General features: G+C 36.9%; 2 protein-coding genes, 1 long non-coding RNA gene and 1 pseudogene across 8 annotated transcripts; 3 read left to right on the top strand and 1 right to left on the bottom strand.

Moving 5' to 3' along the window:
* Positions 1-8,559: 8,559 nt before the first annotated feature.
* Positions 8,560-12,328, top strand: LOC131236175 (zinc protease PQQL-like). 2 transcript variants are annotated; one of them, XM_058233306.1, is made up of 3 exons: positions 8,560-8,712; positions 11,202-11,336; positions 11,442-11,994. In XM_058233306.1, the coding sequence occupies exons 2-3, from the start codon at positions 11,298-11,300 to the stop codon at positions 11,694-11,696; spliced, it is 294 nt and encodes a 97-aa protein (XP_058089289.1). In that variant the 5' UTR covers positions 8,560-8,712; positions 11,202-11,297; the 3' UTR covers positions 11,697-11,994. The 2 variants fall into 2 exon arrangements, 1 of the variants encoding a protein (XP_058089289.1); XR_009166599.1 differs by lacking the exons at positions 11,202-11,336; positions 11,442-11,994 and adding an exon at positions 12,242-12,328.
* Positions 12,329-28,511: 16,183 nt separating this feature from the next.
* Positions 28,512-29,276, top strand: LOC131236176 (uncharacterized). Its single transcript, XR_009166600.1, has 2 exons — positions 28,512-28,851; positions 29,047-29,276. It is a non-coding gene; the product is annotated as an uncharacterized LOC131236176 (long non-coding RNA).
* A 2,714-nt stretch (positions 29,277-31,990) lies between these two features.
* LOC131236173 (DNA-directed RNA polymerase V subunit 1-like) lies at positions 31,991-33,770 on the bottom strand (annotated as a pseudogene).
* Positions 33,771-34,010: 240 nt separating this feature from the next.
* Positions 34,011-38,948, top strand: LOC131236177 (uncharacterized). Of its 5 annotated transcripts, XM_058233311.1 has the most exons (6): positions 34,011-34,177; positions 35,047-35,184; positions 35,278-35,361; positions 35,755-35,826; positions 38,044-38,102; positions 38,518-38,948. In XM_058233311.1, exons 1-5 carry the CDS (start codon positions 34,149-34,151, stop codon positions 38,069-38,071), a joined length of 351 nt encoding a protein of 116 aa, XP_058089294.1. In that variant the 5' UTR covers positions 34,011-34,148; the 3' UTR covers positions 38,072-38,102; positions 38,518-38,948. The 5 variants fall into 5 exon arrangements, with proteins under 5 accessions (XP_058089294.1, XP_058089295.1, XP_058089293.1 ...); XM_058233312.1 differs by lacking the exon at positions 35,278-35,361; XM_058233310.1 differs by lacking the exons at positions 34,011-34,177; positions 35,047-35,184; positions 35,278-35,361; positions 38,044-38,102 and adding an exon at positions 36,775-36,833 and having other exon boundaries at positions 35,517-35,826.
* Positions 38,949-72,089: the final 33,141 nt, after the last annotated feature.

The raw sequence follows: 72,089 nt of genomic DNA on the forward strand, positions 1-72,089 counted from the left end.
TAGTGCTGAAAATTTTACAAGAACTCCTAAAAATGTTGGAATACCAATTTTGTCTCAAATTTTGAATTTTGAATTTATTTACTTATTTGCAATGTAAATAAATTATTTTATTTGAAATTTAAATTCCTATTTATTAATTTATAAAAGTTTAGTTGTACCTTATATTTAAATTATTATTATTATTATTATTTTTATAACTTAAAACTAGAGTTTAAATTAGAATAATAATTAGAAGTTCGAATTAATATCATATTAAATTTCAACTTAATTAATTTAAGAAATCTGACAAGTCAGAGTTCATAATACTTACCAAATAACTAAAATTTTGAATTATAATTAATTATTTTTAAAGCCTTCAAAGTCACCTTAAATTTAAATTTACATTAATTTAATTCTTACAAAAAAAATTAATTCCCAATTAGTATGATTAATATTAATTTTCAAACTTTAAAAATTAAAATTTTAATTTAACCAGTTGTTAACAATTTAATTGTAACCACTTTACTTTAAATTAAATTAATCAATCATTTTAATATTTGAAATTTCACTCGATTTATATTGATTTAATTAAATTAATTACTTATGAAATTAAATACATATATTAAATAAGTCTTAAAATTTACAAGTTAATTTAAATTATTAATTCTATTTTTTAATTAAAAATAATTCTGAGTTAAATTCAACAATTCTGATATAAAATAATAAAGTCTATCTGCATATATTACATCTGACTCAAATAATTCATAACTTAATTTAAACATATTCTATTTTTAATAATTTACCTTTATATAAATAAAATTTAAAATTTAGGAATAACTCATTTTAATTTTAATATTAATAAATATTTTTTATATATAGAATTTCTAAATTAAAATATAAACTTAAATCAATTGTTTATTTAATTATGTAATTTTATTTTATGTTATTTTTTATATATATTTTTTCTCTCTTTTCAAAAGATAGAAATAAAACAATTAATATTTACTCTAATCAAACCAAATTTAAATCAAATAGTCTAACTCAGAATTAATATTTAGTAAATTTAACTAAATTTCAGAATTGATGTTAGAATAAAATTGAACTCTATAAATCAATAAAATTCAATTAATTTTAAAATTAAAAAAATATAAACATCAAGTATAAATGAATTTGATAATTCTATTTCCAAGAAAATTATTTCAAAATTAAATCTCAGAAATATATAAATATAGAAAATTCATAAATGAGTAGGATTACCCCCCTGGTTCACTGTATTGATCCGAACATGACAAGAATGTGGGCTTGATTTGGATTAAGCTCTCCCTTGTTGCCTTAGATGCTGCTTTCTATCTTACTGGATGCAGGTCTTATTGCCCTCTCTACACAAGGCTTTGGAAATCAGAGCCCAAATCCAGTAGTGTGTGTGTGTATATATATATATATATATATATATATATATATATATATATATATATATATATATATATATATATATATATATATATATATATTGATGGCTTGGATTAAATGAATATTAGTCTTATAGTGATTCTTGTAGCTTATAATGCCGGGAAGAATGGAAAGATGAAAGGAAGTAATGGGGTGGCATGGGAACGTGGGTTGCCGATTTCTTAGGTACGTTAGGTTCTTCTCTTTTTTTCTTTTTTTTTTTTAATTTTTAATTTTTATTTAACAAAAATAATAAGAGAAACCATTTTGAGCTGGAGGAAAATAAGGGATATGGACTTCCACATCCATTCTCTTGGTTTAATAAGTGTTTACATACTTATGCTATACATGGCACACACATACTCATGTAGTGATTAACTGGTTAACTGGTGTACATGTGTGTAACAAATTCATATAAGTTGAAATGCACATAAGCATGCATGAACAAATGAGGTGAAAGAGTGGTTTATAATCAAGACTTGGGTTGGATAGATGATCGAGACATATGAATAGTTCAAATGGGCGGATGAATAAGTGGATTGAATTGAAGGGTGGTTGGGGAAATAAGTTAAGTTGAATTGCCTTAGATGATAAATGGTTGGGATAGTTGATGGGATCGCAAGATGGATGGTTAGATGTGAATGAAATGAGTGCATGAGCACACTCACCTATACTTCTCTATTTTATTTTTTTATTACTTTTACACCAACTTACTTTATAAAGTTCGGATACTTCATGCTTTATTTATTTATTTTTTCTTTTTTATCTCTCAATGTTTAATCTGATGCTGTTTCTCCGCCATTGGATTTCTTATGTAGCAATCGCAAGAATCGTCGGATCTCTTCACGGCGAATGGGCTGGAGCTAACCAAGCGTGCGACCACCTAAGAGATCGAACATGCAGAGTTTCTTCATGAACTTCCAGTAGGGGCCGTAGGGAATGAAGGCGAAACTAGAAGCGTCGTAGGTGAGGTAGTGAATGACTGAGGATCGAGGTCTGGATGCAAAGGTGATCCAGTGGGTCTTGAGGATTTCTCTTGCTATATCGGCGTTGGAGGCAATGACAGCAGGAACAGAGCCAAGGCAGAGGTGGATCAATGGCCCGTAGCGCTTTAAGAACTTGGTGAGTTATGGGATCGAGGAGGTGGAGGTGTCAGATGACCAAAAGCGATATCGGGTCCGGTTGGACCCACCATCCAAACAACCTGTTTCAAATAACCCGTTTGATTGTTGCAATCCCACAAAACCCAAAGAGGCCCCGGCTACGCATGGGATAAAGTAGTACACCATAAGCAACCGACAATTCGCTGCGCATCATAAATACATTCGAAGGATGGATAGCTAAATATGAATGAAATGAGTGCATGAGCACACTCACCTATACTTCTCTATTTTATTTTTTTATTACTTTTACACCAACTTACTTTATAAAGTTCGGATACTTCATGCTTTATTTATTTATTTTTTCTTTTTTATCTCTCAATGTTTAATCTGATGTATTTTATTCTCGGACCATTAGATTGTGGTAGAACTTGATGCCCCACCTCAGTTTGTCGTGATCTATCCAATGAGTACAATCTTAATCTATGATCCTCAACGGTGGTCAGAAATAAATTTTAATGGTTTCCTCTTCTCTATGGTCCCATGTGATGTGCATAGGCATTTCATATTAAAACTAACCGTTGGATTAAAATTTCACCCTATGAGCAATGAAATTGATGGTTTGCTTCGATATTTAAATGATCTAGTTGGAGGAGATAAATGTTATGTACAATTAGATGATTGAATGCATGTAAAATAGCCAGACAGTTAGAAACCTAATAATAATAATGGGTTAATGAACAATCATTTTTTACGATGAAGTGGGTTGAGATGGATTTGTCTGATAATTCATCAAATGAACGGTTTAAATTATTGATTAAGTAACTAAACATATGATTATAGGAATGGATAGACAAGCGGTTAGTCACATGTGTTGATCACATAAAGGTGGATGATTGAGTGAGTTTAAGGCATGCTTAATTATTAGAATTGTGTGATTTTATTAGTGAACAATCAATTTTGCATGTATTATAGGCAAAAATGTACATATACATAAATATATTTATTTATATATACACAGAGTCATATATTTTTATTAATTATATAAATTAATGGCTAAAAGTAAGCAAATATGCCGCACATATCAATGGTCACCTTGTAAAAGTTTTGTTGATGCGCGTGCATATGAATGCATGGATGAATGAACAGATTTATGTATGTATGATTAGATAAATGCAGTGTGCACGCATGCACGTATATGCACGCACACCAAAATCTTGGGTCATTGCAGGAAATCTAGACATCTCAAACATCTATCCTGCGAACCATTTATGATCTCTAACTCCTCAAAACAATAGTTACTCTCTCTCTCTCTCTCTCTCTCTCTCTCTCTCTCTCTCTCTCTCTCTCGTTTTGAAAGAAAAAACCCAAAAAACCTGTATCTACCTCGTAATGTTGAAAAAATATATATGAAAAACCTGTATTTGCCTTGATGCACCCCAGTTACCTATTTTAGAAACAGGTAACTGCCGGACCCATAAAGGCTAGCTGACGGTCTCTAAATGCGGTGGGGGTGAAGTCTAATGGTTGCTTGACCGACTTACAAGCCTCATGTTCACTACAAGAAACAGCGTCTTTACCGACAAACTTTTTGCCGACGAAAAAAATTTCGTCGGTGAAAGTACTGTTTTACTGACGAAATTTTTTTTATCGGTAATAATTTTTTTACCGACGAAAATTTACCGACGAAAATTTTCGTTGGTAAAACAATTATACTTTTTAAGAATGAAAATTTTCGTGCTATTTTGAAAAGTTCGCAGTTAGAGTTTTACTGATGAAAATTTTCGTTGGTTAGAAGCACAAAATCACTTTTATCGACGAAAATTTTCATCGGCAAAACAATTATTATTTTTAAGGTAGAAAATTTTTGTGCTATATTGAAAACTTCACGTTAAGACTTTTACCGACAAAAATTTTCGTCGGAAAAAAGCATAAAACCACTTTTACCGACAAAAATTTTCGTCAGTAAAAGTATTATACTTTTCAGTTAGAAAATTTTGGCCTTGAGTTTTACTAACGAACTACAACCATCGGGAATAAGGTTTTTACCGATGAAAATTTTCATCGCTAAATGTAACTTTTAGCCCTGGGTTTTACCGACGAACTACAACCGTCGGGAATAACGTGAACTACAACCGTCGGTAAAAACATTATTCCCGACGGCTGTAGTTCGTCGGTAAAACTATTTTCAGTTAGAAAATTTTTTGCCCTAGTTTTACCGACGAACTAAAGCCATCAAGAATAATGTTTTTATACATGAAAAGTTTCGTCGGTAAAACTATTATACTTTTCAGTTACAAAGTTTTCACCATGAGTTTACCAACGTATTAAATTTTCGCGATGAGTTTTACCAACGAACTAAAACCATCGGGAATAATGTTTTTACTGACAAAATTTTCATCAGTAAAAATGTTCTATTTTTACCACGAAACTAGACTTTTACCGACGACGATGTTCGTCGGCAAAAGTCTTTTTCGTAATTCTTATTTCCAACGGCTGGAAACCGTCGGTTAAAATGTTTTTACCGGTAAAAATGTTTTAATTTTTAAGGTAGCACATGTTTTAATTTTTAAAAATTATATAAAAAACACTTTAATACTTTTACCGACGAAAATTGTCGTCGGTAAAAGCTTTTTCCCAGAATCAAGAGAAAGGAAATTTTCTATATAAAAAAATGTAAAATTATTTTAATTTTTAAAATTTTTTCGAAAAAATGTATATATATATATATATATATATATATATATATATATATATATATATATATATATATATATATATATATATATATATTAAAAGGGTATATTTAAATGATTTCTAAGATCAAATGAAAAAGAATATTGAGCAGGTTAGAAATTTTAACAAAGTTTGAGAAAAATTTTGAGAACAAAATGATGCTTTTGAAAATCAAATTCAGAATTTGTATTTTAAATATTTTTTAATAAAAATGATATTTTATTAAAAGAGAAAATACACATTTTAAAGAAAAAAAGTTATTTCTAAATGGAAATTGAAATTTATATGTGAAAAATAAAATTACTAAATTATTAGGCACATCCACTAATTGAACCTTTAATTGTTTTTGGACAATCTTATCAATCTAGATTGAAGAGTAAATGACTACAGATGTTTAAATCAAAATTCACTTAAATTGTTGATCAATTTTGTTTGCCCAATATCTTTTTCATATGTAGCATGATTGGGGTGAGTAACTAGTCAAATTGAGGGTAATGATCAGTAAAATAGAATGAATGGACCAGATATGTAAAATGGGCCAAATATTCTGGTCAAAATTGTGACCGAACTTATTGACCTTGTGAGAACCTAAGAATTGATGTTAGTAAGTTTTGTGGGCCCCATTGTGATGTTTCGAACATCAACACCATGGATTTGATGTGTCCCCTTTAGGTTATGAGATATCTAAAAAATCATTAGTAAACGAAACTCAAGTGGGCCATACCATCTAAAACTATATGAAGACATCTTTAAAAATATAAAAGCACTTGGTGGGGCCCACATGAGTTTTGGAAGCAGTTGAAACTTGGTCTGACCCCTCATCCAAGTGGGACACATATAATGAGTGCGTTGGATATATGAATCACATTTAGGCAGGCCCAATATATGATTATGAATGTTTTAAGGAAACTCTTCTCCACTACATTTGAGTTACTTGTTACCCTTACCAGAGTAAACTCCGTGGGGTCCACCATTATTTATTTATTTTATCCACTCCATTCATCCATGTTAACAGATAATTTGAGGTCTAAAGAACAAAAAGGAAGCATATCCAAAGCTCAAGTGGACCACACCACAGGAAATAGTGTGATTGAACCTCTACCATTTAAAATTTCTTGGAGGCCATAGAAGTTTTGGATCAAGCTGATGTTTGTGTTTTCTATTCATTCATATATTTTTGATATTATGAACAACCTTTAACCATTTTTGGACAATCTGATCAGTCCAGATTGAAGAGTAAATAACTTCAGATGTTTAAATCAAAATTCACTCAAATTGTTGATCAATCTTGTTTGCCCAATATCTTTCTCATATGTAGCATGATTGGGGCGAGTAACTAGTCAAATTGAGGGTAATGATCAGTAAAATAGAGTGAATGGACCAGACATGTAAAATGGGTCAAATATTCTGGTCAAAATTGTGACCCAACTTATTGACACCCTGAGAACCTAAGAATTAATGTTAGTAAGTTTTGTGGGGCCCATCATGATGTGTGTCGAACATCAACACTGTGAATTTGATGTGTCCCCTTTAGCTTATGAGATATCATAAAAATCATCCGCGTACGAAACTCAGGTGGGCCATACCATCTAAAACTATGTGAAGACATCTAAAAAAATATAAAAGCACTTGGTGGGGCCCACATGAGTTTTAAATGCAGCTGAAACTAGGTTTGACCCCTCATCCAAGTGGGACACACATAATGAGTGGGTTAGATATGTGAATCACATTTAGGCAGGCCCAATATATGATTATGAAAGTTTTAAGGAAACCCCTCTCCACTATATTATGTGGTGTGGCCCACCCAAGTCATGGATTGACTTTATTTTTAAGCTCTTGGCCCACCCAAGTCATGGATTGACATTCTTCATACCATTCAACGCTTTTCTTGGATCATTTTAAGATATTAACTAAAAAATGGGGCGGGTCCAAGGCTTAAGTGGACTACAAAGTGGGGATTGAACATCCACCATTAAAAATAACATTCATAGAAGTTTTGGATCAAGCTGATGTTTGTGTTTTCCCTTCATTCATATCTTTTTGATATTATGAACATGTTGGATGACAAATAAACATTACTGTGGGCCCAAGGAAGGTATCAACAGTGGAAATCATTATTCCACACTGTTTTGTGTGGCATGGTCCACTTGAGTTTTGGATTTACCGAAAATTTGGGATCAACCCACACCGTTCATCCATTTTTCGAGATCATTCTATAGAATTATCCAAAAAATGAATCATATCCAAAAGATTAATAGACCACATCACAAATAAGGGGAACAGATTGGCTACTCCAAAGCATATTCAAAGCTCAAGTGGACCACACCACAGGAAATAGTGTGATTAAACCTCTACCATTGAAATAGTGTGACCCAACTTTTTTTATTCACCTGATTTTTGGGATAATGGTATGACTTGAAGGGGCACAACTTATGGATGGAGTGAATGTGGGGCCTAATCACCATTGGGCCAGTATTTAGTAATTTACAAAAACACCCTTGAATAGCCGTATATACATACTATAATGCTACTAGTAAAATTTTAAAAAAATGCCTTGAAAAATCACTCTTCTTATAATTCATTCAATCCTTTCATAAGGTGAGTCCCACCATGATGTAGGGAAAAATCAATCATCAGCTTTATCCAAAACTTGGGTTTGCCGCAAGAAAGTTTCAATGATAGGTGTTCCCATCCCCACTTTTCCTTATGGTGTGATCCACTGAAGTTTTGTACCACCCTGATTTTTGCACTCACATCATAACATGACCCGGCAGAAATGATGGACAGAGTGGATGTCACACACACACAATACGGTGGGCCGACGAAGCTTTTTGCTGAAGCAATCCGTATCTAAAGAGCCCTTTTTTAACGGTGGACGTCCAATCTCTACTTTAAGCATGTGTTGTGGTAACCAAGATTTATTTAGAGATTATTTTTTAACATCATTCTGTAAGAATGTTTAGAAATTGATGTACAGCGTGAACAGCATGGTGGGGCCCATAGAGCCCTACCAGATCCAACACTCAAGGTACTTTTTTAAAGTAAATATGTGTGAGTTTTTCATTTTCTGTAAAAATGTGGTGACTAGTTTATATCAATAGTGGTAATAATATAGGATAATCTAGACCAACTAAATAATGGGTTTAGTTGTAGATGGGTAATATATATATATTTTATATAAAACTATCATAACCGTCTTTTAAATGGTCCCTTACATGTACGGATGGTAATATGGTGCATGTTATAAATGATGGTAAACTCACAAGTATCGAATTGAAAGTATCTCTCATTTCAGATGTGGGATTTCCAAACGCACGGTTCTTCCCTCTTTCTAACGGGCGATCTTCATCGCCAGAGCTCTTCCCTCTTCCGAACGGCGCAATCTTCCTCACCAGAGCTCTGAATCCTTGAAGAATTTCCTCGTGCCATGCAGATTCATCTCAAATAGGTGAGTTTCTCTCGAAATCCCTTATTTTCCTCGCCGAATGTTCCTCTTCTTGCTGTTTTTATTCCAGAATCCCTTCCATCTGTCATTGCTTTTTCTCTTTTCTTCTTGTGATGTTGCAAGCACACAAACGTTTGGCAGAAAGGCCCATTCATGATCTTTTGATACTTGCTGACCTTTGTGCTATAAGCTTACGAGAACTGCTCCACATGATTCTATTTCTCCAGGTTTATATGCATTTTTGAACTATGTGTTTGATCAATAAGCTCCTTGACTCAAGGCGTTTGAATTCATTTCTATGGATATTTTTACCCTTTTTCATGGAGATTTGCTAGATCTAGAGATAGGGTCTGCATTTCGGAAGATTAGAATGAGAAAATGGTTTTTTTTTTTTTTTTCATTTGAATTTGCATTCTCCATACGCACACAGAGCCCTACACATCTGCACGTGGGCACATGCATGCAAGGTCCGGATTCTGCATCCAACTGATTAGATCGTCTTCCAGGGCCCATGATTCTACCGTGAAAATTAGGTTGTTCTGCTCCTCAGGCATGGAAAGTCTACAAAAAGGCTTTTAACGAGTGAAAGAGCCTACATTTTTTAGCTAGGAGATGTAATCAAGGCACTTGATGTTTTCTGGATCTATGATTGTCTCTGTTTTTCTTTTTCACCCCTCTTTTTTATTACTTTATTTTTTATTTTTTTAAAAAAACTTGTATTGTTTTTGTTGTTTTTGTTTTGTTTTGTTTTGTTTCTCTCTCTCTCTCTCTTTTTTTTTGGCATAAAAGAGCAATACTTGTTATAGTGCTATAATATTGAAATAAATTTACAAGAAAGTTATGATAAATCGAGGCAGGTTGGCCTTCTGATCAACCAAATCTGCCCACACTGCAAACAGGGCTCATTTGTACAAATCCTCTGCAAGATCTTTCGCATGAACTATTCAACCAAACCCACTTCCCACCGTAATGGACTTTTCACAATTACTGCCATCAGCCTCAGCATAAAGATTGATTCATAATGGACAATATTACAAATATTACTCAGAGAAATATTATTTAACTTCCACAGGCCATACATTCTTCTCGATTTCCAAGGAGTAAACCACCAGGGCCCTTTTGGCTTCAAGATCATCATCCATTGCCTTAGCCTTTTCCTTGAGAACAGAGTTATCCACATTGAATTTTATTGCATCTGCTGCAGCCCGTGTTCGCAGATAATACATCCCACTTTGTTAATGGTCTCACTTAACATCAATAAGATTTGTTATGGCCCACCCATTGTTTGTATATATATATATATATATATATATATATAACTGCATTGCAATAACTCAAGCTAATAAAGAAGGAACTGAACAATGTGGAATGGGCCCCATATCTGCTGCTATGACCTTTAAAATTATTTTGAATACAACTTGAAATGCATGGAATTGCAACTTGGGCTTCTTAGAATGGTTTCATGGCCAGTTTGGAAATTCACTCTTTATTTATCTCAATACAATGTAATTGAGCATCCAAATGCGACACTGTGGCTACAAATCCATCTGCATCAGATACTTGTGAGTTTGGATGTGAAAACATCTGCTTCAGATACTTGTACTATTCAAGATTTTAAGGGGATTAGATAATCTGCATTTGGCTCTCGGTTTGTGTAACCTGCATTCTTTTTTGTTCTTCACAACATGAAATATCCTAAATGGGTTAATTAGTTTTGCAAATTAAGCATTATGAGTACATTAATGTGTATTTTGTATTGGATTGTACTTCCTGTAAACAATACCTTTCGAAATGTAGCATATCACATATGGGCGCTCTGTTTTTGTAGTTGGATTGAGGAAATCAATCAATGGCAAGCAGAAGTACTAGATGCCCAACTGACGGTTGAGCAGCTTCAACAACGATGTCAATTGCTCACGGCCCAAAATGAGATGTTGAAGGTGTGGGAACTTCCATTTGGTAGAGTTTTAGGACAGCTTTTTAGTTCATCAATAGAAACTCTCACAAAAATCAAAACAACATCTCTCTCTCTCTCTCTCTCTCTCTCTAGAAATTGCATTTTTCTTCATTCCTTGCATCAAATTACCAAATCTTGTTAATTCAAAACCATCCAAATAATTCAAAACCTGCAATTTTCTGTTTGACAAGCGCTGAAATGGGAATCTTGAGAATTCGTTTTTTATAAATTTAGCACAAGCGCATGTAGGCGTTTCAAATTCTAAAAAAGGTAGAAATTTGCAGGTATGGAATGATGGCATGTTTCTTTGGTACTAGGAATCATTAATAAGCTGCTGCTTGGTATTCTCAACATGTAGGCGTTGATATAACTGGTTCCATCTTTAGAGCATATTGCATTTCTTAGGATAAAGATAGCATAGATTAATATGAATCACTTGTAAGTTCCACTGCTCTAAATTAATGCTTTCTTGAAGATCTATCTTGAAGTAGTAAGCATAATGGTAAATTATTATAAATTTGCTAGTTGGTTGCAGTATGCTGAGCAGATTCCTATTGGGTTGGAAAAGGTGATTCGATCAGTTTCTTCTAAAACGGTCAAGCAATTTTATAGATGGTACCATTTACACAATATGGCTGTGGTCGCTGTTGGAGATTTTACTGATACACAGGTTTGAATTGGTCAGATTCAGATTTCCCTCTTAAAATGATAAATACTTTTTTAATTCTCAGCTTTGTGATATGTCTTTCTAAGCAGTCCAGTTGTTTTCTTGCAGAGTGTAGTTGAATTGATAAGGACTCACTTTGGGGGAAAAGTTTCAATCTCCACCCCGCCACTTATACCAGAATTTCCTGTTCCATCTCATGGTGAACCACGCTTTTCATCTTTTGTTGAATCTGAAGCTGCTGGGGTCAGTACTCTGAAGATCTCTGTGTATTTATTTACTGATAGAATGCTGTGTGTTTTCCAGCCATTCTTGAATGGTGGCGACTCATCTGCTGTAGACTGGCCATACATGTGCATCAATTAAGACCTAGACTCTAGCACATGATTACCCATACTCGCAATGGGGCCCATGATTCAGACGATCTGGATTGATAAAAATGTCTGCCATGTGTAGCGCGGATTAGTCAACATTTAAAAGATGGTGGGAATCACACAGTAGTCTAGACTCTCGCACATCTATTTATGCATGCGCAAGTCAATACAGAGACTCAAACATTTGTAATGCATACAAAGACATGCATGCATGGAGGCCTAACTGTATTCTTGTTTGTGAACATGAATACACTAATTGTATTCTTCATAGTTGTTATTCCTGCACAAAAATTAAAGGTTTTTTTTTTAATTTTTTTTTTATTTTAATATATATGTTTTCCACATGTACAAATTGAAAGATCTATTGATTTAAGATCCTAGGTAAGAAGCACTTTTGGTTTTATTATTCTTGGTTGCTGATTTTTTATGTATAACATTTCATAGTAAGCAATGTGATTGCTTGACATCTAGAGTTGTTTTGACGAGGGTTTTTGGGATTTGGATTCTTATGGGAATTGGGTTTTCTTCTTTTAATAGATGGATTTCTTGTTCTCAACCAGCTTCTACAAGCGTGCAGCAACTTGTGTACAGTTGCACTAGCATGGTATGTCTTGCCACTTCTACTTGCTAATTTAAGATTTAATTGAGCGGTGGTCCCTGGAAGGTGGGAACCGCTGTTATGACCATGACGAAGCTGTCTATTTCCTATGGACAACAATTTGGGTGGCCTGGCCATTTAGACAGGCCCGTGTTTATGTATTAAACATTGATGGAGCAAACCCGGATATGCGTTGGAGCTATTCGGATGTTGAGCGGGGGTCCCCGGAAGGTGGGAACCGCTGTTATGACCATGATGAAACTGTCCATTTCCTATGGACAACATTGGAGTGGCCTGGCCATTAGGACAGGCCGTGTTTATGTATTAGCTCGAATTTGTTGAAGCAGACCCGAATGTGCATTGGAGCTATCCGGATGTTGAGCGGGGATCCCTGAAAGGTGGGAACTGCTGTTATGACCATGATGAAGCTGTCCATTTCCTATGGACAGCATTGGAGTGGCCTGGCCATTTGGATAGGCTGTGTTTATGTATTAGCTTAACCTATAACCTAAACCTTAACCTATAACCTAAACCTAAACCTTAACATATAACCTAAGCCTTTAACTTATAACCTAAACCTTAACCTATAACCTATAACCTATAACCTAAACCTATAACCTATAACCTAAACTCAATTCCCTAAACCTTAACCTATAACCTAACCTAAACCTAAACCTATAACCTACACTTATAACCTAAACCTAAACTTGTAACCTTAATCTAAACGTTAAACCTAAACCTAAATCTAAACCTAAAACATAAATGTATTCTCAAATTCCTAAACCTAAACCCAAACCTATAACCTGAACCTATAACTTACAACATTAACATAAACTTATAACCTGCAACATTAATTTAAACTTACACTTATAACCTAAACTTATTTTCAAATCCCAAAACCTATAACCTAAACCTAAACCTTAACCTATAACCTATAACCTATAACCTAAACTCAATTCCCTAAACCTTAACCCATAACCTAACATAAACCTAAACCTATAACCTACACTTATAACCTAAACCTAAACCTATAACCTAAACCTAAAACCTAAACCTATAACCTAAATGTATTCTCAAATACCTAAACCTAAACCTACACCTAATCCTAATCTCAACTCCCTAACCTAAACTTGAAAACCCAAACCTAAACCCGATCCTGAATCCGAACCCGATTTCTTAAACCTAAACCTTAACCTATAACATAAACCTAAACCTAAACCTAAACCTATAACCTAAATCTATAACCTAAACCTAAACCTAAACATATAACCTAGAACTAAACCTATAGCCTAAACCTAAACCTACGACCTAAACCTATAACCTATGACCTATAACCTAAACCTAAACCTATAACCTAAACTTAAACCTAAACTTAAAACCAAAACCTAAACCTAAAACTTAAATATATTCTCAAATCCCTAAACCTATAACGTATAACCTAAACCCAAACCTAAACCTATAACCTTAACCTAAACCTATAACCTAAACCTACAACCTAAAACCTGTAACCTAAACCCAAACCTAAACCCGATCACGAACTCGAACCCGATTTCCTAAACCTAAACCTTAAACTATTCTCAATTCCCTAAAGCAATAACATATATACTATAACCTATAACCTAAACCTATAACCTAAACCTATAACCTAAACCTTAACCTATAACCTATAACCTAACGTTAACCTAAACCTAAAACCTAAACCTAAACCTATAACCTAAACCTAAACCTAAAACCTAAATGTATTCTCAAATCCCTAAACCTATAACCTATAACCTAAACCCAAACCTAAACCTATAACCTTAACCTAAACCTAAACCTAAACCTAAACCTAAACTTGAAAACCCAAACCTAAACTCGATCCCGAACCCGAACCCGATTTCCTAAACCTAAACCTTAACCTATTCTCAATTCCCTAAAGCTATAACCTATAACCTATAACCTAAACCTAAACCTAAACCTATAACCTTAATCTAAACCTAAAACTTAAACCTAAACCTAAACCTAAAACCTAAATGTATTCTCAAATCCCTAAACCTAAACCTACACCTAATCCTAATCTCAACTCCTTAACCTAAACCTAAACTTGAAAACCCAAACCTAAACCCGAACCCGAACCCGATTTCCTAAACCTAAACCTTAACCTATTCTCAATTCCCTAAACCTTAACCTATAACCTAACCTAAACCTAAACCTATAACCTACACTTATAACCTAAACCTAAACCTATAACCTTAACCTAAATGTAAAACCTAAACCTAAACCTAAAACCTAAATGTATTCTCAAATCCCTAAACCTAAACCTAAACCTAAACCTATAACCTAAACCTATAACCTACAACATTAACATAAACTTATAACCTAAACCTATAACCTACAACATTAACCTAAACCTATACTTATAACCTAAACCTATTCTCAAATCCCAAAACCTATAACCTTAACCTATAACCTAAACCTTAACCTATAACCTATAACCTAAACTCAATTCCCTAAACCTTAACCTATAACCTAACCTAAACATAAACCTATAACCTACACTTATAACCTCCACATAGCCTATCAACCAAGGTGTCCCGTATCGGTATCGGTTGGCATAACGGTGACCTCCAAAACCGATACGGATACGGGGGCGTAACGGTGATACGGGGGCGTAACGGCCCGTAACGGCGCAAAATTTTTTTTTTGCCAAAAAAATATGAAAAAATATGGATTAAATCCAGAATATTCTAAGCATTCCAAATATGCATTCATTTATAAATTGGAACATGTTTATGGTGGTGTAACGGTCCACTCTTTGGTGAGAAGTTGTATCGGACTGTCTGATGAATTTATGAACCAGATAACCTGAATTTGACTACAAAATTCATATATTTAATTTTCTAACTATCTACTATCAATGATAGATATATTAGAATGAATGTAATATGAAAATATCTTACATTTAGGTGTTTGCAATTATTTTTGAGGGCCAAAATTCATGCGTAAATAGAAAAAAAAATATAAAATGGCACCCCAAATATGTAAAATGCACATTAACATGTTCTACTATGATTAACACATCATATGACATCATTAAAACAGCAAAAGAATCATTAAAAAATGATTTTTCGAATTTTCAAAAAAGGGCCGAAATAAATGCGTAAATAGAAAAAAAACAAATATAATATAAAATGGCACCCCAAATATGTAAAATGCACATTAACATGTTCTACTATGATTAACACATCATATGGCATCATTAAAACAACAAAAGAATCATTAAAAAATGAATTTTCGAATTTTCAAAAAAAGGGCTGAAATAAATGCGTAAATAGAAAAAAATATAAAATGGCACCCCAAATCTTAAAATGCACATTAACATGTTCTACTATGATTAACACATCATATGGCATCATTAAAACAACAAAAGAATCATTAAAAAATGATTTTTCAAATTTTCAAAAAAAGGGCCGAAATAAATGCGTAAATAGAAAAAATATAAAAATATATAAAATTGGCACCCCAAATCTGGAAAATGCACATTAACATGTTCTACTATGATTAACACATCATATGACATCATTAAAACATCAAAAGAATCATTAAAAAATGATTTTTTGAATTTTCAGAAAAGGGCCAAAATAAATGCGTAAATAGAAAAAAATATTTAAAAAAATATAAAATGGCACCCCAAATTTGTAAAATTCACATTAACATGTTCTACTATGATTAACACATCAAATGGCATGATTAAAACAGCAAAACAACCATTAAAAATTGATTTTTCGAATTTTAAAAAAAGGGACCAAAATTTATGCGTAAATAGAAAAAAATATAAAAAAATTATTAAATGACACCCCAAATCTGTAAAATGCACATTAACATGTTCTACTATGATTAACACATCATATGACATGATTAAAACAAAAAATGAATTAAAAGTATAAATACCTATTTTTGACGAATTTAAAAATGGCCCACCGAGCTTTGATTCAAAAAAATCAGAATATAATGTGTTTTTATCTCAAATACCTAGCCAAGGTTGGCGAAATTAGTAGTAGAAGGAGTGAGAAACAGGTTTGGAAGCAAGAGGTTAAAAAAAAAAGAAAAACAGAGCTTAAAATGGAAAAAAAAGTCCCGTTACGGCCGTTACACCCCATAACGGGCCCGTATCGGCCGATATGGGTACAAAATCGGGTATCGGCCGATACGACCGAACGCATAACGGTTTCCCGTTATCGTTACGTGACGTAGTAACGCCGATACGTAACCGCTTGGCACACCTTGCCTGTAACCTTAACATAAACATAAAACCTAAACCTAAACCTAAAGCGTAAATGTATTCTCAAATCCCTAAACCTAAACCTATAACCTACAATATTAACATAAACTTATAACCTACAACATTAACCTAAACCTATACTTATAACCTAAACCTATTCTTAAATCCCAAAACCTATAACCTAAACCTAAACCTTAACCTAAACCTAAACCTATAACCTAAACCTAAACCTTAACCTATAACCTAAACCTATAACCTAAACTCAATTCCCTAAACCTTAACCTATTCTCAATTCCCTAAACCTTAACCTATAACCTAACCTATAACCTAAACCTAAACCTCTAACTTTAACATAAACTTAAAACCTAAATGTATTCTCAAATCCTTAAACCTAAACCTACACCTAATCCTAATCTCAACTCCTTAACCTAAACCTAAACTTGAAAACCCAAACCTAAACCCGATCCCAAACCCGAACCCGATTTCCTAAACCTAAACCTTAACCTATTCTCAATTCCCTAAAGCTATAACCTATAACCTAAACCTAAACCTATAACCTAAACCTAAACCTAAAACCTAAATGTATTCTCAAATCCCTAAACCTAAACCTACACCTAATCCTAATCTCAACTCCTTAACCTAAACCTAAACTTGAAAACCCAAACCTAAACCCAAACCCGAACCCGATTTCCTAAACCTAAACCTTAACCTATTCTCAATTCCCTAAACCTTAACCTATAACCTAACCTAAACCTAAACCTATAACCTACACTTATAACCTAAACCTAAACCTATAACCTAAACCTGTAACCTTAACCTAAACGTAAAACCTAAACCTAAACCTAAAACCTAAATGTATTCTCAAATCCCTAAACCTAAACCTATAACCTAAACCTATAACCTACAACATTAACATAAACTTATAACCTAAACCTATAACCTACAACATTAACCTAAACCTATACTTATAACCTAAACCTTTACATATAACCTATAACCTAAACCTATAACATATTACCTAAACTCAATACCCCAAACCTTAACCTATAACCTAACCTAAACCTAAACCTATAACCTACACTTATAACCTAAACCTAAACCTAAACTATAACCTTAACCTAAATGTAAAACCTAAACATAAACATAAAACTTAAATGTATTCTCAAATCCCTAATGTAAACCTATAACCTAAACCTATAACCTACAACATTAACATAAACTTATAACCTAAACCTATAACCTACAACATTAACCTAAACCTATACTTATAACCTAAACCTATTCTCAAATCCCAAAACCTATAACCTAAACCTAAACCTTAACCTATAACCTAAACCTTAACCTATAACATATAACCTATAACCTAAACCTATAACCTATAACCTAAACTCAATTCCCTAAACCTTAACCTATAACCTAACCTAAACCTAAACCTATAACCTACACTTATAACCTAAACCTAAACCTATAACCTAAACCTAAACCTAAAACCTAAATGTATTCTCAAATCCCTAAACCTAAACCTACACCTAATCCTAATCTCAACTACTTAACCTAAACCTAAACTTGAAAACCTAAAACTAAACCCGATCCCAAACTCGAACCCGATTTCCTAAACCTAAACCTTAACCTATTCTCAATTCCCTAAAACTATAAACTAAACCTATAACCTAAACCTAAACCTTAACCTAAACCTAAACCTATAACCTTAACCTAAACCAAAACCTATAACCTAAACCTTAACCTATAACCTATAACCTATAACCTAAACTTATAACCTATAACCTAACCTTAACCTAAACCTAAAACCTAAACCTAAACCTATAACCTAAAACCTAAACCTAAACCTAAAACCTAAATGTATTCTCAAATCCCTAAACTTAAACCTACACCTAATCCTAATCTCAACTCCCTAACCTAAACCTAACCTAAACCTATAACCTAAAACCTAAATCCAAACCTAAACCCGATCCCGAACCCGAACCCGATTTCCTAAACCTAAACCTTAACCTATTCTCAATTCCCTAAAGCTATAACATATAACCTATAACCTAAACCTATAACCTTAACCTAAACCTATAACCTAAACCTAAACCTTAACCTAAACCTAAACCAAAACCTATAACTTATAACCTATAACCTAAACTTAAACCTAAACCTATAACCTAAACCTAAAACTTAAACCTAAACCTAAAACCTAAATGTATTCTCAAATCCCTAAACCTATAACTTAAACCTAAACCTAAACCTAAACCTATAACCTAAACTTAAACCTAAACCTATAACCTAAACCTTAACCTATAACCTAAAACTTGAAAACCCAAACCTAAACCTGATCCCGGACCCGAACCTAATTTCCTAAACCTAAAACTTAACCTATACTCAATTCCCTAAACCTTAACCTATAACCTAACCTAAACCTAAACCTATAACCTTAACCTAAACCTAAAACCTAAACCTAAACCTAAAACCTAAATGTATTCTCAAATCCCTAAACCTAAACCTACACCTAATCCTAATCTCAACTCCTTAACCTAAACCTAAACTTGAAAACCCAAACCTAAACCCGAACCCGAACCCGATTTCCTAAACCTAAACCTTAACCTATTCTCAATTCCCTAAACCTTAACTTATAACCTAACCTAAACCTAAACCTATAACCTACACTTATAACCTAAACCTAAACCTATAACTTAAACCTGCAACCTTAACCTAAACGTAAAACCTAAACCTAAACCTAAAACTTAAATGTATTCTCAAATCCCTAAACCTAAACCTATAACCTACAACATTAACATAAACTTATAACCTAAACCTATAACCTACAACATTAACCTAAACCTATACTTATAACCTAAACCTATTCTCAAATCCCAAAACCTAAACCTAAACCTATAACCTAAACCTATAACCTATAACTTAAACTCAATTCCCTAAACCTTAACCTATAACCTAACATAAACCTAAACCTATAACCTACACTTATAACCTAAACCTAACCTATAACCTAAACCTAAACCTAAACCTAAAACCTAAATGTATTCTCAAATCCCTAAACCTAAACCTAAACCTATAACCTACAATATTAACATAAACTTATAACCTACAACATTAACCTAAACCTATACTTATAACCTAAACCTATTCTCAAATCCCAAAACCTATAACCTAAACCTAAACCTTAACCTAAACCTAAACCTATAACCTAAACCTTAACCTATAACCTATAACCTATAACCTAAACTCAATTCCCTAAACCTTAACCTATAACCTAACCTAAACCTAAACCTATAACCTACACTTATAACCTAAACCTAAACCTATAACCTAAACCTATAACCTATAACCTAAATGTATTCTCAAATCCTTAAACCTAAACCTACACCTAATCCTAATCTCAACTCCTTAACCTAAACCTAAACTTGAAAATCCAAACCTAAACTCGATCCCGAACCTGAACCCAATTTCCTAAACCTAAACCTAAACCTATTCTCAATTCCCTAAAGCTAGAACCCATAACCTAAACTTAAACCTATAACCTTAACCTATAACCTTAACCTAAACCTAAAACTAAATGTGTTCTTAAATCCTTAAACTTAAACCTACACCTAATCCCAATCTCAACTCCTTAACCTAAACCTAAACTTGAAAACCCAAACCTAAACCCGAACCTGAACCCGATTTTCTAAACCTAAACCTTAACCTATTCTCAATTCCCTAAACCTTAACCTATAACCTAACCTAAACCTAAACCTATAACCTACACTTATAACCTAAACCTAAACCTATAACCTAAACGTAAAACCTAAACCTAAACCTAAAACCTAAATGTATTCTCAAATCCCTAAACCTAAACCTAAACCTATAACCTACAACATTAACATAAACTTATAACCTAAACCTATAACCTACAACATTAACCTAAACCTATACTTATAACCTAAACCTATTCTCAAATCCCAAAACCTATAACCTAAACCTAAACCTCTAACCTAAACTCAATTCCCTAAACCTTATCCTATAACCTAACCTAAACCTATAACTTACACTTATAACCTAAACCTAAACCTAAACATATACCTGTAACCTAAACCTAAACCTAAAACCTAAACCTAAACCTAAAACCTAAATATATTCTCAAATCCGTAAACCTAAACCTAAACCTAAACCTATAACCTAAACCTATAACCTACAACATTAACATAAACTTATAACCTACAACATTAACTTAAACCTATACTTATAACCTAAACCTATTCTCAAATCCCAAAACCTATAACCTAAACCTAAACCTTAACCTAAACCTAAACCTATAACCTAAACCTAAACCTTAACCTATAACCTAAACCTTAACCTATAACGTATAACCTATAACCTAAACCTATAACCTATAACCTAAACTCAATTCCCTAAACCTTAACCTATAACCTAACCTAAACCTAAACCTAAACCTATAACCTACACTTATAACCTAAACCTAAACCTAAACCTAAAACCTAAATGTATTCTCAAATCCCTAAACCTAAACCTACACCTAATCCTAATCTCAACTCCCTAACGTAAACTTAAACCTAAACCTAAATCCGATCCCGAACTCGAACCCGATTTCCTAAACCTAAACCTTAACCTATTCTCAATTCCCTAAACCTATAACCTAAACCTAAACCTAAACCTATAACCTTAATCTAAATTAAAACCTAGGACCTAAACCTTAACCTATAACCTATAAACTAAACATATAACCTATAACCTAACCTTAACCTAAACCTAAACCTAAAACCTAAATGTATTCTCAAATCCCTAAACCTAAACCTACACCTAATCCTAATCTCAACTCCCTAACTTAAACCTAAACTTGAAAACCCAAACCTAAACCCGATCCTAAACCCGATTGCTGTAATAATGTAGCCCAATCACATGGCAACAAACAAGAAAATCTTGCTTTGTTGGCAAGCATACTCGAACTCAAGCATCACAATGCATCTATTTCCATCTCCACTATCTCTTATAGCATAAATTATTTGAGATTTGGATTTATCTCATTTTTAGAGTCATGTCCTAACACAATATGATAATATTAATAGACAAGGTGGATTTGTCACCAACATTATTCCAAGACCCATATAACTTCTCCTTATAGGAAGTTGGGTAGGGCACATGCAGCTTGAATCCATCAAAGGAGATAAGGATCACCTCTCATATGTTCTCTCTCTTTTCATTTGTTTTTTTTTCCATAGGATTGTTTATTTTGTGGTGTCTGCTCAAATATACGTACAACATTTTATCATGTTAATATAATTATAAGTGGCCTAATCTCACCTTTCTAAAAACAACTAATAATAATTTCTACCTGATGAGAAATCACCAAGTACCATTAGGCTCAACCCAAAAGATAAATCAACATTTTCTTTCTTTCCTTTTCTTTTAACACACACTCACACACCAGAGTCGCTTACGGCCACAATGGGTACTTGAACTCGTGACCTTGTATTGAAACTATTTTGAATCTACCATGAAGGCATGAGTAAGGACCTAGGTGTGTGTGCACAGTCGGCGATGTGTTCACCACACTGAATTTTGTGAGCCCCACCAGGAAATAGGCTATGAATAATTTTTTGTATTTTATTTATGATGTTAAACTTATATGTATTTATGCGTGGATGAATGTGATGTGGATAAGATTGTTTGTGTTTGGATGGATGTAGTTTATGTTTGGATGGATTTATTAGGTTTAGATGGATGTGAATATGAATATGATGAAATATATTATATACAGGTGTATATTAGGAAGAATATGATGAAATATATTGTAACAGGTGTATATCAGCTTTTTCTTTCTTTCTTTTTCTTTTAACACACACTCACACACCAGAGTCGCTTACGGCCACAATGGGTACTTGAACTCGTGACCTTGTATTGAAACTATTTTGAATCTACCATGAAGGCATGAGTAAGGACCTAGGTGTGTGTGCACAGTCGGCAATGTGTTCACCACACTGAATTTTGTGAGCCCCACTAAGAAATAGGCTATCAATAATTTTTTATATTTTATTCATGATGTTAAACTTATATGTATTTATGCATGGATGAATGTGATGTGGATAAGATTGTTTGTGTTTGGATGGATGTAGTTTATGTTTGGATGGATTTACGTAGTTTGGGTTTAGATGGATGTGAATGTGAATATGATGAAATATATTATATAACAGGTGTATATCAGGAAGAATATGATGAAATATATTGTAACAGGTGTATATCAGGAATTTTGTGCTTTTAATAGAAAAAAAAAAAGACTTACAAAAATTTTTATAGGTAAAAGTCTCATCTACGTTTTTAGGTGAAAGTTTTGTAAATATTTTTACCTACGGAACAATTCGTTGGGAAAAGTTTTAATATTTTTACCTACGAAACTTTTCATAGGTAAAAGTATCATGAAATATTTTTACCTACGAAACATATTGTCGGTAAAAGTTTTTACTTATTTTTATCAACAAAATAGTTCGTCGGTAAAAGTTTTTACTTATTCTTTATCGACAAAAAAATTTGTTGGTAAAAGTTTTATAAATATTTTTACCTACGAAAATAATCGTCGGTAAGAGTCTTACCTTTGCCTAACACCTTTCCACAAATTTACCGACGAATAGTTTTGTCGATAAAATTCACTAATAGACATGTCTTCACTTTGGGTGGATGAGCAGTCTCTTGGGAGTCTACCAAGCAGACATGTATCGCTCAATCGACCATGAAATCCGAGTTTATTGTCTTATAAAAGGCTGGATCAGAAGCCAAGTGGCCTAGAAATCTCTTAGATGATATACTATTATGGCCAAAGCCTATATTGGCCGTGTATATTCATTGTGACTATCAAACAACTATAGCAAAAGCAAAGAGTTAAATATATAATGGAAAGAACAGACATATTAGACTCAAACATAACATAATTAAACACATGTTATGTGATGACACTACAAGAAATATAATGATCTGCAGCGGATTCTTACTGGCGGCCCCAACGAGACGCCCGTGTAGATACAAAATGTGCGGCATTTTTCCGTGGCCGCCCGTGTACGGATAAGCCACCGCCGCTGGAATTAAAACAAAAAAAGAGGGTCTTTTGCCTCCTGAATTTCATCCCCAAATCGCGTACGCCTTCTTCTCTCCAAAACCCATTTTTCCCTCTTCCCCCAAATCGCCGCATCTCTAAATCGCACGCGCCAATGTTTCTCTCCCAAAAACCCTTCTTCCCTCTTCTCTCCCAAATCGCCCCATCCCCAAATCGCGCGCCTCATCCCCAAATCTCGAAAGTCTCTCTTTCTCCAACGTCCCTCCACTCCGGCCTCTCTTGAAAGAAGAGAAAATCGAAGGTACTCTCTCTCGATCTCTCTCCCTTCATCTCTCTCTCTCTCTTTCTCTCTCTCACTTCCCTTGTCGATTATCAAGCAGCGGTAGCCATATCCGCGGTTGTCCATGGCCTCTGACATCTGTTGGTTACTTGTTTGAAGAAATGCTTCAACCAATAACATGTACCACTATTGTACATTTAATCTCTCTGTTTCTTTCATACTTTTTTGGCCCATCCATGAGTGGACTAACTTGATATATGGGAGGGGAACAATCAACATAGATCCACCTCATTAGGAAGGGCTTTTGCAAACTCATCATCTCTTTCCTTGAGGTGGGAATTGAGTGGTTGTGAGAAGCTGGCATATTGGAAAGAGAGTGACAGTTCGGAAAGGTCTGAGTCCTCTTGGGAGTGGTTTTTGGTTTTGCAAAATGCAACAAGACTGGTAACAACAAATTAATCATTTTGATGTCCATCTTTAATTATTTAATTTTTGATATGATTTTTCTTTGTTTTAATGAATGCAGTAGTTGGCTTCATTTGTAGTATTGTTACAAAGGTTTAGCCTCACGAGGATATTTACTGTGTTCAGGAACCTATAATGATGTTGTAGCCCTGTTCTTAAATTGTTTCACCTGGACCTGTGCAAAGCATTTCTCTAACCTGTAGGGAAAAACACCTACCATTTCTCAACTACTGTTTGAAACTGATTTTTGGTGTAGCTGATTGGAAATTCAAAAGATTTTATTTTTGGGATTATTTATTTATTTATTTATTTATTTTTAATTTTAAAGTTTGAGTACTGTTTCTGTGATGGGTTTGGCCGAATTCGTATGTTGTTGGATTTTTAGTAACAAAGTCTGATTTATTTATTTTTTTTTAAATTTTCCTGCATCATTTGATTTCTAACCTCCCTAGGGAGTAGATTGATCAGATTGAACGGGCTGCTTCTTTTGCACTTCCGTTCTATTCCAAGAATTAAATCCAGGACACTCCTCTGTTGTTGGTCTTTTAGATTCACTTGCCTGTGTTTCCTTTTTATTACTATTCCAGCCACCCCATGCATTAGACTAATCTGACTGTGTCTGGTGCTTTTTCGCATCTCTCATACTATTACTGTCCCAGCCACCGTGAGCATTAGGCTGATCTGCTTGCGTCTAGTGCATCTTTTCCACATCTCCCACACTATTACTGCGCCAGCCACCCCAAGCATTAGACTGATCTGATTGCGTATGGTGCTTCTTTTTCGCATCTCCGATACTATTCCAAGAACTAGTTCCGGGTAACTCTGATGATTGGATAGGTTGAGTTGCCTGTGTTTCCATTTTATTAGTATCCCAACTAGACCAAACACTTGTTTTGGATGGTGTTATATCATTTTTGCTTGAATTGGGATGTTTATCAACATCCCAGCCACCCCAACCATTTGATTTCACTTCTGCAGCTGCAGCTTGTCCCTAGCATGACATTAGCTTTCCCATTCTTAAGTTTCATATCCTCCAAGTTGTGCTAAATCTCAGCAGAGTCATCAAACGTTGGCTTCTCAAATGCTGAGTTGAGCTCTAGTGAAGGATAAAACTCCATGTTTCCATTTTCCTCGTAAAGATCATCAACATCTGCACCTAGACATTCATTACTTAATTCTTTTTCACTAGAAATAGTGTACACCTTTATTTAGACAAGACTTCAAAAATCAGACTGATTCAACACTTAGGTGGCCACCCTGGAAAATTATCCCTAAAAACCTCTCAATTCATGCCACATGGCCCACTTAAAATTTTGGAATGGGTAATTCTTAGGTTCTGATCATGAGGCTTATTAAATGAATGCGAAAGCCGATTGATCTCAAATTAAAATTACCTGTTTAATTCGAGATGGTAGTAATCGCTGACTGAGACAAGCCTCGTGCTGCTGAATTACCTTGGCGAAATGAATGTGTTTGGTTCCTTTTGGAAGAATGACGTGACGTGGAAAATGAGCTCTCGAACTTGAAGGTAAGGTTGCACAGGGATACACAGAAAGCAAGTCACTGTAGAATGCTGATATGATCAAATCAGCCTACCCTGCCCATGGTGGCACACTGCATTTTCGAGCATCTAGATTGTGTACCTCGCACATAAAACATACATACGATGATCTGAACCTCGCATCACATGGGATCATCCATATTACTAGCCACTGACCAAATTTACCTTTGATAGGATTATCTTAACCATCTAAAAAATGGGCCTTTTTGATTGACGAGAGCCGTTACTGATTTTGGTCTCTTAGTTTAGATTTATATGCCACCAATTAAAGGGCTAGATTGGCTCAAACACTGAGTTTTTTGGGCCACAGCCCATTCACTGTTGGGAATATGAAACGGATGGTTCAGATCTCATCCACGTGTGTGGCGGGTTCAGAATGAAAATGAGGCACAGAAAAGGTCCAGCCTCTGGATGCACGGAATCACCCTCTAATTTCCATCCCTTTCAAGAGTACTTGGTTTCCAGCTATCGTTTGTGTCGTGCATGAAGATGGGACAATATTCTATGTTGCTGCCAATTTGTGATTTGAAGGAGAAATCCACTACGTGGGGTCCACTTTCATTTTAACGTTGGATTTTACATGTAGATGAAAAGATATAAGAAAGGATAGAAAGAAAGGTGATAAGAAGATAGAGACAAGATATCATTCAAGGGGCAATGGATTCCTTCTAATAAAGGTGCCATGCGTTAGAGGGATGACATCACTTTGATAGTTTGATTGCTGGGTCTCTGGCATAATTAGTTACTTGCCTTTACACGTTGGGTGCATGGAACGTAAATCCCTTTGGCTCTTCTTGACTAACACTACACAATCAACGCCCATCACAAGAATTTATGAATGATTTCAGAAGATCGGATCTCCAACTTTAGGAGTACGTCCAAAAGGATATGCTCCAAACCTCACATCCAGTAAATACCATGCAATATTCATTGATGAACGCTATTTTCTTTACATGCGCAAATCATGCATCCATGTATCTCTCTCTCTCTCTCTCTCTCTCTCTCATAACATAACATAACATGCATGTACAACTAGATAATATTCTATACTTTATATTAATTTGGTAATAGTGCCCATTAATATTTATGCACATGCGTACTTAGTATGTATATATTTTATACATAAAATGGCTATCTGATCTACATAATACTATTCAAATTGAGATAGGTTGGTCAGCTGAAAGCTGAATAAAATGGCTATCAGGTGCAACATATTCAAAAATCAACAAATATACTGCCGCTTTTTTGTTTTGTTTTGTTTTGTATTTGTAGAAATTTTAGTGATAGGCCAAATGTATGGTAACAAATGTAGGCTATGGTGTGTGCACACTTTTTCGTAGTTGCATGTGCGATGCTTGAAGGTTGAATGTTGCAAGCACACTTGCAGGCTTTTAAATTTTTATAAGCTGACACTGAACCAGACTGGGAAACCATCACTCACAGCAATGGGAGCTTAAATTTTTATAAGCTGATCTAAGAGTTCCATGTTGATCATTATGTTTAACTTCTTTCTTCAACAATTTTAGATGGATTTTTTTTCCATCAGCTGCGCATGGTATTCTTCCATCTGTGTTAACCAACTTTAGACAAATTTATTTGTTTTTTCTTACAAGAGAATGCTGATGGAGATGTTTAATTGTTACATATTCAGCACTACCGCCACTGCTGGAACGAGATTGCAGTGCTTGATAATCAAAATAATAAACTCAAGAAGCTAGACTTACAAAGTATTAATAGATCAAACATTGTAGTTTGGCTTCAGAAAACAAGCTCAAAACAAGAGAAATCTGCCTTATTTATGAAAGTGGGGATCGTTGCTCTTCTATTCCAAATCCTTAACACATATTCCTTCTTTCTCATTTTCCTTGTTTTCATTATTTGTTGCTTATATCAAGCCTTTGAGTCCCTCCTTGGAAATGGAACTATGTGTCCCTTGACAAGGAGCAGTCTGGCCATGGAGGTCTTAATCTTTCAATATGATGCAGCCCTTATGCAAATCACTTATGGAAATGCCATACCTGTAATTTTGAAACAAAAAATATCTCATGAGTTCCTTTCCAGTAACTCCTGCAATTATCATTATCATCATCTAAGCCTTACCCCAACTAATTGGGATCAACTACATGAATCTTGTTCCACCATTCCATTCAAGGGCTAGTCCTTCAGTTAGACTGTAGAACATCAAGTCTTTTCTTGCTACCTCCATCCACCTCCTTTTGAGCCTTCCTCTTGCCCTTTTAGAGCCTTCAACTTGTACCAACTCACCCATCCTAACCTGTGTGGTTCTTGGTCTCCGTTGTAATAAAGCTCATGTGTCAGCATGACATGATAGTCCGAGATCCAAACAAATGTATAGCTCTGAAAATCTTGGCTGAAGTTCTCTAACACATCCACCTATTTCCAATCTTGGCATAGGCCCTAATATATCTTGCGGCCTATGTATTGAGTGGACCAGATTTATTTTTTGGGAAAACATGTACAGGGTCGGACCAACTATGGATGGATTGGATTTTGCATCCGTGTGCCATGTTGGCACATTTGTGGCATGTACATGAGCTTTATTGCACATGCGTGTTTTCTTAGCAAAGCTCGGCAATTGGTAGTCTAATAATTTGGAAATAACCAAATCTTAATTCCCTCATCATTCATGACCTGAGCTCCAAATGACAGCAATATTCCTTTCAAGTTCAACTGGAAAGCAACGTTGCTGCCATGTGACTGATGGCTACTTTCCAACTGTGAATGCTAGGAAACATCACAATTTTAGAAATTTACTTTACACATAAAAAGTACTGTTAATTGATATGCGAGACTGCATTGGTTTTCAGGGAAGAGAGAAAAGAGCATGCTATCTGATCTTGAAAAGCGTGTGCAGATAAGATAGCTGCTGCAGAGGAGTCGCTGAAAAAGAAGAAGCAGGTCATTAGCTACCCTTATTTAATAGTTATTTTGATTTCATGAGATGAAATACCAAGTCCGTAGCCCATCAAATGGTTGTGGGATTGTGAAGCGAAAAGGCTGATATATCCCTATCTTTTGACAAATAGTAAAAATACATGCTTTGAATATCTGTGAAATCAAACACTTTAGCAACATATCTTGAATATTTCACAGGTTTGAGATGAAGCTGAAAAATACATATGATCAGCTACATTTCAGCAGGTTTGCATACTTACCGCCATCAATCCTTCTTTTTTTTTTTTTTAATGTCGGATGGATGTTTAAGTATTTATATATGTACATATATGTACATATAAGGTTGGATCTTTCAAGCTAGATAGTTGTAATCTTCCTGGCTTTTTGTTGTAGTTTTAGCTGCATCTGTTTCTGCTAAATAGTTCTTTTTTTTTTTCCTTTTAGATCTTTCAAGTAATTTGAATAGGCATGATAAATAAATGCATTGTAAATCAAATAAAACAAGTATTCTAGGTTCCACCTGGTCATGATGTGCTGGCTGGGTGGGACCCAGACTTGGATGGAGGGTTGATATTAAGCATCCCATCATTGAACTTTGAACTTTTGCCAGCCCAAAAAAGCAAGGAGAAGGCGATGATGATGGGACCCAAGTTGTGTGTATCCCCTGTTACATGATGCCCATGTAACCCAAAGTGCTATTGAACTGATTTTAAGTATCATCTGAGACCAGTATGCATCGCCTGATGGAACTAGTTTCATCCATTGTATTGGCTTGATAGAGGGAGATATGACCTGGTTTTAGTGGTGACAATATGGTACATTGAAACTGATTTTTAAACCTTGCATACCAGTATGCATCGCCTGATGGAACTAGTTTCATCCATTGTATTGGCTTGATAGAGGGAGATATGACCTGGTTTTAGTGGTGACAATATGGTACATTGAAACTGATTTTTAAACCTTGCATACATTTTTTCTTAATTAGACACAATATAAATGGTTAATGTGTTTGAAATCTATTGCCATCAGTGCTCACAATTAAGAAAGAAACTAAATAAATGAACATCTCATCTAATAGAAGTTGTGTGCTGTGTAATTGCATCTTTGTATCTATTTAAAAGCTACATTGTGTGAAAGTTTCTGGATTTTCTCTGTATTTCTTGAAGTTCAGCACAATAGATAACCTGATGTGATTGAACTCATTCTTGCATAAACATTCTCCTCATTACTTTGCTTTTGCTGTTTGTCATGACAGATGAAATATTTTGTGTTTAATTTGCTCAACTGTTCTGGATTTTGGGTGCATTGAGGACCGGTGTAGATGTGAATGATTGAGCAATTGCATTGGTAATATGTGCTGAAGGATGGACTTGCAACTTTACACGTTCCCTATGCGTATGGATTTGCAATTATCTTGCTCACTTCATGGTTAATGACACTTCTCATCTTGTTGAGAAATGAAAAATATACAATGTTTGGACTTCTTTTTTTAAAAAACTAATTTTGATATTGTAACTTTGAAAGTAGATAATTTTGTGATGTACATTTGGCTTAATTTTGATGTATATAATTTTATTCTGCTTTAATGGTTATTAGTTTAGAGTACATTTGGTTGCCACTAAAGAGATTTTTCTTCATATTTCATAATTTACAGAAACCTACTAAGAGCCTAAGAGTAGAAATTAGGATATAGCCAACGCCCTGAAACTCGGGGTCGAGCATAACTCAGCTCCCGAGTTCCAAAACATCACTTATGCAACATATTTAATGATGGATGTATGTTGTCTGTATTAGTGCATAAAACATGGAATAGATTAAGCCAAAGCACAGATATAATTCAGGGATAAGTGAAGAAAGCAAGCGAAAGACTTATAGAAATATGTGTGTACAAGTGCAAATCCCTGAAGTACATATACATACCAGGTCGTAATGTAAGTGTTATTATCAAAATTTCAAGTTTCAAGTTACATCATTTAATTTCCAAAAATAATCCCAAAATCTCGTGCATCAGAACAAGGCTCGCTAGAACCCGTCTGAAAACATCATCATCCATCTCCCGCTCTGCCTCAGAAGTCGCATCAACATCTGCAACATCAGAACCTAAGACAGAGTCTGGTGGGTGTTTAACACCGCCCCAGAATGTGGGAGTGAGTGATCAACTCAGTGGAACAATAAAGCACAGGTTAACATGTTATCAGTTCAATCAAGCAGTAATGATAAAGCAGAACAATTAAACATGTCCTAAGTACTCTTGTTAATGCAAAGATGTATGCAGAATGATGCGTGCCCTCACGCGTACACCCTCAGCGTCTTCATCTTACGTTACGCATGACACCACCTCAAAGTGCGCCACATCTACAAAGCACATACAAATGCGGTGCATGGATATGATTACCAAGTTGTTATTAGTCCTTTTCATACAGCAGGATTGGGAAGCTAAGGTACCTTCCCCATATCACCATCCAAACAGTGATCCATTCTAATGTCGTCAGTCCTAGACATCTCATACGATCATATGGTTTCAGGTCGTAGCAAAGGGCTCATCACCAATCAATGCACGCCTATCACACCTTCGTTACTACACCAAGGCTCGTCGCCTCGATGCGGTATCCAGGCACGCTCGAGGTCACTACAAAGGGCTCGTCACCAATCAATGTAGGCCGACAGCACGAATATAGTGTCTCATACCACCATAATCGACTCACAAGTTTAGTTGCTCACTGGTCATTACGGGGAGGCTCGTCACCCCAGAAAGTAGATAATTTTGTGATGTACATTTGGCTTAATTTTGATGTATATAATTTTATTCTGCTTTAATGGTTATTAGTTTAGAGTACATTTGGTTGCCACTAAAGAGATTTTTCTTCATATTTCATAATTTACAGAAACCTACTAAGAGCCTAAGAGTAGAAATTCCAAAGTCATAAATTTGTTTTTCTATGCCTGTGAAATGCTCATGAGCCAAATGCAGCCTGAATGACTTTCTGATGTAAGATGTTAGAAACTATTCATGAAATGTAGGTTCCAGGGTGTGTTTAGCAGTTCAAAGAGTGGTTGGTGAATATGGGGAATTCTACGACAGGAAGAATCAAGAATTGCTTTATATGCAGGACTTACTGAACCAGGAACTGCTGTAAATGGCCTACTGATTCTTCTTGAAGTTAACTTTGCACAAAAGTATTTCCTTCATCGATTCCCATGAAGAGTTGTTGCTCTGAGAAGAATCAAGAACTGCTTTATATGCAGGATTTGATACTGCAGTAGCAGCTAATACACCAACCGGTTCACCAGCAAGAGAACTTCCAGGACTATTTTCGTCCACCTGTCCATACTCAAATTGAATTATAGAATTACTGCAGAGGTTTCTCACTGTCCCATCATAACAGATAACGACATCTCTAAGTGTGGCCATTAGATTTTTAAACAAAGTTCTGGAAGAACGGATCAACACTTCCCTGGATGATATGGAATGGACCAACTCTTCATAGGGGGTCAGACCTTGAAAAAAGGAGCTCTTAACTAACCCAAATGCCTCAGAAGGATAGTCAACACCATTAACAGAATACTTATTTTGGAAGTGGAAACTCATATCCTCAACCAAACGCCTTGAATAAAACTTCCCTCGGTCATAAAGTTGAAGCCCCAAAAAGCCAAGTTGTTGAACAACCTTACTGATAGCTGAATCATTTTTAGAATCTATCAAATTACCCAAAGCAGATAACTTTAGAATACGAGTCACGATAGGCAGTTTTACAGTTTTCAGGTAGCTTTCCACTTGCAACTCTACAAGTTCATTGTAATTTGATCTCAAGTGAAGCAGCAAAGGTGATATGTCCTGAATCTTCTTCTTTATATCTTCAGTAACAGCCTTGGGAATGTCAAAATCATTCAAGCCAACACTATATCCTTCTAAAAAGAGAATCTCCATCAGCAATGGCTGCAACATATTAAAGAACTTAACAGCCTCTTCTGTTCCCTTCTTGTCAAGAACAGAAGTAACAATCTCTGTGAATGATGACTGCAGTAAATCTCTATTGAAATCAATCCTCACCATTTCACTTTTACTGATCAAATGCCTCTCCCCAAAGCAGTAAAAAAATGCAGGTAAAGCACTATGTACTATTTGCAAAACAGTCCACAGAGGACCTGTACGGTGAGCCTTAAGCAAAGCAGGTTCTGGTAAAACTGGTGAAACACACATAGCCAATTGTTGCGCAGTCGCTTTGTTCAAGAAAAAAGTCCTAAACATGAGTTTCAGTGACAATAAAGAATCATGCACTATGAGAACTACGTATTTGCTTTTCAACACTAAACAGCTCCAAAACTTCTGCCTTTGCTGGTAGAGACTATGGATAAAATATATGAACACAATCCCCATCAAAATCCGCACCTAGGGGAGCACAAATAAGAGGATTGATCTTAACAGTATGGTCGTCATGCACATAGACAGAAAATGCTTGTAATGAATGTTTATGAGTACTAGGTGGCCTATTAATGAAAACAATGTCTCCGTCCATAATACGCCTATTTATGATTTGACCAACTTTCAAATCTGATTTAGTTTACTTTGATTCTCTTTTTTCCAATTCGGTTTTGAAAATTTTGAATGTTAGAGAAGTGCTACTGTGATTTGTCTGGATGTATTTAAGTGACTATTTTGTGTGTTCTCTACACCATAATGAAGGACCACAGCTGGTCACAGAAAGTTGTGAGGTGCATTGGACACAAAGCTGAAATATTATGCTTTTGTACTATTTCAATTCCCAAATGGAAAAATTGACTGTATGCTAGTGACAAAGGTGGGTGTAAATTGTGGCTGCTCCCTTTTTGAAATTATTGCTTGGTAGCTTCATCTGTCAAACATACTTCCTTAACATGGGTTTTATAAGATAGTTCCAGAATATACTTGTACTATACTGCATTCGGTTCCACAAGAAAGAGGCGCTCAACTATCGGGCCTATCTTTCTTTCAGTTTTGATGTGTTAAAAACTGAATCAGCAAACTGAAGAATGCAACCGGTGTAGTAAACTGCAGTTAATTTGAATGGAAAAAAAATATCTGTTTTGTATACAAGAATCCAGGTTGTATACACTAAAATGATTATAAAATAAAAAAATAAAAAATCTTTTCATGCACTAGATGATAACTAAACCAACCCATTGGTGCAAACTTTTAAATGGTTACATGATTTTGCATCTCCATGGATTACACGAAGGACATGTGAAATCCAAGGCGAAAGAAAGGGAAAAAAAAAAAACAATAATCATCCAATGATGATTTTCAAGAGAATTATTGAAAGATGGATTCCAATTTTGAGTTCTTGTTTGGGTAATAAGTGGAAATCTCATGTTCCTCTCACAATGCTCACCTAGTTTCTTCTACCAAGAATCCAAATTCTGGAAAAGTGTAAGGATTGCTTGTTGGAATCCACCATTTTCTCATCAACAATAGTTGGGGGTGGAACCTACACCTCTGCTTCATCAACAGGAACTAGGAGAATGCGCAAACTTTTTCTCATCAACAAAAAGTAGGAAAAGACCCTTCAACATGTTTTTCCATCAAAAAAAGTTCACATTATTGGTATTGACATGCTTGAACAGTAACTACTTACATCTGAAGTGTACATCCTCACAAAAATAATACAACCCTTCTCTATGAAGGGGAAATTTAATGACAATGAATGCTCACATGTGCGTGTGTGTGCATTGCACATCTTCATCTCAATGCTTAATTCTCATTGTGAGTTGTTACTGCATTCAAGTAGTTGCAGAAATAATTTTCAAATGGATACAAAAAAGGTTGCTGATACTCGTGCGAAAGAGGAAGCAGTGAGAAGGTCACTCACCGTGGATTCCTTGTTGCCTCTCCCTTAATGTTGTTTTGTTCTCACCATTTTCTCTCTCTTTATAAAGCTTTGGTTATCTTTAAAAGATGGGGAAAAAAAGGAAAAAGAAAGAAAGAAAGGAAAAGAAAAGGAAGAGATTTTTTTTTATTTATAATGAAAGCTGAATCTTCTTTTGGTTATTAAAAGATAAAATGTCTTCTTTACATAGCCAGGCAAGGAAAAGCAAATTGCAAGCATTATAATATTGTATTAGGTTATAACTTCTTTCAACATGTTAATGGTCACATCCCTTGTTGGTTCTGTTTATTATATGCAATTTCTTAGATGACTTGATGCTTGTTTGTTCCTATAGAAGATCTCATGTGCTTGTTAGCCTAAAGCTGCAAATGTTATTTTCCACAGTCGATGCACCAACATCGCATGGGTTCCTGAAAGTGAAGGCACTTTTGTCATTGCTCATGCCGATGGAAACTTATATGTGTATGAAAGAGTAAGTCCTAACACTGGCCAATAGCTGGCTTTCTTTTAACAGTTTGTGAATCTGCATGGACTGCATGATACTTAAGTTTCTTATTTGTCTTAGAACAAGGATTGCATTGGCGATTCTTCATTCCCTGTCATCAACGACCAATCTCAGTTTTCTGTTGCACATGCACGGTCCAACAAGGTAATTTGGCCCTGATCTTTTCCAGCCATTTTGAGTTGTCAAAATATATCATCAGCCCTGGTGCATCAAATCAAATGAGTGCTAGTCAGACAATTGTTTTTGCACCTTGCATCTAGGTACTAATATCTTTTGACCTTTCAAAATTGTGGATCCATCCATCCATCATGATGCGTGCATACACACATTCACAAACACACCTCATCCATCCATCCATGCAAGCATACATACTCCATCCATTCATGCATGCATATACACACATAAAAACATGGATTTCATCATACAACCATGCACCCATTAAAAAATGAAATGGAAAATCAGGTTGCTTGTTTTGAAAACCAGTTACTTCCATTTTCTGTTTTTTTAAGACTGAGAATTTATTCCTCATTGTGGCAGGCATACACGAACAAGCTGGAGAACAAGGTTTCACGTCTGGAAGAAGAGAATGAAAGGCTCAAGAAGCAGAAGGTCGGCATTTCATCTCTCCTTGCGATTTTTTTTTTCTAAATGGGGTTGCAGGACCATGCAGAGTTGGTTATATCTAAGTTTTGGTCGGATATTGCCTGAGAATTAGATTGTGTTTGTTTTCCTTTCGGTTACATTTTAAGGCATCTTATGTTAAAAAAGCTAGGATTCAGTGGCCTTATTGTTGTTTTTCATTAGTTTCTCATAGCAAGTTGCGATTTTGGTTCGTTTCCTTTTGCTATTGAAATGCTAGGAATTTACTTAGCATTTAGAAACTACGGGCTGCTCCTTGTTTATTTTTCTTTGTTGGATAGACTTGGTAGAAGAGAAGTATCTTGTCCCAGCTTCTTAGGGTCTGCTTCAAGGATCTTTTTTTTCTTGGTTGCCAAAATTCCTATCTAGGACCCTATCTTGTGCGAGTGAAAAAGCCATCTTGTCCATTATCACCACCTCTATCATGGTCTTGTTAGAGTATCTAAGGGCCCGTTTGGCCGGGTGGATTGGAAGGGATTGAATGGTATTAGGATGGATGGCATGGATTTCTAGGTAATGATGGTGTTGTCAGTGGATTGTCTTGAGATCCATGGGATTGCTATATCCAGTCTGTTTGGCACGCCTGGCCAATCTGGGGATTAAACCTTCCCATCCCTTCCAATCCCACGAACCGAACATGTCCCAGGCAAATTTGAACGGATTAGGGTGGATTGGATGGGATTTAAAGGTAATGATGGTGTTGTCAGTGGATTGTCTTAAGATCCATGGGATTGGGATCAGATTACTGACTCTGTTTGGCACGCCCGGCTAATCTCGAAATTTAACTTCCAATCCCTTCCAATCCGACCGGCCAAACGGGCCCTAAGGTAAATTAATGGAATCTTACGAATATGAATGAACTGAATCAATCATATTTATCATCTACATTCTGACTGTTGAGTTTTCTTATTTCTTCAGGTTTTGGATGCTTCTTGTACATGCCTGACTAGCAACGAAATCCACTTCAAGAATATCAGGTGATGACTTTTGTTTGCTTTTTCTTTCTAAACTTTTTCATACTTGGTGTGTTTTTCTTACTGGTTTTCTTTTACAAGGCCAATTTTTGTTTCCTTTGTTGCTTATGATTTGCAATACCTACCAGCAAGCAATTGAGTAGGGGTTGTATTGTGGCAGGCGTACACGAACAAGCTGGAGAACAAGGTTTCACGTCTGGAAGAAGAGAATGAAAGGCTCGAGAAGCAGAAGGTCGGCATTTCATCTCTCCTTGCGATTTTTTTTTTTTCTAAATGGGGTTGCAGGACCATGCAGAGTTGGTTATATCTAAGTTTTGGTCAGATATTGCCTAAGAATTAGATTATGTTTGTTTTCCTTTCGGTTACATTTTAAGGCATCTTATGTTAAAAAAGCTAGGATTCAGTGGCCTTATTGTTGTTTTTTGTTTGTTTTTCATTAGTTTCTCATAGCAAGTTGCAATTTTAGTTCGTTTCCTTTTGCTATTGAAATGCTAGGAATTTACTTAGCATTTAGAAACTGCGGGCTGCTCCTTGTTTATTTTCCTTTGTTGGATAGACTTGGTAGAAGAGAAGTATCTTGTCCTAGCTTCTTAGGGTCTGCTTCAGGGATCTTTTTTTTCTTGGTTGCCAAAATTCCTATCTAGGACCCTATCTTGTGCGAGTGAAAAAGTCATCTTGTCCATTATCACCACCTCTATCATGGTCCTGTTAGAGTATCTAAGGTCCCGTTTGGCCGGGTGGATTGGAAGGGATTGAATAGTATTAGGGTGGATGGCATGAATTTCTAGGTAATGATGGTGTTGTCAGTGGATTGTCTTGAGATCCATGGGATTGCTATATCCAGTCTGTTTGGCACGCCTGGCCAATCTGGGGATTAAACCTTCTCATCCCTTCCAATCCCACGAACCGAACATGTCCCGGGCAAATTTGAACGGATTAGGGTGGATTGGATGGGATTTAAAGGTAATGATGGTGTTGTCAGTGGATTGTCTTAAGATCCATGGGATTGGGATCAGATTACCGACTCTGTTTGGCACGCCCGGCCAATCCCGGGATTTAACTTCCAATCCCTTCCAATACCATCCAATCCCTTCCAATCCGATCGGCCAAACGGGCCCTAAGGTAAATTAATGGAATCTTACGAATATGAATGAACTGAATCAATCATATTTATCATCTACATTCTGACTATTGAGTTTTCTTATTTCTTCAGGTTTTGGATGCTTGCTGTACATGCCTGACTAGCAACGAAATCCACTTCAAGAATATCAGGTGACGACTTTTGTTTGCTTTTTCTTTCTAAACTTTTTCATACTTGGTGTGTTTTTCTTACTGGTTTTCTTTTACAAGGCCAATTTTTGTTTCCTTTGTTGCTTATGATTTGCAATACCTGCCAGCAAGCAATTGAGTAGGGGTTGTATTGTGGTGCTTGTAAGCCTTGTAGCACCGTATAGTTTGATACAATGACAATTTATTAATGTGGTTGAAGTTCCAATTGAAGGCAAATCATTAAGAAAAAGGAAATTAAAAAAGAAAGAAAAGAGAAGAAAAGTTCCAATTGATACAATGACAATTTTATTTATTTATTTATTTTTTACTGTGACACTTTCCCAACTATAGAGGTGACTTGTGAAGCTGATTGTCCTTTTATTTTCTTGTTTATCATGGGTATTAATTGTTTATAAAGGTTCAAGTCTTCAACAAATAGAGGGCCTGGTTCTGCAGCACTCTACAGCTCCAAGCAGTATAATCTCAATGCTGTGCCACTTACCGAATCAGCTATGCTTCTCAGCCCACTGCAGGGAAACTTCCCAGGGAGGAATTTAGGCTCATTGCAAGAAAAGGGCCTACATCACACATAGTGGACGCGTGATCATGGCTAGTGAGGTTAGTGTTGTAGACATTTATCAGAAGATGTGGCTAGGAAAGGAAGACATATGATCGGTCCAGAAGGTGACCTTATTGAAACAGTTCATGTGGAAGGCTAGGAAAGGAAGACATTTATAGTTTGTTTTGAAAACTTTAAATAGACCATTAATTGTTTTATTGATATTGTGCTAATTATTGTCTTGATGAATGTTAGATTTTTAGGTAATTTAAATTCTTGTCATTCAATCATAGGTTTTTGATAGTTAGATTGATGGAGATTTGATTGTAGGATAACAATTATAGGAAAGGATTAGTCAGAATCAACAGGAATTTGTGTGAAAGGATTAGTAAAGAATCAGTAGGAATTTCTATTATCGGCAGTTTTTCCGACGTTTTTCAAAGCTTATACCGGCGTTTCTCCAATCTATTAGCAGCACTTGTTACATCTTTTAGTGCTGTTTGTAGTAACTTTAACCGGCGTTTCTACAAAATTTACATGCGTTTCTCATCATTTCAATCAGCGTTTTGTTACAGTTTTTACCAACGTTTGTAGGAGTTTTTAGTGGCACTTCATGGAGTTTTTAACAGCGCTTTTATAGTTTTTAGCGGTAATGACAGAAGCGCCAGTAAAGTATAGTATGCGCTGGTAAAAGTCGACTGTTGGCAGCGGCCGTTAAAAACGCTGGTAAAAATTGCATGTATAATGAGCAGCTTTGTACTGGCTGTGTGGGCTAATTAAAGCTCTATAGTGGTTACTTTATTTTATTTTTGAAAGGCTTTGATGCTGTACTCCTGAGGATTGATTAATGAGAGGACAATCTACTAATACTCCTGAGATGCCATTTCATGGGACCTTGAAAGTGGGTTTTAATGGCTATTGTCTAATGTGTGAAAGATGACCGTAGCTGTGGGGTTGGGGTCACCGTGTCGTATACGTTGGTTTTGAATTCAATCTCACGTGTTGTATGCGTTTGTGGTAGTTGCCTGACTTGCCAGAGCCAATAATGGCTTAATTGAAAGCGAATACCTTATGACACTGAGCCGAAATAAGCTATTAAGATCATGTTTTTGAAGATAGGAATAACTATTTAACCACCCAATCAAGAGCAAGGTTCATCTTTTTAATTAGCTCTTTTTATCTTTTGAAAAAGAACATTCAATTAGGGAAGTTGCTAAAGATCATGTGAAGAGTATAAGTCTGTATGAAAAAATAATAATCTTGGACATACTAGGTATTTGAAAAAAATATCTATGGGTGTGAATACTCATGTTTATTCAATAAAGATTTTACAAGTACTTGATACATTAGAATTGCATGCGAGACTTTTCATTTATGCAAGTAGTTTAAGATTTTACTTATAAATTACATTATTAATTTATTGTAAAAATACAATGATTGCAAACTTCTTAATATATGTCTGGGTTCAATCATTTGATAGCACTTCCTTCATTTCCAACTTTGAAAATGCACATGAGGCTGATTTATGTTGCACATGATATAGATTCATCCAATGGGCCATACAACATTTAATAGTGCATAGATATGACATTACATGTTTCCTAATTCTGATCACAACAAAAGGAGATTAGTCATTTACAAACACTTACAAGTAGACTAGGACATAAAAATAAAATCAAAAGTTCAAATTCTCACAACCAAATTTTGAGGAAATTCGTGGATGACCTATCATCAATCTAAACCATCCACAACCTCCTCGTGGATGGACCACAACTAATAAGCCATAACAACTAAACAATGATAATTATCCCATTTCATACATTGGACTAATATTACCATTTTCATCCCAGCATTATTTGACATCAATTATCCCATACATATTGGTTTGTACGATTGTGTATTTAATATGCATTGGCAATTACCATGGAATGTGGGAGATTCAATCAATGGTTGAGTTGCCTTAACATTACAGGCCTAAAAACAACCGTGAAAGATGGCACTTACCTGTAATTTCATTAACATCTTCAGTTCAACTAACTTTCTTGCTTTACTCTTTTAGAACATTGGCATACATATAACTTTCGAGGTTTGGTTTTAGAGTGCTATCCGTTTTAAGATAATTCCTTTAAAATCTTTGAATTTTCCTTCCAAAGTTTTACATGTATAGTACCATTGTGATTTCTCATCCTTGAAATAAAATTTCAAAACTTTTTGGTGTTTTAGATGGTTTCAACTCAAAATCATATATGCATATGTTTAGAATTATATACATGAATGGGTGAAAAGATTTACAGGTTAAAGTGGAAGATATCGATGCCTATGCTGTAAAAGATTTGCTAATTGTTACAACAGGCTCTCAAGTAAGATATTCTATGGTTCTACAGTGCTCTCATCATTCTTGTTCATTACAATGACTAGAAAGGTTTTCTGAGGCATTTTAGATAACATTTGACTCTATGTAGTAATGTGCCAGGCAGAACCACATGCTGCTCTAAATCTTGCATCATTTGGAAGTAGCCATTCCCTCAAACTAGACAAGGATGATGTGATTTTATATTCTGCTAAATTTATTGTTGAACTAGCCCACCTGTGAAATTTGTTGTAGCGTGCTGTCATCTTCAGTTGCATATAGTGATTCTGTTGACCATATTTTTCCGTTCTAGGTAATTCCTGGAAATGAGAACAGAGTGATGAAGATGTTGAACCGCATAACGGAGCTGGGTCCTACAATTGTAATGGGTAAGAATGAAGGGTTGCATACATCTGGCCATGCATATCGTGGGGAATTGGTAAGCCATGTGTCTGCAGATTCTTCTGTTTGGGAATTTAAATTGCAACCATATTTGGTGATGTTTGATAAATGACTTACCCTTCAACAGTTTAATCAATAAATCTGGATATAAAAACCATCACTGCTCTATACACCCTGCATTTTGAGAATCTACTTGCATCAAAATTCGGCTTGTGGTGAATGTGAGTAAAAAATAAAAAAGAAAAATAACATTTAGATGTGCACAAACATCTTGTAATTCTTCCATTATATTTGCTACCTCCTAGGCTTGATCTAGACACTATGGCATATGCTTTCAAAATTTTATTTTATTTATTTATTTAAACTGGTTAAAGTCCGTTGTATTGGATATTGTAAAGTTAAGGTTGGCTCATGTGTTGGTAAAATGCCAAGGCTCTTTGTAGATGGTTTTTATTAACATGTAACACACAAGCCACTGATAAAAAAGAGAAAAAGAAAAAAAAGACTTGCATTCTTTTAAAAAATGATATAATATTCAAGTTGCAAACTTCCACTATGAAGAAAAATGAGATTATAAGCAATATACTAACCTTTTGCCTTTGGATGTATAGAAAAAACCCTTTGCATACACCTTAAAATACCCTACAATAGCCCTAGGGACCCCTATTTATAGTTTAGGCAACTTCCTTTCGCACTTCTGCGAAACCGCCTCAAATTTAAGCAGTCCGCACCAAAGCCACGCAGAATCTGCGTAACCCTCAACTAGTGGAGAGAGGCCCTCGACTCAAAGTTCAGCATGCGCAGTCCGCATCAAATCCACAAACGAATCTGCGTAACCTTGATAGTCGAGCGGACTGGTCGAGCAAGGGCCTCGGCCGGTCGAGCACCTCGGACCCAAAAATTGATGCTCGCTAGACTTTGAGTCGAGCGACCCTCAATCGGTCGAGCAGCCCACTCAAGCTGGTTGAGCGGCCTTGTTCGAGATGACGCTCCATACCTCAACAATCTCCCACTTGGAAACACATCGCCATAATCATTCGTCTTCTACATCCGGAGTACACCACCTCCTCGTCTTCAAGCTTGAAGACTAATTAAATTTAAACAGATCTTCAATTTCTCCCGTGTGACCACCTTGGTCAGCATATCTACAGGTTTCTCACTTGTATGGATCTTCTCCAGAGTAATCGATCCATCTTTCAGTAACGAATGCATGAAGTGATATCTGATGTCAATATGCTTGGTCTTTGAATGAAAGATTGAATCTTAGCGAAGTGTATTGCACTCTGATTGTCATTGTACAGCTTGCAATGCTTGCTTCTTTTCCAACTCTTCTATGAAACTTTACATCCACACCATCTCTTTTCATGCTTCGTAGCACATATTCTACTTAGTTGTACTGATAGATACTATCTTTTGTAACTGAGAGACCCAACTGACTACAACACTACCTAGAGTAAAGACATATCCTGTAGTGCTTCTTCTGATATCGATATCTCCTGCCAAATCTGAATGTACGTAACCTTGTAACTTAATTTCTGATCCGCCATAACACATCCCTACATCCCTAGTACCTACCAGGTATCTGAGGATCCACTTCACAACTTCCTAATGTTCCTTCCTGGGGTTGTTCATGAACCTGCTAACAACTATCACTGCTTGAGCAATGTCTGGCCTCGTACTCACCATAGCATACATGAGACTCCCAATAGCTGACGCGTATGGGACTTTAGCCATGTAGTTCCATTCCTCATGCGTCTTCGTACCTTTCTCATTAGAAAGCTTGAAGTGATTAGCTAAGGGAGTGCTAACTGGCTTAGCACGTTCCATACTAAATTGATCAAGTACCTTAGCTATGTACTCTGCCTGTGACAAAACTAGTTTTCTATTTTTCCTGTCACGCTTTATCCTCATGCCTATGATTTGTTTTGCAGATCCTAAATCCTTCATAACGAATTTTCTAGACAGTTGTCTTTTGAGATCTAAGATGTCTTTCATGCTTGATCCGGCCACAAGCATATCATCAACGTACAGAAGAATGATGATGTACGACGTATCAAACTTCTTCAAATAGCAATAGTGGTCTACATGACACCTCCTAAAACCGTTTTCCGACATGAAACTATCGAACTTCTTATACTACTGCCTCGGGGCCTGCTTCAGGCCATATAGATTCTTCTTTAGTCTACATACCTTTCGACCGGTCGAGTGGCCTACTCGACCCGTCGAGGGTTCGACTGGTTCAAAAACAGATGTCTTTAATCTTGAGTTCGAGGTGCTCGACCGGTCGAGGCCCATGCTCGACCGATCAAGGTTATACAGATTCATTTTCGTTTTTGCTATGTAATTTTAGGGCTAGGGCCAATATATCAGCATGATGCAGTACTCGTGTGGCCCACATAATAGAAAATAATGGTGACTGTTGAAGTTTTCCAGGCTCACTGTGATGTTTGTTAGAACCAGACACTGTCCAAGTTAGGACTTTTTGTTTCCACGACAAGCTGGCTGACAAGGTGGATGGATCAGATCACCCCATTATTGACCTTAAGCTATGATATCAATGGTTTGGTAGAAAAGGAAGAGTCCATACAACATGACAACCATGACCCCCATATAACATGACAACTACGACCCATGCAAACTACCACCTAAATGGGCCCAAATTGATGTATGTGTATAATCCATGCCGCCCATCCTTTTTACCGTGTCATTTTAGGGGTAGGGCTCAAACATCTACCTGATCCAGTGCTTGTGTGGGCTACAAAATAGAAAACAACGGTGAATGTTGAAACTTTCTCAGTTCACTGTGATGTTTGTTAGAAGTGGACACTGCTCAAGTTAGAATTTTTTGGGCCCACGGCAAGCTGGCCGACAAGGTGGATGGATCGGATCACCCTATTGTGGGCCTTAAGCTATGGTACAAATGGATAGGTAGTAAAAGAAATGATCATGTCGAAAACCATGATCCATACCATATGAACATGACAACTACGACCCATGCAAACCACGACCCATATGGACCCACATTGATGTATGTGTATAATCCATGCTGCCTATCCTTTTTGCCGTGTCATTTTACAGGTAGGGCCAAAATATTAGCCTGATCCAGCGCTCGTGTGGTCGACAAAATAGAAAATAATGGTGACTGTTGAAACTTTCCTGGCTTACTATGATGTTTTTAAATCCAAATTGTCCATCAATTTTCAGGTCATTTTAGTACACAATTCCAAACTAAGACATCCAAATCTCATGTAACCACACCATGAGAAACAAATAAACATTTAACATTAAAATTTTCATGGGCAACAAAAGTTATGAATGAAGCTGATGTTTGTGTTTTCCCTTCATCCAAGTCAGTGTAGCCTAATCAACAATTTGGATGGCAAATAAATATTATAGTGAGCTATAGGAAATTTTAATAATGGGCATTAAATCATCACTTTTTATTTATTATTTATTTTTATTTTTAGTTTTTATGATGTGGTCTACTTGAAATTTAGAACTGTCTTATTTTTGGACCCATGCCCTGAAATGATTTGGAAAATAAAATGAATGGACAACGTGGGTAAAACACATGTATTAGATGAAACCAATAAAGCACTGTCCAGTAACAACCTCGCCATTGTCGGTAGGCAATCCCTCTTTCCTTTTACAACGAGGCATACGCGGGAGCCCATAAAGTGCGGGGTCGGTGCCTTAGCCATGGGCCCACCATGATGTATTTATTCTACATGCATGCTATCCATCTGTTTTTCATATTATTTTAGGAAATGAACTCAAAATGAAGTAGATCCGAATCTAATGTGAAACGTACCTTTGGAAACATCGGTGATTCATGTTTATTTATTTTTCCTTCGTCTGGGTTTGTGTGACCTTGGATGACAAATAAGTAATATGGAAGCATTAGATGGGTCTTAGGAGGTTTTTAATGGCAGTGAGTTCAATAACCACTGTTTCCTATAATATGGTCCACCTAAGATTTAGATCTGTTTAGTTTTTGATATCATGCCCTAAAATCGTTTGGAAAAACATATGAATGGCATGGATTTAGAGTAGATAATCAAAATGGGTCCCACAGGTAAGGGCAGCACCGTCTTGGGTGAGGCCAGGGCGCACCTAATCCGCTCCCCAGCCACGGATAGAAGCAGATTGATTACTGAGTAAACCCTGTGAGGCCTTCCATGAGTGACATGTCTTATCCACTCCATCCATCTGTTTTACCAGATTATTTTAGTCATTAGTCCAAGATTGAAGCATATCCAAAGCTCAAGTGGACCACACCACATGAGACAATGTAAATCGAACACCTACTATTGAAATCTTAAGGAGCCACAAAGGTTTTGGATCAAGCTGATATTTGTGTTTTCTCTTCGTCCATGTCTGTGTGATCTTATGACCTGGTTGCATGACAAATAAATATCACTGTGGGCCTTGGAAAGGTTTTGACTGTGAGCATCATTATCCTCACTGTTTCCTGTGGTGGGGTCCATTTGATCTTTGGATATGCTTCAATTTTGAGTTCAAACCCTAAAATGAGTTGAAAAAATGGATGAACAGCGTAGATAAGTCACATACATTCATGGCTACTTGTAAGTGCAATCCGCTTCCAATTGTAGGTACCAGTCTTCTTCGAATTCTGAAGTCAAAATTTTGCCCATGGGTGAAAACTTCTGCCCATACCTACTCGCCTTAAGTATAATAGATATATAAGGTTTGATTGCTCGAAGATTCAACCCAAATCCAGTCCAACATAGAGTAGGATTGAGGATTTCTAGCCAAAGCCCAGCTGGACCTCAGCCCATCCCAACATGACCTGAAGTTCAAGTCAATACAGTCAGGTTTAGTTTTCCTAATTCAAGTTGCACCCTTGTCAAGCAGACCAGGGCATTCAAACATGAAACACTAATCTAAGTTTGAGCTACATGCATCTGACTAATCTCACAAAGAAAACCTAATTAGGGCATGTTTGGTTGGACGTATTTCAGGAGAATTGTTGTATATTTTATACCTTTTAAGCATTAATTACATACTACAATAATTTATGGTGGAAAGGGGTAGTATATGACATTAACAGCAGTAAGTTTTAGGTACGGAAAATGAGATGAATTATGTGGATCCTACCATAATGTATATGTTTTATTCATTCTGGACATTCATCATTTTGGTATGCCTACAAAAATTACTTTACTTTCTATCACTTGATTTATTTACTAATGACTTTCTTCTAGTGCACATCAGAGTCTTTGGATTAATTATCAATTTTTAAGTGGCAATTTTTTTTCCTACAACTATCTTCTTCTTTTTTTTTCCCTAAAAACAAGTTCAACACATATTAGTTGGGATTTACTAGTACTTTAGCATAATTTTTGCAGTCCGGCTGCCTATGCACATTAGTTATTATGTTGGAAAAAGCAAGTTATTGTTAGGTAGTTGTATTTTCTTTCTTTAACTATTTATTTTATAGTCCCCGATTGAAGGATGAGGATTTTCTCACCTAAGATTTTGAATTCATGGGCCATCCGCATTGGAGCCCTTGGAAATGGGAAGGTGTGTAATATTGAAAAATTAACATTAATTGGAGTTAGGAATCAACCTCGAGAGGGTTTATATACAATAATTTGTGACACCAACACCTAAGTGGGGCCTTATACAATCATCACAGTGCATCCCGTGAAAGGGAAATAGTACTAGGAGGTCGACCTCATGGGAACTTCCCATGAGGTTGAGCTATGTGGGCCCCCACCATGATGTGGGTTGAACATGAACACTATTCATTTGATGGGTCCCCTTTAGGTAACGGGACACCCTAAAAATCTGTCGTATACTGAACTCAAGTGGGTCGTACCATCTAAACCGATGTGAAGACATGCCTAAAACATATAAAATCACTTGGTGTGGTCCACCTGATTTTTGGATGCGGCTGAAACTTGGTCTTACTTCTCATCCAAGTGGGATACACACAATGGATGGTCTGGATTTTCGAACCACATCTCAATGGGCCCAACAAATGATTATGAATGTTTTAATGAGAGGGTAACCCCTCTCAACTGTTGTATGTGGTGTGGCCCAACCAGTCTATGGATTGAATTGATTTTTAAGGCCATGGCCCAGCATGGAATGGTGCATCTGAATGATGGGGTAGATGTTCAACACACATCACGGTGGGGCCCACACAGCTCAACCTCATGGGAAGTTCCCAGTAGGTCCCTCATCGTACCATTTTCCTATATAAAATCAAGAGTGGAAGTTATATCAACTATTTCATTTAGTGTGGCTCACTTGAATCATAGATTAGCCTGATTTGTTGGTCCTGGATCTAATGTGCAATTGTGCATCTAAATCGTCAGAGTTGATTTAATGTACACACAAGGCCGGGCCTAGTAAAAAATTAAAGGGTTGTCCTTATCCCCTTATTTTTTATAGGCCCATTATGATGTATGCATGAAATTCACTTTGACCATTCGATGTGTAATCCTATGTTTGGCTCGGCGAATAAGAAATCAGGAAAAATAATATATGATTCAAGTAAGCCACAACAAAAGAAACATTTAAGAGATATGTCCACCTTGATTCTTACACAGCTACTGTGATGATTATATGAAAACCATTTTAACTAATAGATGACCTATTAAAATTTAGGCCGAGGCCTAAAAATCAGACCCATTCCTAATTCAAGTGAGCCATTCCAAACCAAATAATTTGGAGGGTAAACATTGCTTATATAATTTTTTTCAATCTTGTGCTCCACCTTAATCAGAGATGGAGCTAAGTTTAGGCGTGCCTGACCCGCCCTTAGCTTATTGAAAGCCTTTTTGAAAAAGGCATTGGAATGCAAATTCTACATTAGGTAGTTTCTTGTAAAATTCCATTACAGTCATAGATATCATTCCTAACCAAAATAAATTTAAAACAGTGACTAAAATGTCATTACAGTCATAGATTTCATTCATAACTAAAATAAATAGAACTACACATGAACAGTAGCAGCTCCAATGTTATTTGACTAGTTTCGAGAGATCTGTAACGTAGCTGTTAGACTTCCTCCACAGATGAAGACGGGTTCGCGCCGGACCTCTTCTTATGGCTAGCACTGATAGAGTAGATGAAAAAGAAGTAGAAGCTAACTAAGCTAGTGGACCCCACTAAGATCCAAACCAACAAATCTAAGGCCAACGGTAGGACAATCGAAACCCGAAAAGCGAATAGAACATGGAGCACCGTCAAGAGACTCCAAATCGGAATCTTCAGCCTCTCCCTCTCCGATCCCTCTGCCAACTGATCATAAACGTTTATGCACAAAAACAACAAGATGACTGATACGTATATGGAGAGAATGAAAGCGACGGCCAATATATCGTTGTGGGCCCGGATCACGGCAACTACAGTGTTGAAGGTGAGGAAGAAAGTAGTGAAGAAGGTGACGTAGGGGAAGCTGGGATCACGTTCGTTGCTTTCGGGGCTAGACGAGATGAACACTTGGGCGTTTTGGTTCCGTTTGGTATCCATATGGGATTAGATAGAGGTTGGAAAGGCAATGTGGAAAATGTATAAACGAGAGAGAGAGAGAGAGAGAGAGAGAGAGAGAGAGAGAGAGAGAGAGAGAGAGAGAGAGTATTGCTGATAAGGGCTTGTTGGTGTAGTGCTTGCTACGATACTCTCTATCTATTTGTAATCACCTCTACAGGAATTTCGTCTGTGGTTGCCTATGTGGTTTGTGTTTGTAAAAATCTCCTCTTTGATTTGTGTTCGCAAAAAAGGACGGTAATTATAATATAGCCTCTTTGATCTGTGTTTGCAAAAAGATGCGAATTGCCTGGAAAGCCTTTCCAAGTAACTTCCTGCCACATGATGTTGATGAGAAATCCACCCCATCTGTCCGTTTTTTCAGGTCATTTTAGGACATGTGCGAAAAAAACCAAGTAGATCTAAAGCTCAATTAGGCTACACAATAGAAAAAACAAAAAAGTACGTAAAGAAATACGTACGGTCGAGACTTCCTTGAGGTCCACGGTAATTTTTATATTCCATCCATACCGTTCTTAAGGTCATTCATATTGAGATGACATGAAAACAAAAAATTCTTAGCTTGATCGAAAACTTGTGTAGCCATGCCATGCTTCAAAAGTGGACGTTCAGTATTTACTGTTTTCTATCGTGGGCCCATTTTAGTTTTGAATCTGAAAAACAGATGGACTGAATGGATTTATAACAAACATTAAGGTGGGCCCACTTAGCTTTCCGTCTAAGAAAATTCCTGCCAAAGGCAGCAACACGCGTAAAAAGAAAAAGACGTCAAGGAAGATGCTGAAAAACTTCCGAGATGACTCCTCGTAATTGTCGTCTTCGAGAGCGACCTGTTGCGAACCTGACCGTACGGCTCGCTTAGATGTATTCATTGTTTATCGATGTCTTCCACCTTATTTCAGGACATGTTCTAAAAAGATGAAATAGATATAAATTTCAAGTAAACCACACTGCATGAAACAGTGTTCATTAAACGCCCATAGTTAAAAACTTACTAAGGTCCACTGTGATATTTATTAACCATCTAACTTATTGATAAGCTAGTAAAACAGACCTGGATAAGAGTATAGAGAGAGAGAGGAATGCTCACCTGCGCCTATCCTTTTTGCCGTGTCATTTTACAGGTAGGGCCAAAATATTAGCCTGATCCAGCGCTCGTGTGGTCGACAAAATAGAAAATAATGGTTACTATTGAAACTTTCCTGGCTTACTATGATGTTTTTAAATCCAAGCTGTCCATCAATTTTCAGGTCATTTTAGTACACAATTCCAAAACTAAGACATCCAAATCTCATGTAACCACACCATGAGAAACAAATAAACATTTAACATTAAAATTTTCATGGGCCACAAAAGTTATGGATGAAGCTGATGTTTGTGTTTTCCCTTCATCCAAGTCAGAGTAGCCTAATCAACAATTTGGATGGCAAATGAATATTATAGTGAGCTATAGGAAGTTTTAATAATGGGCATTAAATCATCACTTTTGATTTATTTTTTATTTTTATTTTTAGTTTCTATGATGTGGTCTACTTGAAATTTGGAACTGTCTTATTTTTGGACTCATGCCTTAAAATGATTTGGAAAATAAAATGAATGGACAACGTGGATAAAACACATGTATCAGATGAAACCAATAAAGCACTGTCCAGTAACAACCTCGCCATTGTTGGTAGGTAATCCTCTTTCCTTTTACAACGAGGCATACGCGGGAGCCCATTAAGTGCGGGCCTCACTCAAGTCGGTGCCATACACGGGAGCCCATTAAGTGCAGGCCTCACTCGAGTTGGTGCCTTAGCCATGGGCCCACCATGATGTATTTATTCTACATTCATGCTGTCCATCTGTTTTTCATATCATTTTAGGAAATGAACTCAAAATGAAGTAGATCCGAATCTAATGTGAAACGTACCTTTGGAAACATCGGTGATTCATGTTTATTTATTTTTCCTTCATCCAGGTTTGTGTGACCTTGGATGACAAATAAGTAATATGGAAACATTAGATGGGTCTTAGGAGGTTTTTAATGGCGGTGAGTTCAATAACCACTGTTTCCTATGATATGGTCCACCTAAGATTTAGATCTACTTAGCTTTTGATATCATGCCCTAAAATGGTTTGAAAAAACAGATGAACGGCATGGATTTAGAATAGATAATCAAAATGGGTCCCACAGGTAAAGTCAGCCCTCTTGGATGAGGCCACGGCGCACCTAATCCGCTCCCAGCCATGGATAGAAGCAGATTGATTACAGAGTAAACCCTGTGAAGCCTTCCATGAGTGACATGTCTTATCCACTCCATCCATCTGTTTTACCAGATTATTTTAGTCACTAGTCCAAGATCGAAGCATATCCAAAGCTCAAGTGGACCACACCACATGAGACAATGTAAATCGAACACCTACTATTGGAATCTTAAGGGACCACAAAGGTTTTGGATCAAGTTGATATTTGTGTTTTCTCTTCATCCATGTCTGTGTGATCTTATGACCTGGTTGGAGGACAAAGAAATATCACTGTGGGCCTTGGGAAGGTTTTGACTGTGAACATCATTATCCTCACTGTTTCCTGTGGTGGGGTCCATTTGATCTTTGGATATGCTTCAATTTTGAGTTCAAACCCTAAAATGAGTTGAAAAAATGGATGAATGGCGTAGATAAGCCACTAACATTCATGGCTACTTGTAAGTGCAATCCGCTTCCACTTGTAGGTGCCAGTCTTCTTTGGATTCTGATGTCAAAATTTTGCCCATGGGTGAAAACTTCTGCCCAATCCTACTCGCCTTAAGTATAATAGATATATGAGGTTTGATTGCTCGAAGATTCAACCCAAATCCATTCCAACATAGAGTAGGATTGAGGATTTCTAGCCAAACCCCAGCTGGACCTCAGCCCATCCCAACATGACCTGAAGTTCAAGTCAATACAGTCAGGTTTAGTTTTCCTAATTCAAGTTGCACCCTTGTCAAGCAGACCAGGGCATTCAAACATGAAACACTAATCTAAGTTTGAGCTATACATGCATCTGACTAATCTCACAAAGAAAACCTAATTAGGGCATGTTTGGTTGGACGTATTTCAGGAGAATTGTTGTATATTTTATACTTTTTAATTAAGCATTAATTACATACTACAATAATTTGTGGTGGAAAGGGGTAGTATATGACATTAACAGCAGTAAGTTTTAGTAAGTTTTAGGCACGGAAAATGAGATGAATTATGTGGATCCTACCATAATGTATATGTTTTATCCATACTGGCCATTCATCATTTTGGTATGCCTACAAAAATTACTTTACTTTCTGTCACTTGATTTATTTACTAATGACTTTCTTCTAGTGCACATCAGAGTCTTTGGATTAATTACCAATTTTTAAGCGGCATTTTTTTTTCCTACAACTATCTGTTTTTACCCCCTAAAAACAAGTTCAAAACATAGTAGTTGGGATTTACTAGTACTTTAGCACAATTTTTGCAATCCGGCTGCCTATGCACATTAGTTATTATTATGGTGGAAAAAGCAAGTTGTTGTTACGTGGTTGTATTTTCTTTCTTTAACTATTTATTTTATAGTCCCCGATTGAAGGATGAGGATTTTCTCACCTGAGATTTTGAATTCATGGGCCATCCATATTGGAGCCTATGGAAATGTGAAGCTGTGTAATATTGAAAGATTAACATTAATTGAAGTTACAAATCAACCTCGAGAGGGTTTACATACAATAAGTTGCGACACCAACACCTAAGTGGGGCCGAGTATTTCTTCATTTGTTACAAGCCCATGGTATAGGTGTATATTCATACTATACACATGTATACAGCATACTATACACATATATACACCACCTTAACAACCCCTTCATTTTGAACTGTTTCCCTTAGTGTGGCTCACTTGAACAGTGGATGGCCTAATTATTTTTATTTTTATTTTTTATTTTCCGAGGCCTAAATTTTGGCATGACATATAATGATTAGAGTGACATCACAGTGCATCTCATAAAATCAAGGGTGGAAGTTCTCCCAACTGTTTCATTTAGTGTAGCCCACTTGAATCATAGTTTAGCCTAATTTGTTGGCCCTAGATCTAATGTGCAATTATGCATCTAAATGTTCAGAGTTGATTTAATGTACACACAAGGTTGGGCCCCTTAAAAAAATTAAGGGATTGTCCTTATCCCCTTATTTTTTACAGGGCCATTATGACGTATATGTGAGGGCCATTATGATGTATATGTGAGATTCACTCTGACCATTAATTAGATATGTAATCCTATGTTTGGCTTGGGGAACAAGAAAGCAGGATAATTAATTTATGATTCAAGTAGGCCACACCAAAAGAAACATTTAAGGGAGACGTCCACCTTGATTCTTACACAGCTACTGTGATGATTATATGAAAACCATTTTAACTAATAGATGACCTATTAAAATTTAAGCATGAGGCCTAAAAATCAAACCCATTTGTAATTTAGGCGAGCCACTCCAAATGAAATAATTTGGAGGGTGAACATTGCTTATATAATTTTTTTAAATCTTGTGCTCCACTTTAATCAGAGATGGAGCTAAGTTTAGAGACTTGGCGTAACAGGGCACACCCCAGCCTGACCCGCCCTTAGCTTATTGAAAGCCTTTTTGAAAAAGGCATTAGAATGCAAATTAAACATTAGGTAGTTTCCTGTAAAATTCCATTGCAGTCATAGATTTCATTCATAACCAAAATAAATAGATAACAGTGACTAAAATGCCCATAGAAACTACACATGAACAGTAGTAGTTCCTATGCTAATTGACTAGTTTCAAGAGATCTGCAACGTGGCTGTTAAACTTCCTCCACAGATGAAGGCTGGTTCACGCCGGACCTGTTCTTATGGCTAGCACTGATAGGGTAGATGGAGAAGTAGAAGCTAACTAAGCTAGTGGACCCCACTGATGTAGAGAAGGTCGCGGACAGTTACATAGCAAAGATGGATCAAAAAAGGCCTGGTCGATAACAGAAGTGATCCAGACCATCGGACTTTAAATCAAGCATATCTCGCAATCCGGAATGAGTTAGCGGACATAAAATATATGATTTTGGGGTAGAAGAGCTACTTTAGCCAACCAACCCTGCTACGCTGGGTTACGCAAGCCGGATTACGCAAGCCGAATTTGTGAAATACCACCAGATCGACAGTTATTTCCCTATTTTAATTCCATTTTTACTATAAATAGTAAGTGTCCTATTTGGCTTTACCAAGCTATTCTCCTAATTTTTTAAAGCTCTTTTCACGTTGGGCGCAACTCCTAAAGCCCAACGAATGAAGAGTTATAATCAAACTAAAAATTACTATTTATAGTAAAAATGGAAGTAAAATAGGGAAATGACGGTCGATTTGGCAGTATTTCGCAAATCCGGCTTGCGCGATCCTGCATAGCCAGGTTGGTTGGCTAAAGTACCTCGTTCTACCCCAAGATCATATATTTTACGTCTGATAACTCATTCTGGATTGCGAGATACCCCTGATTTAAGGTCTGATGGTATGGATCACTTCTGTCGTCGACCGGGCCTTTTCTGATCCATCTTGGCCATGTAATTGTCCGCGACCCTCTCTACATCAGTTAATTATCTTGATTTCTTGTTCTCTAGCCTAACATACGATTACACATCTAATGGTCAGAGTGGAGCTCACATATACATTATAATGGCCCCATCAAAAATAAGAGGAGAAGGACAACCCCCTAATTTTTTATGATGCCTAGCATTGTGTGTACTTGAAATCCACTATGACCATTTAGATGCCTAATCGCACATTAGGTTCAGGGCCAAGAAATCGAGCTAACTAGTGATTCAGGTGGGTCACACCAAAGGAAACAGTTGGGAGATAACTTCCACCCTGAATTTTATGAGGCACACATTAATGATTATATAAAATTCACTCCAACCATTAAATGTGATGCCAAAATTTAAGCCTGGGACAAAAAATCAAGCCATCTATTATTCAAGTGCGCCATACTAAGGGGAACATTTCAGAATGAAGGGGCTGTTAAGGTGGTGTATACATGTGTATGGTATAGATATACACCTATACCATGGGCTTGTAACAAATGAAGATATACTCCCCACTGCAGTGTTGGTGTCATGAATTATTGTATATAAACCCTCTCGAGGTTGATTCCTAACTATAATTAATGTTAATCTTTCAATATTACACACCTTCACATTTCCATGGGCTCCAATGCGGATGGCCCATGAATTCAAAAATCAGGTGAGAAAATCCACATCCTTCAATTGATAACTGTAAAATAAATAGTTAAAGAAAGAAAATAGAAGAACCTAACAATAACTTGCTTTTTCGAACATAATAACAAATGTGCATAAGCGGCCATACTACAAAAATTGTGCTAAACTATTAAATCCCAAGTGGACCATAATACAGGAAACAGTAGTAATCGAATCATTAAAAATTTTCTTGTGGCACAAAAGTTTTGGATCAAGCTGATATTAATGTGTCTCTTCGTTCATATCTTTGTTACCTGATTAACATGTTGGATGACAAATAAACATTCTGGTGGCCTCATGAACTTTTTAATGGTGGGAATTTAATCATTATTATTTCCTGAGGTATGGTCCACATAAAATTTGGATATGTTTCATTTTTAGGATCATGCTCTAAAATGAGCTTTCAAAATGGTTAGACGGTGTGGATTTAAGGCACATACATCCATGTGAACCCCACAGTCAGGGCTCCCACTCATGGATACGGGTCAGATAAGGTTATATAGAAGGGAAAATGCAGATTTCCAATTTTTTTGAATTTTAATTAGTGATGATATTATATTTGGTGGGCCATGATTATATGATCTTTTTTTTTTTTTTTTTACGCACACATGCACACCCCACACACTCACGCGTAGTGGTGATTATATGAACTTCTATCCCCTTGTAATTTGCTTGAATGGAGGTGATGATGGAAATGGTGATGATGGTTCATGACAAGGTGCAAATACAATTTGAGGGTGAGAGCCACGAAGCATCCAGGCATCTACAACATCTCTAGCGAAATGGATGGCAAGCAATCTATAATGGGCCCCAAAAGATAGGCCGTCCAAATCGGACGCGTTTGCATACTGGCATAGCGAGTGGCTATTACAGTGCTCCTTGGGCTCCACCATGATGCATCTGTTTTTCCACGCCATTCATCCGTTTGTTAGTTCATTTTAGGACATGATCCCAATAATAAGACATGTTCAAATCTTAAATGGCCACACTAAATAAAGTAGCGTGGATTGAGTGCCCACTATTAAAAACTATTACCTGATGACCCGGAAGTATATGAACAAAGCTAATATTTGTGTTTTCCTTTCAACTGGTTGGATGGCAAATAAACATTTATGTGAGCCCTAAGAAATTTTCTATGGTGGGTATTCAAGTATCACTGATTTCCTGTGGTGTGTTTCACTTTAGATTTGGATGTGCTTCATTTATAGGCTGGTGACCTAAAATAATGTTCCAAAATGGATGATCAGAGTAAATAAAACACATATATACATCATTGTGGGCCCACAGAGCAGTAGCGATGCGTGCAATCCGCGTCCGTCCAAATCACTATGGACACGGTTTGGCTAATGACGCTGCCACCATCCAGATAGCTAGGTGCAATGCATACCCTACTATAATGTATGTGTTTTAACCATGTCGTCCATCCAATTTGAAAGATAATTTTAGGGCTTGATCCTAAAAAAGAGGTAGATCTAAATATCAGGTGGAACATACCATGAGAAAACAGTAGTGATTGTATGTCCCCCATTAAAAAAACTCCTAGGGCCCACTGTAATGGTTATTTGACATCTAACATATTGATTAGGTTGTAAAGACTTGTATGAAGGGAGAATATATATATATATATATATATATATATATATATATATATATATATATATATATATATATATATATATATATCAGCTTGATTCAAAACTTTTGTACCCCAAGAAGTATTCAATGGTGGCATTCAATCAACACTGTGCGGTCCACTTGAGATTTGGATCAATCTCATTTTTGGGCTCATGGCATAAAATGATCTGGAATAATGGGTGGACGGCATGGATGAAACACATATATATCATGGTGGGGCCCATAGAGTACTGAAAATCAACATTTGGCTAGTGATAGAATCCGTAGCCAATCTATTTCCACTTATGAGAGAATTTCTGCGATGCTTTTGGGTACCTTCTTTGACATACGCACGCGCGCACACACACACACGCCAGAGTAAAAAAAATAAGCAGATTCAAATATCAGGCCAACCATAATTTAGGAAACAGTGGTGAATGACCATTAAAAACTTTTTGTTGGCCACAAAAGTTTTGGATCAATTTGATATTTGTTTTTTTTTCCATCATCCAGGTTTTTGTGACCTTATCAACAGGTTAGATGGGAAATAACAAATTACGAAGACATTAAAGGTTGGCCTTAGGATGCTTTAAGTGGTGTTGTATTCAATCACCATTGTTTCTTATAGTATGCTCCACCTAAGACTTGAATATTATTAATTTTTGGGCTCATTCATTAAAATGATCTAAAAAAATGGATGGACGGAATAGATTGGGAATCCATATATCAATAGGGACACAACTATGAGGGCCACACCATATTCGGTAAGGCTGGGGCGCACTTAATCCGCTTTCTTTTTAAATAGTCAAAATGACGCAAATTGTCTACTGACGAGGCAAGTAGCTGCTGCCTACTTAACAGTGATATGTGGGCCCAGTATCTGTTTTTTCCATGCTTTACATTTATTTTGATCATTTTAGGGACTGAACCACAAATGAGACAAATCCTAATCTCAAATGATGCCCATCGTTGAAAATTTTCTAAGGCTTATTATAAATTATTATTTTTTTAATCCAACCTATTCACTAGGTTAGCAAATATCAGCTTCATCCATAACTTTTGTTGCCTCTGGGAGACAGTGGTGTGGTCCACGTGAGATTTTGATTTTCATTATTTTTTGGCTCATTTTCTAAAATAATATAAAATAGTAGGATAATAGACATACATTACAGTGGCACTCACAAAAGTATCATATCCAGCAGGAAGCAATTGCTTCAGACTCAATCAAACCTTTAAGTGTCCGGGCATATTTGCATGGGACCCATTATAATGTATCTGTTTATCCATGTAGTCCATCCCTTTTGTCATCATGTTAAGTGGTGGCCCAAAAATGAGGTAGATCCAATGCTCTAATGGACCATATCGGATATGTCTCTTACATTTAATACAACTTGCATTTAACGCTTTGTGCATTTAAATGCAACCCAAGCTTACTAATTGGTGTGGTCCACTAGATTGTTGGATCTACCTCATTTTGGGCCCATAACATGATCTAAGAAAATGAATGAACATAGTGGATAAACAAATACATCATGGTGGGCCCCATGTAGATCTGATCCGACACGGATCAACTGAGGGTCGAACAAACTAGCTAGTGGCAAAGCCTTGTGGGCCTCAGCATGAAGTTTCTATTTTATACATGCCGTTTATTCATTTTTCCAGCTCATTAATTTTAGTGGATGAATCCAAAAATAAAGCACATACAAATATTAGGTGGACCACACTACAAGAAACAATGGGATTGCACACTTACCATTGAAAACATTTAGGAGATTACACAAGGTTTGGGTCAATATGATATTTAGGTTTTCCTTTGTCAAGCTTTGTGTGATCTTATCAATAAGTTAGATGACAAATAAACATTACAATGAGCCATAGGAAATTTTTAATGGTGAACATTTTTGTTAACATTATTTTCCTCACTACACCAAGATTACAGTTTGGGAACACTTACCTTTTTGTTTAGGAACGGTTGTAAGCCGTTCCAAATTTTGGAACGGTTATAAACCGTTCTAAACGTATACTACCAAGGTTTGGCTAAAAGACGTGGGGTGATCGCGTCGACGGCTAAAATCCGTTGCCAAAACCAAAACCGCTGCCAGAGAGCTAGTTTTAACGGTGGACGTCCAGTCGCTACTGTTTGCCTGTGGTGTGGTTCACGCAAGACTTATTTCGTGCTCATTTTCTGGCATTAATCTTAAAATAATGTTTACAAATGGATGTACGATGTGGATTGAATAAAAAGATCATGGTGGGGACCATAGAGCCCTAGCGTTTTTATTTGTACGGTTAAATGCTGTGAGTTTTGCATTTTTTGTAAAATAGTGTTGACTCGTTCATAGAAAAAGTGGGTTTGTTATATGGCTATCCAGACCATCCAAATAATAGGTCTTGGTGTAGATGGTTTATATTTATAATTTCTTATGTAAGAGTATCTTAACCATCAAGTAAATGGACCCTTAGTTGTACGGCTGTGAATACTGTTTATTTCATAAATTATGTAGAACGCACATTTTCCGGATTTGAATCTCTTATCCCATTTTCGAAGAGGAATTTCCAAATCCCTCTTTCGACCGCCATTTTCTTCTCCTCCGTTACCTCTTTCGAGTGCCCTCTTCATCGACAGTCGAGATTGAGCTGTGAATCTTTCGAGCTCCCTCTTCCTCGCCAGTCGCCATGCAGAACCATCTTAAATAGGTGAGCATTCGCATGGCTGCACTCTACATTTCTGTTTGGAAGTTTCATCTTCACATTCCGTTTAATCCCAATCATTTTAATGCAACACTTCATCAACGCTTGGCCCATCTGATGAGGTCCCTATGGATGATATTATATTTGTATTATATTTCTTACTAATCATGCTAGATTCTTCGATCTCGTTAGTTTTGTTGCATAGAAGATGGTGCATACCATTTGTTCGATGCCTGGCCTCAACGAGATTTGTGTTTAATCCCTAGGGATTTGGTATATTGCATTGATTACCATTTAAAAGGTTCATGTATGTATATCAATTTTTCTTTCCCTTCATGTGGTCTGATGGGTGCCTTGCATGCATGCATAAACTGGCATGGAACAATCTTTGATCAGACGGCAGTCAGGTGAGTGAGGGTATGTATGGCAATGCATATGATCAGAAAGAAAGATACCGCAGTCCAAATGTTGATTCTAACCACCTGTTTTATGGCCTGTCCAATGGATGGTTAGAACATTAATTGAGCATTAGATCATAGGAGCTATTAGAATACACGTGGGTTGGGTCACCTATATTGTGATTCACACTTTTGGTATGCATATGGATGGTTCATTTGGTGGGGTCCATGAGATGGATAGGGATTTGTAGCTCTTATGCCATCGCTGCACTTGTGGGCCAGATTGGGAAACATTCATGAGATGTTGCGTAGTACAAACATGTCCTGGGCAAAAGCTCTGGCTGCTTCACTAGGCCACAAATATACATTGAATATGAGTTATTGGTCAATTTTGTCAGACTGTCTATTTCTAATCTACCTGCCAGACAGATTGTCCTGCTTTGTGGGAAAGAAATCTACCTTGGGACCTTATCTGATGACAATGATGCCACGGCTCAACCTTACCATTATGATCACCTAGTGCCATGCATGCTGTTGAAATCAATTGGAAGTTGTGGATCACCTAATGAGTGAATTAATTCGCCTGATTCTCCTATTCATGGTGGGCCACTGGACTCGGTGGATTTATGGGTAGGGGTTAGATAACTTCTCCATGGATGATACCCAGGCCCATTTATGCCATTAATACTAGGAGTGGCAATGGGCTAAGCAGCCCCTCCCACCGCTTTAGGCCAGGGCTTGGACCCTAAACATGGTGGGCCCGGGCTTGAAATATAGGCATTGTATTCAAGCTGATTGCGGGCCAACACTACAAGAACATTGTAGTTTAAGCTGCATCTGTTTCTGCTAAGTAGTTCTTTTTTTTTTTTCTTTTTTTTTTTCTTTTTGGATCTTTCAAGTAATTTGAATAGGCATGATAAATAAATGCATTGTAAATCAAATAAAATAAGTATTCTCAAATCCCTACGAAGGCCCACATCCAACTGAAAAAAAGACCCAGGATTGGTTGCTAGGATCATCGGACCTACGAGTTTTTTGGGCATGCTTCCCTCACCGTGGGGTCAAATTTGCCAATGGTCTGGATTACTGAACCATAGGCCCCACTTATTCACTGAAACCTGAGATTTCTGTGCAATGAGGTTTGAACAGCCCAGTGGGCCCCAATATAGCATTATAGAATAAAAGTCTATTCTACAACTAGCTAATTGCATATGAACGGAATTCTATACCAAGTAAAAGCCTATTCAACAACTACTTGCATATGAATGGACTTCTAATGTATGTAGCGAACTGTGTACAGCGACCAGCTGAATCGATCCTGACCAACATAAAACTCAAAGCTGTGTGGGGCCTACTGTAATGTAATGCAGTAGGAAACATCCGTCCCTATATCAATTTCTCCTGATCGTTTTAGGATGTGATTCCAAAATTGAGGTAGATACAAGACTCAAGTGGGCCACAAGAAACAGCGGGTATTGGTCGTCCCAAAAATCTTTGACCACGCTGATATGTTAGTTTTCCCTTTATCATGGTGGGAATCAATTTATGAAGGAGTTGGAAAAAAGTTTCATTAGTAGGTGTTCAAACATACTGTTCAATCAAATTACCTAAGTCTACTTTCCCTCATCTTATTATCCTATTGGTGTTATTTCTGAATTCCTTAAAATGCTGGTTATTTTCCACAAGCAAACTAAGAAAATCGAGGCCAGATGGTTGGTATGTCGGTATAATCAGAATGCTTAGCAGCGCCTTTGCAAACTTTTATCTGTTTTACATTCTGATCTGAATTCTCATGTTCACGTTGATGTAAAGATTGAAAAAAAAACAAAACAGGTTGCCTTGTTTGCATACATGCATTTCACAATCCTTTACTTTCCTGTCATATGTTTCCTTATGCTGTTTTAATGATATCCAACCTGTCCATTATTGGAGGGTAAACTGGTCAGGACTCAGGCCTCTCGAGGGAAAAGTGACAAGGCCGATTCTGGCGACTCTTGGGGAGCTAAAGGTCAGAGATTTCCTGGGCAAAGCTGGCCCGCTCCCCCCTTCCGCGGTCTTCTCTTTCCTTCCCCAGGAGACGGTGGATTTTATTTTTCAAGGGGGGTTGCACTTGGAGGATCCAGGCCTCCTTATTTGGACGCCGGGCCCGTCAGGCCGTTTCTCTGTCAGTTCGGGTTGGAATATATGCAGGGAATCTAGGCCGCACAGCAGCTGCGGGAAATATCTATGACACCCTTATCTCCCGCCACAATTGTGGGTCCTGGGTTGGAAAATTCTCAGCAACGCCCTCCCGATGGACGACGCAATCCAATCCCGTGGGATCCATCTTGCTTCTCGGTGTTCCTGATGTGACTTGGATCCTATATTGGACTGTTAACAATTCAGGTTCTTGATGCATTTATGGAAATTGCTTGCAAGGCCTTGATACTAGATATGAATGCAATCCCCATCAAAATCTGCACCTAGGGGAGCACAGAAATTAGTGGCTGTGATTGTGATGGATGTCCCCTTCAAACACCATTGAGGATCCTGTGTTGAGTCACAATCCTTTTTTATCATCCGAACAACAATACAAGTTACTTCCTGATTACTCAACAGCCACATGTAGCATGGCTGGTCAAATATGATTCTTATAATTTTTTTTTTCAATGAGTTTCTATGACATGTGACAGGAAATAGTAAGAAGAACTTCCAAGATGCCTGCTTCTTTTACGCATTTGCTAAGAACCATAAGCGTATGTCCAACGTGCAAGTACCATTTGAACGTTTTCACTGAAGCTATTGGAGGTAATCATTTTCTTACATGCATATCTGACTCGCATCCTTCTATTTTCTTGTGGTTAAGATAAAAATCTTGTTGAAACTTCATTTAAAATTTGGTTTATGGAATTACAGTTTGCTATTTTGGTTTACCCCAAGAATTAAAACATAACAGTAGAAGTGATGTAAAAGAGTAAGGAAGCTAAGTTGCCAATTCTCATGGCATCAAATTCTACATGAATACATTGCTTGTCTGAAGTCATTTTGAGCCTTTTAAACAGTTGCCGTGGATTCATTTTGATTGTTTTAGATTTTTCTTTCTTTATTTAACATTATAAAATGATAAAGACGTATACCGAAATATTTTTGGATTCTTGCTCTTGCTTGGGTGGTAGACTCTCGGGAGTTTCAACACCCGGTCCAGGGTTCCAGTATCCATAAGTGGTGAAAGCCCACTAGGGCGTGAGTGTGTGGGGGTGTGTGAAAAAGAAAAAAGAAGATAAAGGCAGGTTTTTTATTGTTTTGTTTTTTTTTTTTGTTTTTTTGGGGTTAGGTTGTTTGTACACACCCATGTCAGTACACACACTCAATGTTAGCCAACCCCGCTAGGGATCGGTACCAAGACCTCAAGTGTTGAAATGAGGTAGCTCTACTGAGTCTGCCAGTTGAGCTATGGATCTGGGTGTGATAAAGACATGTTCCTGTGCATAGCTTTAGTTAGTTTAAAATGCTACAAACTGCTCTGCATAGATTTTTTATTTTTAGTATTATTATTATTTTTTAATACCATTTGATCTGGTTATAGCAAATACTTGATAGTTGATAGTTTACTTTTGCATGTATGGTAATCCAGGCCTGACCAAATAGTGTTTCTAATAATCTTGGATTCAGCTTGAGGTTTGAATTTGCATCATTTTTTTAGCTCATACCTCAAAATGACCTGACAAAATGAATCGACGACATGGATAGAACAGATACATCATGATGGCCCACAGACCTTTGGTGGCTGGTGTTGGGTCACCGGCGAAACCACATCCCTCTGGGAGCTATGGGCTACTTACCGACAGGTGCTGGAGGTGGGTGGATCCCTGAATTTGGGGCCACCATGATGTATATTCCTTACATGCATGTTGTTCATCTGTTTTGACAGCTTATTTTAGGGCAAATGCTAAAAATTAAGCAGATCCAACTATCAGGTAGACCATACAACAGGAAACAGTGGTGATTAACCGTTAAAAACTTATTGTGGACCATGAAAGTTTTAGATCAAGATGATATTGGTGTGATCCCTTCATCCACGTCATTAATACTTTATCAATAGATTGGACGGTAAATAGACACTCCAGTGGCGCCCAAGAAGATTTTAATAGTGGGTATTCAATACCGACATGCTGTTTCCTCTTGGATCTAATTCAGTTATGGAACCATGTCCTAAAATAATCACACAAAACGGATGGACGGTGTCGATTTCTGAAAAACATAACGGTGGGTTCCACCACGGATTGGCTAGTGGCCCTGCCACTAGCCAATGGCTAGTGGTTGGTGCCATGTGGGCTCACCATGATGTATGTGTTTCATCCATGCCATCCGTCCAATTTTTTCGGATCATTTGATATGATCCCAAAAATGAGTTAGATCCAAATCTCAAGAGGACCACACAGTGTTGATTGAACGTCCACCATTAAAAACTTCCTGCAGACCACAAAAGTTTTGGATCAAGCCGATATTTCTTTTTTCCCTTAATCCAGGTCTCTACCACCTAATCAACAGATTGGATGTCAAATAAGCATTACATTGAACCCTAGAAGGTTTTTAATGGTGGACATACAATCACTACTGTTTTCCCGTGGTGTGATTCACCTGAGTTTTAGATTTGCCTCATTTTTCATATCAAGTACTAAAATGATATGTAAAAATGGATGGACGGCGTGGATAAAACATATACATCATGGCGGGCCCACAGAGCACCGACCACTAGCCACCTGGCTAGTGTCAACGTCATTGCCGCGCTTCCAGCGGGAAGCTACTGAGAAAGAACTTTTGCGGTCAATCCGCGTTACAGCAATCCGCGTTCCCTGTTTTTTGCAAAGACGTAGCAAACGAGGCTACTTTTGCAAACCCAAAACCATGAGGATACTAAAAACGAAAATTTCCGTAGAAATTACTGGATAAATAGAGGAGGATTGCAGCAATCACTACAAGAAGCCTCCATCGGTGCTACTACACTCCCTCTCTCTCATTTGTACGTTTCCCACATTGCCTTCCCGACGTCTATCTAATCCCACATGGATCCCCAACGGAACCAAAAGGCTCAAACGCACATCTCGTCCAGCCCTGAAAGCAACGGACATGATCCCGGTTTCCCATACGCGACCATCTTCGCTACTCTCTTCCTCACCTTCAACACTGTAGTTGCTGTTTTCAGGGCCGAACATGATATATTGGAGGTCGCTTTCATTCTCTCCATCTACGTATCAGTAATCTTGTTGATTTTGTGCATAAACATTTATGATCGGTTGCCAGAGGGATTGGAGAGGGAGAGACTCAAGATTCCGATTTGGATTCTCTTGACGGTTCTCCATGTTCTATTCGCTTATCGGGTTTCGTCTATCTTACCGTTGGCATTGGATTTGTTGGTTTGGATAATGGCGGTGTCAACCACCTTAATTGGCTTCTACTTCTTCTTTATCTACCCTATCAGTGCTTCATATAAGAACAGGTCCGGCGGGAGCCAGTCTTCACCTGTGGACGAAGTCTAGCAGCTACAATACAGACCTCTCGAAACCACTCAAATAGCATTTTTAGTCACTGTTTTCTGTTTATTCATGGTGTTGAATGAAATCTATGACTGTTATTAGGGATTTAAAAAATAAAAAATAAAATAAAATAAAATCAATATATACAATAAACTACATGATGTAGAATTTACATTCCGATGACTTTTTTAAAAAGCTTTTCCATAATGTAGAATTTACGTATGATGGAAGATTGCCTGCAGGGGCACCACATGGATATCCTCGTGTCACCACGTGGCCAAGCTCTTGGGCACCACCATAATGTATGTATTTTATCTACACTGTCCATCTATTTTGACAGCTCATTTTAGGGCATGAGAGCAAAGGTGATGCAAATCCAAAGTTCTAGTGAACCACATCACAGAAAACACTGAAAATTGAACGACCACCGTTGAAAAATTCTTACGGGACTAAGAACGTTTCAATATTATATTTGCGTTTTCCTTTCATCAAGTCTGTGTGGTGTTATGAATAAGTTGGATAGCAAATGAAACATCACAATGGCCCTAGGAAGGTTTCAACGGTGGCCATTTAATCCCCACTATTTTTTTTTAATTTTTTTTAAAAATGGCGTGGTCTACTTAAGTTTTGGATCACTATCTATTTTTGGCTTATGCCTAAAATTAATGGGAAAAATGGAGGGACAATGGGGATAAAACACATACATCATGGTGGCCCAAGCTTGGCCATGTTGTGCCATACTATATCCATGTGGTGGGTCCTACAGTCGGCTTCCAAATCTTGTCAAGACTTAGGGATTTTGACCATACTGGAGTTGTGGTATGGTCAAATTCTGAATATCAAAGGGAAGTTTTAAATATTCTTGAGGTAGTTATCTAACAAGTTTTGAAAACTTTTTTAGACTAAATTATCCGATCTTGAATCAGGAGTTGTACAATTTTTTAGCGAATAAGAAGTTTGTTGTATTCAATCTTGAAAAATTGATGGGGATGAAAGTTGTTATTAGGCCTATGGAATTCCAATTCAATCTATTCATTTTTTTTTGTAGCTCTTTTATTTATATGAAAATATGATAACTTCTTACTAACATGATCTCTTTGTGGCGCATTATAATGGTGTTCGTTTGATACAAATTATTTTTTTATGATGTGGTTGATGTGGCTGGCGGATGTTGATCATACTTCCAAATATGGCCTTTCATAAAATTTCAAAGTTAATGGATGTAGTGGATTTCGCACATATGCGATGGTGGACCCCACAGATGGTATCCTTATAGTGTGAAGGTTCAAGGTCAAGGTTGTCAAGTGTTAAGGGTCGAAGTTGTCATGTGTTAAGGGTTAAGGTTATTACGGTTGAGGTTGTCATGTGTTAAGGATTGAGGTTGTTAGGGTGGAGGTTGTCATATGTTAAGGGTCGAAATTGTCATGTGTTCACTACCTTCACTATCGAAAATGGATCAAAGGCTACGGACTAAATCTGTAATGAATAATGTTTTAGTCAGTAGCCATTATACTATGCCTAAGGTTGACAATGGGGTGATCTGTTTCGTCCACCTTGTCGGCCAGCTCATCGTGGGCCCAAGAAGTCCTGACTTGGGTAGGGTCTACTTCCAGCAAACATCACAGTGAGCCTGAAAAGTTTTAACAGTATGTGCCATTATCACCATTGTTTTCTATTATGTTGCCCACACAAGCTCTGCATCAGGCTGATATTTTGGCCCTAGCCTTAAAATGACACAACAAAAAAGATAGGCGGCATGGATTATATACATACATCAATGTGGGCCCCATGAGTTGAGCCTTTTGCACGCCCAAAATGGGCTTCTACCCTCTGACAATCACTAAGCATGCATGTAAACCTTTTTTTTTATAAATATTATTTTTGTAATTTCCCATTGAGAAATTTACGACTGTACGAACCATTTATGGCCCATTTACCCGACGAAGGCCACCTCATTTTACCTTATTAGAATAAGCCCGGCTGTACGGACGCCTTGCCAAAGGTCGAAAATGCCCCTGCTTTTTTCTTTCAAGCGGATCGGCTGGTGCTCGAAGACGAGCGCTGACGCTCCTCGAACTCCGAGTTATACGAACGGTTCATAAGAAATCAAAGTAACATGACCCCACAGTTATGTATTTATTATATCCACAGCGTTTATCCATGTTTGGAGATCATTTCGGAGCATTATAAAAAAAAAAAAAAAAAAATCACATCCAAAGATCAACTGGACCACACCACAAAGAGAAGTGGAAAATTGATTTTCACGGTTGAAACTTTTGTATGGCCCACCATAACATTTATTTTCCATCCAATCTATTTATAAGGTCACAAAGACCTGGATGAATAGGAACAAATTTCATAATGATTTAAAACTTATGTGACCCTAAAAAGGGTTTCAATAGTAGACGCTCGAAGCATTGTTACGTTCAGAAATATAGCTACGGATTATAACCGTAGTTATAGACAAAAAAAAATCCGTAGCTATAAAGGACTAAACAGGGGTGGGCTCGCTGAACTAGCGGCCTCCACGCTAGTTGCTAGCCTATTTGGCCGGGCCACGCCCATTTGGCGGTCCCTATGGCTACGGATTATAACCGTAGCCAGAGACAAAACCGATCCCAACAGCCAATGGAATTTTTTAATTTAATTTAATTAAAATTTTTTTTTTTACATGGACAACTTTATTCTAACTATAATTTTCTCAAACATATATTTATATAAATATGTATATATAAGCATATACAATATTTTTCCTCTCTTTTTTTCATTTTTTTCTTTATTCATTTAAAAAGTATATTTTCTAAACCAAAATTAGTTACTTAATGAACCCTATATGATTTTGGGGTAGGAGAAGCTACTTTAGCCAACAAACTTGGTTATTTTCTAAGATTCTATCAGATCTATGGTCAAAAATCTATTTCATTCACTTCGCGGTCAATTTCAATCAGTTCGCGATCAATTTCATTCATTTCACCACGAAATAAAACGGAATCGCCGAAAATGACTGTGAAATGCATAGAATTGACCGTGAAATGCATGGAAATGACCGTGAAGTGAAACGGAATCGCAGGAAATGACCGTGAAATGATACGGAATAGCCGAAAATGACTGTAAAGGAGAATTCCCTTTCATTTCACGGTCATTTGCATGCATTTCACGATCAATTCCCTTCACTTCACGGTCATTTCCATGCATTTCACAGTCAATTCGCTTCACTTCACGGTCATTTCCATGCATTTCACGGTCAATCCCGATGATTCCGTTTTGATTCACGGTCATTTCCATGCATTTCACGGTCAATTCCCTTCACTTCACGATCATTTCCATGCATTTCACAGTCATTTCCCTACAATTCACGGTCATTTCCATGCATTTCACAGTTAATCCCGACGATTCCGTTTCATTTCACAATCATTTCCATGCATTTCACGGTCATTTCCATGCATTTCCCGGTGATTCCCAAGACCTCAACCCGAGCCTAACCCAAGTTTTTTCGAGTTGGTGTTTGTATGGCCCAACCCCAAGACCAAAACCGATAGTTTGTATGGCCTAAACCCAAGACCAAACCCGATACATCCTGCCCAAGCCCAACCCAATGACGGGTTGATCACGGGTTGGTCGGGTTGAACCTGCCCAACTTTCAGCCCTAAAATCAATATATGATACGTCAAGTAACTAATTTTGGTTTAAAAGATATTCTTGGTATATGAATAAAGAAAGAAATGAAAAAAAAGAGATAATTTTTTTTTATATATGCTTATATATACATATTTATATAAATATGTGTTAGAGAAAAATATAGGTAGAATAAAATTCTCCATGTATATATGTGTGTGTGTGTGTCTGTGTGTATATATCTATATATCTATATATATATATATATATATATATATAGAGAGAGAGAGAGAGAGAGAGAGAGAGAGAGAGAATGAAATGCATGGAAATGACCGTGAAATGAAACAGAATCACTGGGATTGACCGTGAAATGCATGGAAATGACCGTGAAGTGAAGGGAAATGACCATGAAATGAAACAGAATCGCCGGGATTGACTGTGAAATGCATGAAAAAGACCGTGAAGTGAAGGGAATTGATCGTGAAATGCATGGAAATGACCGTGAATCTGAATGAAATCACCGGGATTGACTGTGAAATGCGTAGAAATGACCGTGAAGTGAACGGAATTGATAGTGAAGTGCATGGAAATGACCGTGAATCAAAACAGAATCGCCAGAAATGAACATGAAATGCATGGAAATGACCGTGAAGTGAAGCGAAATGACCGTGAAATGCGTGGAAATGACCGTGAAGTGAAGGGAATTGACCGTGAAGTGCATTGAAATGACCTTGAAATGCATGGAAATGACCATGAAGTGAAGTAAATTGACCGTGAAATGCATGTAAATGATCGTGAAGTGAAGGGAATTGACCGTGAAGTGCAACGAAATGACCGTGAATCTAAATGGAATCACCGGAAATGACCGTGAAATGCATGGAAATGACTGTGAAGTGAAGCGAATTGACTGTGAAATGCATGGAAATGACCGTGAAATGCATGAAAATGACCATGAAGTGAAGCGAAATAACCGTGAAATGCATGAAAATGACCGTGAAGTGTATCGAAATGACCGTGAATCTAAGCAGAATCGCTGGAAATAACCATGAAATGCATGGAAATGACCGTGAAGTGAAGCGAAATGACCGTGAAATGCATGGAAATGACCGTGAAGTGAAGGGAATTGACCGTGAAGTGCATGGAAATGACTGTGAATCTAAACGGAATCGCCGAAAATGACCGTGAAATGCATGGAAATGACCGTGAAGTGAAGCGAAATGACCGTGAAATGCATGGAAATGACCGTGAAGTGAAGGGAATTGACCATGAAGTGAACGGAATTGACTGTGAATCTAAACGGAATCGCCGGAATTGACCGTGAAATGCATGAAAATGATCGTGAAGTGAAGTGAATTGAACGTGAAATGCGTGGAAATGACCGTGAAGAGAAGGGAATTGACCGTGAATCTAAACGGAATCGCTGGAAATGACCGTGAAATGCATGGAAATGACCGTGAAATGCATGGAAATGATCGTGAAGTGCATCGAAATGACCGTGAATCTAAACGGAATCGCTGGATATAACCGTGAAATGCATGGAAATGACTGTGAAGTGAAGCGAATTGATCGTGAAATGCATGGATATGAACGTGAAGTGAAGGGAATTGACCGTGAATTGCATCAAAATGACCGTGCATCTAAACGGAATCGCCGGAATTGACCGTGAAATGCATGGAAATGACCGTGAAGTGAAGCGAAATGACTGGGAAATGCATGAAAATGACAGTGAAGTGAAGGGAATTGACCGTGAAGTGCATGGAAATGACCATGAAGTGCATGGAAATGACCATGCATTTCATGGTCATTTTCGGCGATTCCGTTTAGATTCACGGTCATTTCCATGCACTTCACAGTCAATTGCCTTCACTTCACAGTCATTTCCACGCATTTCATGGTCAATTCGCTTCACTTCAGGGTCATTTCCATGCATTTCACGATCATTTCCAGTGATTCCGTTTAGATTCACAGTCATTTCCATGCACTTCACGGTCAATTCCCTTCACTTCAGGGTCATTTCCATGCATTTCATGGTCATTTCGCTCCACTTCAAGGTCATTTTCCATGCATTTCACGGTCATTTTCGGCGATTCCGTTTAGATTCACGGTCATTTCCATCCACTTCATGGTCAATTGCCTTCACTTCATAGTCATTTCCACGCATTTAACGGCTAATTCGCTTCACTTCAGGGTCATTTCCATGCATTTCATGGTCATTTCCGGCAATTCTGTTTAGATTCACGGTCATTTCCATGCACTTCACGGCCAATTCCCCTCACTTCACGGTCATTTCCATGCATTTCACGGCCATTTCTGGCGATTCTGTTTAGATTCACGGTCATTTCCATGCACTTCATGATCAATTCCCTTCACTTCACGGTCATTTCCATGCATTTCACGGTCAATTTGCTTCACTTCACGGTCATTTCCATGCATTTCACGGTCATTTCTGGCGATTCCGTTTAGATTCACGGTCATTTCCATGCACTTCACGGTCAATTTGCTTCACTTCACGGTCATTTTCACGCATTTCACGGTCAATTCGCTTCACTTCACGGTCATTTTCATGCATTTCATGGTCATTTCCGGCGATTTCGTTTTAATTCATGGTCATTTTCGGTGATTCTGTTTTGATTCACGGTCATTTCCATGCACTTCACGGTCATTTCCATGCATTTCACGGTCAATTTGCTTCACTTCACGATCATTCCCATGCATTTCACGGTCATTTCCAACGATTCCGTTTAGATTCACGGTCATTTCCATGCACTTCACGATCAATTCCCTTCACGGTCAATCACCAGAAATGATCGTGAATGCATGGAAATGACCGTGAAACGGAATCGCCGGAAATGACCGTGAATGCATGGAAATGACCATGAATCTAAACGGAATTGCCGGAAATGACCGTGAAATGTGTGGAAATGACCGTGAAGTGAAGGGAATTGACCGTGACATGCATGGAAATGACCGTGAATCCAAACGGAATCGTCGAGAATGACCGTGAAATGCATGGAAATGACCGTGAAGTGAAGCGAATTGACCGTGAAATGTGTGGAAATGACCGT

The sequence above is a fragment of the Magnolia sinica genome, unplaced genomic scaffold (assembly GCF_029962835.1).
Source record: "Magnolia sinica isolate HGM2019 unplaced genomic scaffold, MsV1 ctg256, whole genome shotgun sequence".
In the NCBI taxonomy this organism is placed as follows: domain Eukaryota; kingdom Viridiplantae; phylum Streptophyta; class Magnoliopsida; order Magnoliales; family Magnoliaceae; genus Magnolia; species Magnolia sinica.

Excerpts from the sequence above, each read along its gene's own strand:
- LOC131236175 (XM_058233306.1), top strand. The coding sequence starts at position 11,298 with ATGGCTGTGGTCGCTGTTGGAGATTTTACTGATACACAG. Across the intron at positions 11,337-11,441 it reads GAGATTTTACTGATACACAG|AGTGTAGTTGAATTGATAAG; the intron begins GTTTGAATTGGT and ends GTTTTCTTGCAG.
- LOC131236177 (XM_058233308.1), top strand. The coding sequence starts at position 37,656 with ATGGGATTGCTATATCCAGTCTGTTTGGCACGCCTGGCCAATCTGGGG. Across the intron at positions 37,953-38,043 it reads TCGGCCAAACGGGCCCTAAG|GTTTTGGATGCTTGCTGTAC; the intron begins GTAAATTAATGG and ends TTATTTCTTCAG. Across the intron at positions 38,103-38,517 it reads ATCCACTTCAAGAATATCAG|GTTCAAGTCTTCAACAAATA; the intron begins GTGACGACTTTT and ends TTGTTTATAAAG.